The following is a 72,089-nucleotide window of genomic DNA, read 5'->3' on the forward strand; positions in this document are numbered from 1 at the left end:
TATACTTTGTAAGAGTGATTGATAGATTGATTTTATTTAATCAACCTGAATGCCACCTCAATCACAAGGCAATTCAAGGTGTCTTACATTAAAAAAAGCACAACATAATGAGAACAACAATAAAGAAACCTTATAATGAGTGCCTCAAAGTCTGATTATTCAACTCCAGTTCATAATCAATCAGACTGTCAGCCAGGTTGACAGCCTCTTTAAATGGAACAGGATTCTCTGAAATAATTGTCTTCATTGGCAGCTGCTGCTGAAGATTTTCCTTTCTTGGTTGGACCCAGTGCCTTCCAGCCAAGGAAATGGAAGGAATGAGAAATTCATTTATTATGAAGCATATTTTCTCCCCAACGTTCAAAGTTTAATACAACAAAACAAGATTTAATGCTATTTATTTTTTTAAGGGCAATCCAGTTATACTTTATAATAACTTATGGAGAGAAAAAGAATTATAGTTAAAATATTAGACTGGAAACCATGTAGATCCCAACATCCAATGAGACACGACAAAAAATAACTTTGGACATGATGAATCCAATAATGCCAATAATAATGGTTTAACAATAATTACTCTGGATTATTATACATGCAAGAGATTAATATTAATATTCTACTGAATATTCTACTTAGCCAATAGCATCTGTTCTCCTCTATTGTCTAGTCTCAGAAGCTAAGCAAGGTTGGGCATGCAAACTCCTTATATCATAGGACTACAGGGTTATGGGCAAGACTAGAAAGACAAAAAAAGCCTTCCAAGAAGAAGCATAATGCCAAACTATTTCCATATTGTTGCATTAAAAAGTATAAATGCATACCCACAAACTGTCAATCAGAAAATATAAAATAGGCATGTGCAAAAATTATTTGGGGAATATAATTCTACCAGGTCAGGCCGATATTCATATCCCTCAATGGCTTGCTCACACATTTTGCCAGAATATCTACTGATATTCCTTAAATGTTCAATTACTGAACAATTACACTTATTTCACCTTCTAGTAAAATAATCCTCAAGACTTTACAACTCAGGCTTTAACAACACAAAGGAAGGAAATTATCAAAGGCTTCAGAGGAGGCAGTGATATCTGGGATCACATTGCAAATATCCAGTGGATAATGGAAAATGCAAGAGACTTCCCACAAAATTTTGTTTTATTGATTATACTAAATCTTTTGACTGCATGCAACCAACAAACTATAAATAGGGTTTTTTAAAGAAATCGTACTAGACCTCTCCATCAATAAAATAAAATTGTATAAGCAAGAAAATGGTTCTTGCTGGGAAAAGTTTTCATCAAGACTATATATTTTCTGTCTACTTAGTGTAGCTGCAGATCCTGAGAAATGCTGGAGTAGAAACTGGAATTGGAAATTGCTGTAAGACATATGATCAACTCCAGCTTTGCTAATACCATTGGTGGCTGGAAGCAGGGAACACTTAAGGGAATGACTTGTTGAAGATAGAAAATGCAAAAACTAGTCCAATGTTCATCATGGGAGGAAAGAAATCTTAAAACTATACTAGCTGTTAGTGCCCACCTGATACAAATAGGTGAAGATGTTGTGGAAAGAATAACTGACTTCATCTTCCCGGGTCAAAACTCTACAGAGATGGTAACTCTAACCATGATGTAAGGAAATGTGACAGACATATTCTATTCTAATCATGAGGATCTCTTTTGCTGATTCCCCATTGCCCTTGTGTTTGTGCAAGTGTGAATCTCTCCACACAGCACTTTCTTTTGTGGTATCTGTGTCAGTTTTCCTTAAGTTGAATTCCGGAAACTCAATTCCTACAGATAGTTTATGGGAAGGTAGGTCAATGTGTACCTTCCTTCAGAAAAAGATCTGTTCCCCAGAGAGGAAAAATGACCTGAATCGTCAGTCTTGTAAATAAAATTCTCAAAAAGGAGAGCACTCTATTCTGTAGTAGTTAAACTTGGCAAGTCTGAGAAAAATATAAAGGCTGCCACTTGAGATGATGGTATGCAAAAAAAATTTTTTTTCTCTGAAGTGGGTTTTAAGGACTAAAATGTCATATTCTACTAAGCCAATAAAGGCAAAAAGATTACACATTCACATCAGTCCTAGTTTTGCATTTTTCTTTGTGAACCCTTAATAAAACACTCCTGGGATGAAGGCTGAGGCACCTAAACAGTCAAAAATGAAGATTCAGTCAGATGTAGCCTTGACCTTTTTACTAAAACCAGATTTTTTTAATAGCTACCTCTAATGTCTCCATCAGGAGCAATTTCTAAAGATAACATCCTTCATGCCGTTCAAAGTAAAGGTTAAAGTTACTGCTCAAAGAGACCACTGAAAAAAGAATGACATTCACACTTCATAATTTGTTAACAATGGTCCCAAAGATATGGAAAAGATTCCTCTTATTCTCAGTTTTATTTTTGGAGTATCCATATCTTTTCCAACGTTTTTAGGAAAGATTATTCAGAAGATAGTAAACTTATAGCTCGTGGAGGACCCTAGAAAGGTGGTGGATGATCTTTTTCAGTCAGCTTTCAAGTTATAGTACTGAAATTTATTGGTCATATGTATTGATGACTTCTGGCGGCTCGGGATGGAAGGTACATCTGTCCTCGGCATTTTGAATCTTTTAGAAGTTTTCCATACCATTAACCATGCTACCCTTCTGGACTGCTTTAGGGAGGTGGGAGTGGGAGACACAGTTTTGCAGTTGCTCTCCACCTTCTTTCAAGGCTAGTTGCAATTAGTGTTGGAAGTGAAGAATGATCTAACATTACAAGACATCTTAGGATTGTATTCTTTTCTCACATCCATTTAATATCTACATGGTAAATATTAAAGGTCATCTGCCGACATGGAATTAAGTATTCTCAGTATGCTGATGAAAATTCATAGTTGTACATGGAGACCCAGGCCACCCAAATGGTGTCAGCAAGCTTTTTTCCTAGTGCCTGTAGGCTGCAGGAAAGTAGACTTCAGTTTAGTCTTAATAACATCAAGCAGTTTTGAGTTTTAGGGGCCTGGAGATTTTCTGCCTTTGACTCTGGGTTGGATTGATTCTTCCAGAGTTGTTCGCAATTTGGGGATGTCATTGTTGCTTCTTGGGGAGATGGCAGCTGTGAGTAGGAGGGCCTTTACAGTAACAAATGCAGTTTTGGACCAATGGTAGGTTTAAACAATTTTTAGAACCTCTTCTGTAGGTGTGGCCTGCTTTGTGGGAGTGGCTTGCTGGCCATGTGACTGGTTGGGAGTGGTTTGCCAACCATGTGATCAGGTGGAAGTGGCTTGACAGCCATGTGACCAAGTCTTAAAGCTGTCAAGTTACAAGACCCTTGCACCCCTAATCCTTTAGAAAAAAAACTCCAGGGGTGTTCAAACTTGACAGCCTTAAGACTTGTGGACTTCAACTCCCAGAATTCCTTCTCTCGCTCTTCATCATGATGATGTGTGGACGGGCGGGGGAAGGGAGCTGGAACCGGTTCTAAACGGCACTGTAGATTTGTGGAACCTCTTCTATAGAAGAGGTTAGAACTGGCAGGAACCCACCCATTTTGGACACACCATGTTAACACCACTGCATCATAAGCTGCACTGACTCTCAGTAGGCTTCTGGGTGCAATTCAAGATTTATGGGTTTGCCATCTCCAATTGCTTCCATTCATCCTATCAAATCCAACAGGGTAGGCACGTTATGGGTCCCTTCTCTGAAACAATAAAGTTTAGCAGAGCCCATACACTTGCCTTAAAATGGGATTCCCTACCATCCCCCCCCCCTTCAATTTTAGATGGAGCCAATCCTTTTAGCCCTCTATAAGACCTTGAAGACCTGGCTTTTCCCTCAGACTTTCAACCAGGATGTTAGATGAACCCCTTATATAATGATGAATAAGTGGTTTCCCCCCAGTTTAAGTATCAGAAGTCTTGGTTGCATTGTATTAGTTATGCATGTTTATTATGAGTTTTTGTTGTTGTTGCTAAGTAAGAGCTATGTTATTGCTCTTACTTTTGTATTGTTGGCCTATTTTCATATATTGTGAGTTGCTCTGAATCCGTGTGACATGGACAACAATATGCTGAAAAGCATTTTCCTCTTTTATTAGAAATGAAACAGAAGTACCATGTTTCATATTTTCTGAGCCATATTAACAGGAATTCAACTGAGTGAAAAAGCCTGAAGCCATATTGCAATATTTTGAAAAGTTGCTAGAGAAACATTTCATTATTCCCTGAGCATCCTGATTCAATAGATCCATTTATAGTTGCAAATTGAGATCAAAAGAGCTGTGTATATTTGAACTGTATTTCTGTCATAATTATCAACATTATAAGGCACCAATAGTTACAAATTCATTATAATTCATTACACAGTACATAGTGAAGATATCCACATAGTGAAGACATCCACATGTTTAGTGGATTTAGTAATAGTGTCAATGAGCAAAACAAAATATCTTGGGCAAGATGGAAGCAAAATTTTAAATGTTTAATTTTGAAGCATCCTTCTCCAATGAGGTGTCCTTCAAATGCACTATAATAGTTTTTATCAACCCCCTCCACCCCCCGCCCCAAAAAAGTATGGAAGATTTTTCCAGAACAACTCTATTAAAAGGCACATTTATAATAAGGGTAATACAAAGGATCACTGGTTTGAAATTGTTTAATTAATTCTACCTGCTTTTCAGAATCTTTTCCGTCTTCAATGTATTTTTTGCATAATGCCATTGTTCTTCAGATGCTTGCTTGCTTTTGCCTCCATTGTCAACCTTCTGATGTTTCAGTTCATGGACCATTTTCATTATAGTAGAAAATATGGATTTTCTAAGTAGTTTAACGCTGTTTCAGTTTAACCAACTTCAGAACAATATTGTAGGCAGAAAACTGATGGAAAGACTTCTGAATATGACTTCTAACGTTGATGAAGAACCCCCGGGGTTCAAATCCATCTTTAGCCATTGAAGCTAAATGCCTTGGGTCAATTTCTCCCAGCTCAATCTTCCTCAGACTTGTTAGATGTAGGATGGAAGGGCAGGGGGTCACTGTGTAAGAACTACTATTATACCCACTGCTCTGAGTTACAGGAAGAAAATGTGGGTATAAATCTTAACAATGAACTATGGTGGAGGATAAAGTCATTTCGAAGTAAGGGCAGGATGAGTTGAACACCTTAAAAAATTATTTTGCTATGCCGTAACTAAAGTATGATAATAAAGTACATAGGTTTACTTCCAGAGCAAAAGGTCGTTTCTCACTAACTATAGACAACCTTGCTTTACAAACCTGTGGGATTTCCTCAGAAGTAACTCTATTCCAGTGTTTCTCAACCTTGGCAACTTGAAGATGTCCGGACTTCAACTCCCAGAATTCCCCAGCCAGCATTTGCTGGCTGGGGAATTCTGGGAGTTGAAGTCCAGACATCTTCAAGTTGCTAAGGTTGAGAAACGCTGCTCTATTCTATTCAATCAGATTTTCCACCCTGACTATGAAGATCATTGCACCCTCGGGGAATAAACACGAATATCCACTAATGGCTGGCTGAGTGCCTAAATTTGCTCCAGCAAAGTTACCCGATTTAACCATCAAATGGACCCTTACCAACACACACACACCCACACGAAAATAAATGCACACTTTTCTCCTGAGGGAAATACATTATCTTATTGCTCTCAAAAGATCAGCGAGGTTTTACTGAGGGCAGCTGTTACAGCTTCTTTCCACCTCCTCCCCCAGACGCATTTTGCCCCTCAAATTCAAGCCACGGTTAAAGCCTCAAGCCAGCCATTGGCTTGCTTTGGTTTTTAAGCGCAAAACCGTCCCACTTACGAGCGCTTAATCAGATTTTGGAGGGGGGGGGGACTCATAACGGGCTTTTTAAAAAAAAAAAAAAAAAAAAGAACGGGCGTAATAGTTGCAGGGAGATTTAGCACAGCGCGGGACAATCCCAACCATCCCAGCCGCTTTCTTCGGCGCGTCCTGAACGCGGGAGTGCTTTTTTTTCCCCCCGCTGAGGCGCGCGGGCCTCGCTAGGGGCGACGTGGTTTGTCTCGGACTTTGCGTGGAGCGGCTGCTGCCGCGTAAGCAGCTCCGAGATCAGCAAAGGGGTGAAGGCTGGGTGATGGCATGGAGGCCCCGGCTTTTCCCTGGTTGGAAGGCAGCGGCCCTACAGAGAGCTTGCCGGCTGCTGCAGGGCGGCGGGCTGCAGGTGAGCGGGCAGGGCTGCTGAAAAGTGGGGAGCCCGGGCAGATGCGGTGGATGCCAACGACATAAACGCAGAGATAGCGGCTTGGCCTCGTGTTGGAACCCAGCGCCTTTGAAATGTCCCCGAGTCTATCCCAGTTTCAGATTAACTTCTGCGCAATTTGCTGTCTTCCAGCGAACTTTTAAGTGGGAAAATAGTTCCTCGGGTCAGTCAGAAGGCAGAAAAACAGACCCCCCCCACAATTAAATTATGTTATCCTGCAGGGTTTGAGGTGATTTTAAAAAAAGCATTCTGGCCTAAACCCGTTTTTCCCTTCCACGCTAATCGCAATTCTGCCAGTAGAACTAGGCCGCTGACTGACGCTGTCCTGACTGGTTTAATGTGGGACAGGATAGGGAATTCCTCGGCCTTGTTTCAACCATCAGTCACTTTCCTCAACATGGATCCCGCCCAGATTGGGGGTGAACGCTTGGAATTGAGGGTTTGTCTGCCTGTCACACAATACCGAGGTGGCGCAGTGGTTAGGGTGCAGTACTGCAGGCCACTTCAGCTGACTGTTATCTGCAGTTCAGCGGTTCTAATCTCACCGGCTCAAGGTTGACTCAGCCTTCCATCCTTCCGAGGTGGGTGAAATGAGGACCCAGACTGTGGGGGCGACCGCTTAGAGAGGGCTGAAAGCCCTATGAAGCGGTATATAAGTCTAACTGTATTGCTATTGCTAATATTTGCAGCAGGTGGTGTGAGGGAAAGCGAGAGCCTCCTGGTTGATGCAACTCTTCCTCTGTAGAGGTGCCGGCGGTCCTCGATTTAATGTTGAACCCCGAATTTCCCAAAGTGCGAAATTTGTTAAGGGGGTTTTGCCCCCATTTTATGACCTTTCTTGCCCCAGTTGTTAAGTGAATCACTGCACTCGTTAAATTAGCAACATGGTTGTTAAGGGAATCTGGCTTCCCCGTGGACTTTGCTTGTTGGAAGGTCGCAAAAGGAGATCACTTGACCCTGGAACATGGCAACTGACATAAAAATGAACCACTTGTTAAGTATCCGAATGGAAATCATGTGATCATAGTGTTTGCTGCGGTTCCACCACAAAACCGCGGTAGACTAAAGCGCGCTCGCCGAAAGCGCGTACGTGACGTCATCACAGCGCGACGAAAGCAGCACGCTGTGAGCGGTAAATAAAATTAATGCGTAAATCTAAACCTAACCCCCCCAAACCTAACCCTAACCCTAACCTAACCCTTAACCTAATGGTAAACCTAATGCTAACCCTTAACCTAACCCTAAACCTAACCCTAACGCTTAACGTAACCCTAACTCTAAACCTAAAACTAAGCCTAACCCTTACCTTTATGTGAATCGGCTTGCTTTAATTTTATTTTAATTTAATTTATTTTTAATTTTATTTGTCGCGCTGCTGATGACGTCACGTACGCGCTTTGATCGGGCGCGCTTTAGTGGACCGCGGTTTTGACAGGTCACGGTTTGCTGCAACAGTTATAAGTGTGAAAAACAGTCATAAGTCGCTTTTTTCAGTGCCATTGTAACTTTGAATGATGAATAAAGGAATGGTTGTAAGTCGAGGACTACCTGTACTGTGCTTTGACAGCCAGGCTGTTTCTGAAACGGTTGTTAGCTTTGTTTATTTAACATTTTGGCAATATGTTAGGAACTGCATCAAGTTTATGGCTCCAAAAAATATGATTTCGATGAGGGTGACATCCAATTGATCAGTCGGATAAAAAAATTAACCAACTGAAAAAATGTCACGATTAATTGGTGGAACATTTATAGATGAACTGTAATATGTAATTCATCGTTATAAAATGATGAACACAAGTTTAAACAAGGCATTTTCCCTTTTCTTAGCCAGAGGAATGGTGTTTCTCCAAAAACCAGAATATACAAAATTATCTCTTGCTGCTCTTGAGTGCAAGACACCTTTTCCTATTAGCCTGAGTGATGTTCTCATCCTGGAATAGAAGTATGATTTTTGAAGCTGTGCCCTTTGTTAAAAACCTACCTGGATTGAGTGTTATCTCTGAAATTTTCATAATTAAAAAGCACCTATTAGAAACTTGATATAGGTAAAGCTAGTTGTCTAGCTATAGCTAGTGATCAGGTAATACAAATGACTTTAGTTTATAAATAAGCTCATATTTATGCTAACATTTTTATATTTATTTGTGTTTGGACATGAAACTTGGATGTAGGAACCACATTTTCATCCTTGTAAGGTTATGATGAAATAGATTCCCTGTGCTCATATTAAATTTACCAGCTGCTTTATCATTGAAGTTTAGAGTTACTGTTCACTAAATCTAGAGTCTCTTAAATATTCTCATGAGACGGCACTGAAAAAGCTTATTTTTCTAACAGTGAAATGAGATTGGGAGGCGAGGTTAATGGGTTGAAAGTTCAAGAAGATATATATAGTATAGCAACCTTACACATTTTAATTATACCATCATGAAGCTTATCAATTAAAGCTTTAAAATTATTTGCTGAATTGTATTCTTTTTTTGTACCTTCTGGATAATGTTAACTTCTAGTGATGGCCTAGACAAGTTCCTGCAGTTTTCTTAGAAAGATTTCAGAAGTGGTTTGCCATTCCCTTCTTTCTAGGGCTGGGAGTGACTGACTGACCCAAGGTTACCAAGCTGCCTTTGTGCTTGAGGCAGGACTAGAATTCACAATCTTCCAGTTTCTAGACTGATACCATAATCACTCCACCAATATGGCTCTAAATTGTAATTTCTAAGGGGAAAAAAGTGTGTTCTGTCTTTTCTGCTGCACCTTAAAATACTGTGATTTTTCTTGAAACCAGAAGACTGTTTTTTTTAAAAAAAAATAAACAGCATAAGTTAATTAATCATGTAAGTTTTTCTTCTTTTAACATAGAAAGCACAATTCCTGCTACTGATTACTTTGGCCATGGAGCCTTAATGAGTGGGGGTGATTTTTCTCTTGCCATAGTTATGTCAGCAATTTAAACATTCTTTTGAAAGAGAAAAAAATATAACAATGCTACAATTCTTCATGGATAGGGAAATCACATGTACCATAGATTAGTACTAATTTTATACCATACTATTCAGTATCTCTCTTCTGTATATATAGAGCAGTAGTTCTCAACCTTTCCAATGCTAATACAGTTCCTCATGTTATGGTGACCTCCAACCATAAAATTGGTGTCTCGGTTTTCTGATGGTCTTAGGCAACCCCTGTGAAAGTGTCATTTGACTCCCAAAGGGGTCCCGACCCACAGGTTGAGACTCACTGATATAGAGGGAGAATACACAGACATCCAACATATTAGGTATTCAAGGACAATGACATCTATTTCACACTGCAGACAATTTCTGTCATGTGAGATCCTGAATTTTGCTGACCTAACTTTAAGCATCTAGAATCATTTTGTGTCCAGCTATGAATCAGTTATAGTTTTTCATACTGTATGAAGTATGATGGTATCTATATGATGGTAGGTTTTTCTTTATTGATATATTTTTTGCTTCCTGTTATAACTGAAAGTTAATTCACTTTTCAGAATATACTCTTGTTCTTAAAGTTCTTGCTCTCTCAACAGTTTAATATGATTAATATAGAAGACCACAACTATTTTCCAGTCCCCAGAGTTTGCATATTTTAAGGAGCAAAATTATACCATTATGTTTACAGAGACTCAAGACACCAATTTCACCTTTTGACTCAGCCTTCCATCCTTCCGAGGTGGGTGAAATGAGGACCCAGACTGTGGGGGCGATATACTGACTCTGTAAACCGCTTAGAGAGGGCTGAAAGCCCTATGAAGCGGTATATAAGTCTAACTGCTATTGCTATTGCCAAATCCAAAATTCCCCATGCAAAATTGGAATCTGGCCCTCTTACTTAACTTTTGGTATATAGCCCTTCTTTGCCACACAAAGTTTGATGCAGCCCTTAAGCTAATAAAAGTTGGTCATCATCTATCGTAGCATGTAGCATAAGCATATTTTCCATGAAGAAAGCCAGAAGGGAAAGGAAATATATATTTTTAGTCACAATTCCGCATTATCACTCTTTCTTCTGCATGTAATTCTAATCAGGAACTTTACCAATATTTGCCAATCTAGAATAAAGGACAGTTATGTTTCAAATAGATATGCATTAGTGTCATAAGTACGCTTAATTTTTCTGCCAAGATTATATCCTTATGATTTATATTGATATTGATTATTTCCTGATTGCTTATTTATACCTATGACTATCATTAAGTGTTGTACCTTATGATTCTTGACGAATGTATCTTGTCTTTTTATGTACACTGAGACCATATGCACCAAAGACAAATTCCTTGTGTGTCCAATCACACTTGGCCAATAAAGAATTCTATTCTATATTTCAGTTGTGCAAAATGTTATATTTCCCTAGTTCCAGCAGTGGATTTGTAGGTATCTCTACAGTCTGTATGCATCATTGTACATAATGTGCTTGAGTATTGTGTCATGAATGCTGATTTCCCTTCCCCATTGCCTTTTATGGCACTTCTGTATTTAATAACATAGGCTGTGCCTTTGTGTCATTCTACTAATTCACCACTGACATTGTAGTGTGCTCACTGAGCCTTAAGAAAAGAGGGGCCATTCTTTTTCCTCCCGTTCCCTTCCATCTTTCTACACAGACATACAACTCACAGGAAATTATCATTATTTTCTTTTATTGGGTTTCTTAAACTTGATGTGCTTTCTTTATCTTGTATACATTTAGATCTATAGTAAATGTACTACATTTTCAGGAGACTAATTGGGCCCCTCATTCCTCCACTTTACATAAAAATTGGATATAGGTTTTATATAAGCAGAAGGGTAAGATTTGAAAAGCCATTTGAAAGCTGCCCTTTGAAGTCCTTTCCTCTTGAGTTTAAGATTATGTGGGTAAACTCAATACAACAATTCTTGGCTGAAATGGAATTAGGTTACCTACCATGCAGCAAGATTAAATTATTAGATGCTGGCATATGCAGATGTAACTTCAACTATATTGTTGGAAGCATTAAATGAAAAGTGGCATCTATTCTAATTTTTTAATTTAAAATTAACCTGAGCTGAAATAAAATAGTAAGCTCAAGAAACCATTTTCATGCATCTCTTGCATACATGGATTAGTGGTTCTTAAACTGGTGGTGATTTGGGCATATTCTAAAGATAAGAGCTATGCTTGCACAGTGGTTATAATGCGATATGCAGACTACTTCTTTTGACTGTTGGCTGCCAGCAGTTCGATTCTCACTGGCTCAAGGTTGACTCTGCCTTCCATCCCCCCAAAGTCGGTAAAATGAGGACCCAGATTGCTGGGGGCAATATGCTGACTCTGTAAACCACTTGGTGCTATATAGCACTGTGAAGTGGTATGTAAGTCGTAAGTGTTAAATGCTATTGCTATAACAGAACAGTTTGTAATTGCTTGTTTAGGAATCCAAGTTCAGTTTGGGACTGCCATGGACAGGGTGTTTGTGTAAAACAACAATGTCTGGCTCTTTTAGGGATGCAGGGTAACAATATTATTGGAGTCTGGGAAAAGGGGTGAACAGTAAGAACCATTAATATAGATGCTGTCATTGTTTTATTTCAGGGGGGAGGGAAGTTATGTAGTACACAAAGAAAACCATAAAAGTTTTATATCTGGGAACTTTCTAAACATTTTGTTAAAATGGCCCATAAGTAAAACTTCCTAATTTAATTTAAATATTCTCCTTAGATCATGCTATTTTTAGTGATCTTCATTTAGTGCGTTTGTACAAAATTAATGTATTGTATTAATGTCTTGTAAGAAATCTCACTAATTTCAGTGGTGCTTAATTGTCGATTAACTACAAATAGAATTGCAGATTAAGAGTGCAACAAGATTTTGATACACATTCTTACTCTTTTAATATATCTATCTCATTTCTCATCCTCTCATTGTTTGCATCTCTGTTGAAATTTATTTTCTTCCCAGTCACTTGTTTTCTCCACATTCTCAAGTAGCTATCAAAATAGTAATATCTTCTACATTCTGGAAATTGCTACTGTATACGTCTAAGGTTTATAAAGATGCAAAAAGTGAAACAAGAAGAAGAAATAACAAATGAGGTCTCAGAAGAGAATATCAAAAAAGCACCATGTGTTAGGAAGAACATTTATCTTTTTTCAAGGACTTAACCATTGATGCAAACACATTTTAGTCCTTGTAGCTAAGAAGATACATCATTAATCTTTTTATTTTACTACTAAGAATTGTTATACATATTCTCTTAAATTTAAAGGAAAATGTTTAATTAATAAAATAACCCAAATTAGCAAAGCTAGTGCCCATCTTTTTAGTTCAGAAGTTATTAAGAAAGGTTTTAAAGGTTCAAGCTTCTACAGCCCAAGACATAAAACTGATTAAAGTCCTGATTTAATATGTTATGGATTATGCTTTAAATACTCTGTATTTGTATGTATGCAGATGTGGTAAATATAACAAACATACTATAATTTTAAGACTATTTTTTCTTAATCTGTTGTTTCTGATACCCCAAATCAGTGTCTATCATTATACATAAGTAGGTCCCTTTTGTGCTGATTCTGACATGCACAAAAATTGCTTAAATACTTGCACTGTGTACTCCAGGGCACATCCACATGTCTCCCTAATAGGGGTTAATAATTCTTTCCTAATCATTCAAATGAAATGTCCTCATTTGAACCTTCTTTTTATTAGCATCCTAGTCTTTTAACTTTTTCATTTATCCAATACATAATTGTTAATAATTGTGTTTATTATCTTCTCCCATCATAGGACTTGCTATGTACACAGTGTACAATATTTTACTTGTAGAAGCTCAAGTTAGCCCAATTCCAGTTTTTTGTTGCTGTGGGAACCATTCTCCCCTAAAGTCAAGGGAGAGGCTATTTTGGCATGGATAATAGGAATATTCAGACATAAGGCATTTGTCTGCACGATGCCTGAGTAGTGCTTTACCAAATGCAGGTCAGACATTATATGGTTCTTTTGTCATGTGTGACTACTAGACACATTTAAAAAAATGCCAAAGCGTACCTGGATAAAATGGGGAAGCCGCTTTGGAGCACCTATCAACCATCCGTATCAACAGTTCCTATAGACAACAAAAAGAGAAAATAACACAAATAGATGCACAAAAACAAGAAAGATGAGTAAGTTAAAAAATCAGCAAAAATGACAAGCAAAAATGATAGTTGTGCAAGACAGACAAGTGAAAGCAAGAAAGGGAAAATAAATGAGAGTAAATGATAAAAGTGCATGAGTAACCAATATAGCATGAGAACCGATGAATAAAGAAGACAAGTGATGGAGAAAGATGAATGAATTGGAGATAGTATGCAAGTGATAAAATGAGCACTTGAGCAAGAAACAACTTGAAAGACAGACAAGCAAATAAGAGACAGATAAGTGTTAGACAGAAGAGTGAGAAGAATAATCCACAGATCATCTATGGGATATATAAGGATTTTTGGGTACAGCAGAATAGGTGGAAAGCTCCCTTTCACCCCCTGGATCAAGTACTAAACTAATGGCTAAACCCTAGACAATAGTCTAGCCATAAATCAGACCTTACCTCTTTTCCCAACCCTACATCACATGTGAGGGAGAGTTATTGGTAGATGTCCTTATTTTCTGCATGAAATCCATAAAACATTGCATATTAACTTCTCAGAAAACTGTTAGGCCAGCACACTCTACCTCCCAATTTACCAAAGCACAGGTTTAGGTTTAGGTTTATTAGATTTATATGCCGCCCTTCTCCCAAGGACTCAGGGCGGCGTACAACATTAAAAGAAACACGTAATACAAAAGTTTTTTAAAAATTAAATAGAATATCCCAAACCCAATTAAAATTGACAATGACATGTTTTAAAAAAATTCAAATTAAAATTAACAGTGATCAATAATTTATTTTGTTTTGTTCAGGCCAGGCTGGCTTGCTGGAAAAGCCAACTTTTTAGGGCGCGTCGGAAGGACCGGAGGTCGGGGATTATACGAAGCTCTGGGGGCAGCTCATTCCAGAGGGAAGGTGCTCCCACAGAGAAGGCTCTCCCCCTGGGGGTCACTAGCCGACACTGTCTGGCCGACGGCACCCTGAGGAGAAATAGTTATTGATGTAGATTTATACTGACTTACTAATATGCAGTCTCATGATTGGAAGAATCATGAGACTGCATATTAGTTAAATTGGCAGTTTGAATGTGCCCTTGTATTTCAAGATAGGGTTAACAAATACGTTTGCAAATTTGGCACTCGTTCTTTTTTGTGGCCCCTACAGGTAAGAGATAGGATTTCACAAAATGTTGGGTTTGTTTCATAATTGTAAGCACATTTTCTACTTTTGTGGTTTCAGAATTCTTAATGTTCCAATCCTTTAATATGAAGTAAAATACCGTATTTTCCAGAGTATAAGATGCACTCCCCCCCCGTAAAAGAGGGCAAAAATTTGGGTGCATCTTATACACCGAATGTAGTCCTGTCCACCTGCCGGCCTCCACCCTTTGGCCTCTGTCTCCCAGCAATTTGCCTGCTTGCAGCAAACAGCCTGTTTCAGTTTCAGTTTCAGCACAGCTTGATTAGCACAAGCAGCTGATAGTCAGTTCTGACCATCAGCTGTTTCAGGCTGCAGGGATTGCCATTGCTTATTACTTCCTCCGTGCACCCTATTTTTGGCTTCTGCACACCACATTTTCCACTCATTCCGATCCCCGCCACCTGGAACAGGCAGAAAACAAGGCATGCAGAGACTGAAAACGGTTCCACCACAAAACCGCGGTAGACTAAAGCGCGCTCGACGAAAGCGCGTACGTGACGTCATCACAGCGCGATGAAAACAGCACGCTGTGAGCGGTAAACTTAAAATTAACGCGCAAACCTTACCCTAACCCCCCCAAACCTAACCCTAAACCTAACCCTAAACCTAACCCTTAACCCTAAACCTAACCCTTAACCTAACGCTAAACCTAACGCTAACCCTTAACCTAACCCTAAACCTAACCCTAACGCTTAACATAACCCTAACCCTTAACCTAACCCTAAACCTAACCCTTACCTTTACGTGAATCGGCTTGCTTTAAAAGCGCTTTTTAAAGCGCCCTTTTTTCTCCGCGGTCGTACTTGTCGCGCTGCTGATGACGTCACGTACGCGCTTTAATCGGGCGCGCTTTAGTGGACCGTGATTTTGACGGGTCACACTGAAAACGGGGCGCCTGGAGGCAGCAAGAGGCTATGGCAATCCCTGCAGCCTGAAACAGCTGATTGTTGGGAGGCCAATCCAACTGACAATCAGCTGCTTGTGTTAATCAAGCTGTGTTGAAATTGAAACACACTGTTTGCTGCAAGGAGACAAATTGCTAGGAGGCAGAGCCAGATTTTTTTTCTTGTGCTAATCAGGCTAAACTGAAACAGGCTGCTGCAAAAAAGCAAATTGCTGGGAGGCAGAGGTAGATTTTTTTTTTCTTGTTTTCCTCCCAAAAAGCTAGGTGCATCTTATACTTTGGAGCATCTTATACTCCAAAAAATATGGTACTTTGAGAGAGGAATTTTGAGTTTGTATAAAAAAGTCAATATTTCTAACTTTTCCAAATCTTCATCATGTTCTGGCTTGGCTAAAGTTATTTTCTTTTTTGGGTCTAGAAAATTCATACAAATAGGTAATTTTTTCCCCCACCCCTAATAGATGGCTATTTTTCTCCCTTTAGTTAACTGTACAACATTGGAAAGCCCTAAAAGCATCTAAATTAATGGATTGCTATATTCTGGCCAACCTAGCAGTTTGGAAGCATGCAATTACAAGTTGATTAATAGATAACACTTTGGTGGGAAGGTAACAGTGTTCCATGTGCCTTAATGTAAGTCATGCTGGCCACATGACCATGGAAGTGTCTTAGGACATGCTGACTCCCTCAGCTCGGAAACAGATGAGCACTATCTCCTAGATTTGTACACAACTGGACAGGGGAAATCTTTACCCTTTTTATAGGAGAATATGGAAATTAGCATTGCTGGTAAAATTATTGTATTTACCCAAAAGGAAACATTCTGCATTTAAATGAACCCTCCAAAACAGAAGAGCAGACAGTGATAACAGTGATAAACCAAATCACAAATCCTATGTTCTAATGCCAAGCTTCTTTACTTCGTCTCATTTTCATAGAGTTGCTCTTTCATTAAGAGAGAATTAATCTCTCTCTTTCAGACATATTATCTTCCTTTAAATAAAATTGTCTGATTCACACAATTAATTCATCTCTATTACTCACTTTATCTCTAGTACTCTATGTGTAAGGTTGCCTGAAAAATTTTCTTTCTTGTATTAAACATTCCTCCAGTACAAAGATAATTATTTTAGGGGTTAAAATATATATTTTCAAGGAAATGTTGTAGTTTATTTGTTAAAAGCCAACAGAACTCAAGCCATTATAAATATATACAAAATATTCGTTATTTAGTACAATTTATTTCAAGAAGTTGTTCAAACGTACTTATTTTGTAATGTATAGTAGCTAATAAAGCTTTGTGTTTTGAAAATTATTCAGAAGTGGTTTGAATCTCATGTGAATACAATATCTCCACTGTAAATTAAAGCACTCAAATCTTTTTTCAGGCTTCTTCTTGACCCTGAGAAGGGTTAGCGCTCTTCTAATGAATAGAATCATTAAAGTAATCTATAATAGAGCTCTGAAAGCAAAGGAATCTGTTTTCAGACTTGGGAAAAAATGTAAATAAATGAGATGCTGTCTTCACATGAGATCCAAAGAGTGGTGGGTTGCAGGTGGTACGCCCCGGTACGGGCGTACTGGATCCTGCCTGGAGCACCGGATACCATTCCGGTATGGTGCTCCGGAGGGCCCACACGCCCGCCCGCGCTCCTTACCGGTGCTTTATGCTGTTGGCACTTCCGCGCACGCGCATGGCGTGTCACAGAGGCTTGCAGAAGCATCATTTGACGCTAAACCACATGTTTACTCCAGGGCCGTTCCAATTGTACCGGTTGGAACGTAATCCGGACCCACCACTGAATCCAAAGCAATTTGTCCAAATTATCTTTATACCATGCATAGCCCTATTATGTATTGTTTGTAATGCTGTTCATTTATAGAGATAGTTGAAATCCAAAGTTGATTGTAAGTCCCCCTGAATTAGAAGTCTTTAGATAGAAAGATTAGCAACAGAGACTTGGGTGCTGGGTTGGATATACTCTCAGAAAAGGCAATGTTTGCTCATTGATTATTAATCGGGATTAGTGTCTGGACTGCATCTTTCAACTGAAATATATTTAAAGAGCAAGAATCTAGAATGACTATGGATCCAGCTGTTTTCACAAGCACTGTCTGAATCAGTAGCTTCACATCAGATAAAAGCATAAAGAGTTTCTTGCTAGACTTGATAGTTCAGTGTTTTTAAACTTCTCAATCTATTTTCTCCGTCTGGAATTTCTTAGTTCAAAAAACAGCCATGGTCAGCCCTGATTCACTTTTTTTAATATAAGACTCATGCTGTGGAAGCATGTCAGGAATTTCCCCTATATGTGGCCTCAACTCATCCAGCTGAGAAATTTATTTGGTGGGGGGGAGAGCTGCTATAGGTAGTTGGTAAAAAGACAAAGTTGTGAATACAAGATCAGCATTTGAAGAATTTGACTCGCCAGTGTTCGAGACAGAGTTTAATGTCAGCCTTTAGAATAACTCCTAGATTGGTCTTCTTCACCTTAAGCCTCAAAGGGGCTTAACATAGACGGAAGTTCTACCCCAAATTATTGATTAGGTTTAAAGGATATAGCTTCTGAATTTTAATTTAGTAGAATTCATTTGTACACTTACAAATATACATAGACACTATCTAAAGTTTGACAAAACTAGGTCCTTATATGTTAGCGGCGGTGATAGCGGCGCGCGGACGTTTGGTGTCTCCCCTTACCACCTAGGATTTCTGGAAGCCCCTGGTGCTGCCTGGTGAGCCCCCTGGCCATTTATCTGCTGGCCCCTGGTCCTATCAGTCGCCCCTGAGCAGCAGAACAGCAGCTGCTGGAGTTGGAAGGAAAGCGTGGAGGAAAGCGTGGAGGGAAAGATGGCGGCGCCAAACAGCTGACTCACAGCATTTACATCTTTACATCCTCCTTTTCTGGCCAGCCTGTTTGACCTTGCTGGAGCCGAGTGACTGTGACTGTGACTGTGAGCCCTGGTGACTAGTGAGCTGAGAGGGGTTAATTTTTAACTTAGTTTTTCATCTTAAAGAAGGGGGCTGTCGGAAGCTGCATTGAAACTGCGGACTGAATGGTTGTGTTTGCTGCCGCCCCAGACGCCCCCCCCCCCTCGGATCCATCTTTGCTCACTTTACTATCTGTTACCTATCCTACTATTTATTATCTGCTGCCTTCTCCCGCGGCCCCTAGGAAAGATCTGGCCGTCCTAGGCTGACTGGTGTGCTTACCCGGGCAGGGAAGAGGACAATTTTTGAACTGGGCCCTGCGTCGTTGTAGCCTCCTCCGGACTTTGCTCCCGGCTTACTTAACCATTAGGAGGAGTAGGATTGTGGCTGAGCTGGCAGGGAGCGATAGAGGATGGCGGCTGCAGTGGCGAGGACTGAGCCCCGAAAACACCAGTACTTTTCCCTCCATTTGCGAGAGTGGCACAAGTCAGCCTCGAACTCTGGCCCCCTACATTGGGGCCCTTATCCATCTTTAGGAAAGAGACTTTTGAATATACAGCCCGCTAACCTTCACCAGTGGGGTAAGACTACATGGTTGCCGCCTATGAATTTTGGATCTTCACATTCTATCTTGCTTGTATACAGCCACCTTATATATTACGCACTTTTGACTTGGTGGCCAAGGACATCTCCCCAGGACATAAGAAGGGAGAGGAGCGGATCACCGCTTCCTCCACTGTTTCCATATTACTATACATTATAACTGCGCAATTTTAAAATAGTATGTTGAGTGTATGGGAGTTGACTGGAATTGAATGAATGGCCCACTTTTATTAATTGTTACTATTGTATTTTATATGTTTTAAATATTACGTGGGAATTGTTAGAGTGGATAAATGAGAATGTTTGACTCGGAGGGCCTGCCGGGGAAGGCGGGGGTCAGTGGGGTGGTTGGGGGGACTACTGTCACGGGAGTGGGTCGGAGCATTACGGTCATTACGGGGAGGGGCAGATACGGCGGGGACTTTAGGGCTGGCCATTACCGGGGAAGGAGGGTTCGCTACATCACAGAGATCCCTCCTTCCGGCCCTATGAGCCCCACTCCAAGACCAGATGGCGCGAGTAGTCAGGACCCTGGTCTCAGGCTGTTGTCGCTAAATGCCAGGTCTGTTGTACACAAAGCTCCTCTCATCCGGGACTTAATTGTTGATGAGAGGGCAGACCTGGCATGTATTACTGAAACCTGGCTGGGCACAGAAGGAGGAGTCCCCCTTGTAGAGATGTGCCCAGAGGGATTTCAGGTGCTTCATCAGCCGAGAGCCCAGGGAAGGGGTGGCGGTGTGGCTATTGTAATCCGTGAGTCTCTGTTACCTCGTAGGGTCCCTGCTCCGGAGCTTGTCGGGTGTGAGTCCCTGCTGATAAAGTTGGACCTCAAGGGTCAAGTGGGTTTGCTGCTAACGTACCTGCCTCCCAACTGCGTTGCAGCATCCCTCCCCTCGCTCCTCGAGTCAGTAGCCGAGCTGGCAGTTGAGTTCCCCAGGCTTATAGTTCTGGGGGACTTCAATTTGCCATCGCACGGTGAATGCTCTGATGGGGCGCAGGAGTTCATGGCTTCCATGACAGCCATGGGCTTGACCCAGGTAATTCGGGGCCCAACCCATGCAGCGGGTCACATGCTCGACCTCGTATTCCTCTCGGAGCAGTGGATGTGTGATCTTGGTCTGAGGGGTAATGAGATCATACCCCTGTCGTGGTCAGACCACTGCCTACTGAGGCTTGACTTCCGGAGGCCAAACCCCCACCGTAGGGAGGAGGAACCGACCAGGTGGTTCCGCCCCAGGCGACTTATGGACCCGTTAAGGTTCCAGACGGAGCTTGGGGTCATTCCTGATACTCTCGCCCACAGTTCGGCGGAGACTCTGGTTGCCGCCTGGCATTCGGCGGCGGCGGAGTCTCTTGATCGGATTGCGCCACTACGGCCCCTCCGGGTCAGTAGATCCCGGAGGCCTCCTTGGTTTACCGAGGAGCTCCGGGAGAGGAAACGCCGGAGGAGATGCCTAGAGCACCTGTGGAGGTCCGATAAGTCCGAGGCGAACCGAGCGCTTCTAACTACCTGCACCAAGGACTATGTCCGAGCATTAAGAACTGCCAAAAGATCATACATTTCTGCCTTGGTTGCGTACGCCGAGTCACGCCCAGCCGCCCTGTTTAGGATAACCCGCTCCCTCCTTAACAGGAGGGATGCGGGAGACCCCTTGCAGGGTAGGGCTGAGGACTATGCTCAATTCTTGGCGGACAAAGTAGCTCGGTTTCGGTCGGACTTGGACTCCACCGCAGTAGATCCAGCCGAGACACAGGAGGACCACTTGGCAAATCATCTCTGGGTTGAGTTCCAGGATGTTGCCTCTGGGGATGTGGACAAGGCCATCCGAGCTGTAAGTGCCTCCACCTGTATTCTGGACCCGTGTCCCTCCTGGCTGGTTGCCAACAGCAGGGAGGTGACACATGGCTGGATCCAGGCGGTCGTGACCGCCTCCCTTCGGGAGGGGCACTTCCCTGCCGTACTTAAAACGGCGGTGGTGAGACCCCTTCTGAAGAAACCATCCTTGGATCCAGCCATTTTAAACAACTTTTGTCCTGTCTCCAACCTCCCCTTTATCGGGAAGGTTGTTGAGAAGGTGGTGGCCTTCCAGCTTCAACGGGCCTTGGAGGAAGCTAGTTATCTTGACCCCTTCCAGTCTGGCTTCAGACCTGGTTACAGCACAGAAACCGCTTTGGTCGCATTGACCGATGATCTCTGGAGGGCCAGAGATGGAGGCTATGCGTCCATCCTGGTTCTCCTTGACCTCTCAGCGGCTTTCGATACCATCGACCATGGTATCCTTCTGCGACGACTGCGGGAGGTGGGAGTGGGAGGCACTGTTTTACAGTGGTTCTCCTCCTACCTCTCGGACAGGTCGCAGTCGGTGTTGGTCGGGGGGCAGAGATCGTCCCTGAGGCCCCTAACATGTGGGGTGCCGCAGGGTTCGGTCTTATCCCCCCTACTATTTAACATATACATGAAACCGCTGGGCGAGATCATTCGGAGGCATGGGATAAAATACCACCAATATGCGGACGATACGCAACTGTATCTGTCCGCCCCGTGCCAACTCAATGAAGCGGTGGACGTGATGAACCAGGGTCTAGAGGCCGTTAAGAACTGGATGAGCGCTAACAAACTGGTACTCAACCCGGACAAGACCGAGTGGCTGTTGTGCTTCCCTCCCAATAATTTGGCTAATGTACCAACACTTAGGCTGGGGGGTCAAATTTTATACCCCTCAGATAGGGTCCGCAACTTAGGAGTCCTCCTGGACCCACAGCTGACTTTTGACCACCAGCTGTCAGCTGTGACCAGGGGGGCATTTGCCCAGGTTCGCCTGGTCCGCCAGTTGCGGCCCTACCTAGACCGGGAGGCTCTCACAACAGTCACTCGAGCCCTTGTGATCTCTAGGCTGGAATACTGCAATGGGCTCTACATGGGGTTGCCCTTGAAGTGCATCCGGCGACTACAGTTAGTCCAGAATGCAGCCGCGCGAGTGATAGTGGGCGCACCGCGGTTCGCCCACGTTACACCCGTCCTCCGCGAGCTGCACTGGCTACCTGTTGGTCTCCGGGTGCGCTTCAGGGTACTGATGACCACCTTTAAAGCACTCCATGGTAGTGGATCTGGGTACTTGAGAGACCGCCTTCTGCCGATTACCTCCCTTCGACCAATTAGATCGCACAGACTGGGCCTCCTCCGAATCCCATCTGCCAGTCAATGCCGACTGGCGACCACACGGAGGAGAGCCTTTTCTGTTGCAGCTCCGACCCTGTGGAACGATCTCCCCGTTGAGATCCGTACCCTCACCACCATCCAGACCTTCCGCGCAGCCCTCAAGATCTGGCTCTCCCAGCAGGCCTGGGGATAGGTTCCCAATTCACCCGCCCGAGTGTTTGATTGCTGAACGAAAGTTGTGTTTTATTATTTTTCTTTGTTCACATTTTGTTTTGTTTTTTGATACTGCACCCCCCTCCCTTGTGATTGTAAGCCGCCCTGAGTCCCCTCAGGGAAAAGGGCGGCCTATAAATTTTAATAAATGAAATGAAATGAAATGAAATGAGAGTCCTTTGATTCATATTCTTGTTTTCAAACTTTGAAGCTACAATTTATTTTTGACGTGTCATTGCAATTTGTAAATATTTAATTTTACTTGTCTTGGATGGTTGAATCTTTTGATTAATATAAGCCTTGCCAGAGCTAGAATATTTCCTTTAGATCATTGAATAAATAAAACATAAAACAACTTTTTAATTGGGGAGAAATACCTAATATGGCTTTGCTTTCATTCTAACAGACATAAAAGATAAAGAAGATGCAACATGGTATTTCAAAACCTTGCAGTTGGCACTGGCTTTAGTAATTATCCGCTCCAAGCCACCAGATAAAAGCAGCAAAGAATATGCGGTGCACCTGGCTAATACAGTATCTGAACAGAATTCCAAATGGAAAACAAGAGTTGAAGCATTAGAAATGGAAGTTCTTCATTTAAGGCAACAGCTTCTTTTGAATAAATGTTTTTCTGGAATCAGTTTAAAAAACAGTAAGTTTCAAACGTATTTCTAGTAACTATCTCTTTAAAAGTAAGTGTGTTATTCGTATATTTGGGAAATTATGAATTTCCTTGTCATTAATATTTGAGCTTAAAATGAAGTGAAGCAGATTAGACAGCCAGCATGGAAGACTGATGAGTTGCCCAAATCTCTTGCTGACTTCACTGCCTTTTGGGCAGTAACAGGCTGCAGACTCCTCTAGGTTTTGTGATTACAATGTTTGTGTGGATCCCTGAAGCCTTGAATGTACTTTCCAAAGTTTTCCCAAAAAGTACTTACAGAATTTTAATGTTTATGTAATAGAAGATGGTTACTACTAAAAATACGATTATATCAAATAAATTAAATTAAACAGGTCAAGTTTTTCCTTGTCCTTATAGAATAGAAAAAAAATAGAATTCTTTATTGGCCAAGTATGATTGGACACATAAGAAATTTGTCTTCAGTGCCTAAGTTCTCAGTGTACATAAAAGTTATAAGTGATAAATCATGATCATAGTCATCATAAATACACTCATCATGAATCATAAGGTACAACACTTAGTGATAGTCATAGGATACTAAATAAGCAATCAACATATTTGTTTATTTGATTATCCACATCTTTGAATTAACACAACTGCCCTAAAAGCCAGCCAGATTTTGGTAATAATAACACACCAGGTGGCTCCTCTTAACTGTGATCAGATCACAAATAAGAATAGCTTCAACAGCAATACCCAAAAGCCTGGCGCTCTGAAGGTGTGTTGAGTGACAGATAGTGTTAAGAGCAGGGTCTAAGACACGGGAGCATATTCCATAAGAGCCTATTTTTTGACTTTACCATACTTGTCAGTATTAGAGAGGCTTATACATAGATGAGACTTGCAGACAAAAGCAATCATTTCCTCTAAGTAAATGACACTGGCTACTAGATAAAACCTGTATTATGATTTTTTTTAATTGTTCAGTGACATTGATTGAAAATAATGGAAGTGGTGGGAGCTTTTGAAGCCTTTGGAAAATTTGAACACCCCCCTCAGGTCTCTTGATTTAGAATCCAGTTCTCCATCCATTGTAATATACTGAGTGTCTAGTTTTTTTCTTGTCTTTCAGGGATTCTGCCACTTACAGGCCAGTCTGTGGCAGGTTCTAATGCAACAGAATGCAGTGATCTTTTTGAAGACTCTGGATGTGATATCTCAAGTGATTGTACAGAAAACCTGCCTAGTTTAAGCCACAGGGGACAAGATTTCAACAGTTTGGGCCCTCCCATTTTGTCAAATGTACTTCCCACATTGACTTCCAGCAAGAATCAATCTGTGAGGCTGCACATGCAGTTCCTACAACATTTCATTGAACTAAGAAATCTGGCAGAGTCCAATAGTGCGAAAATAGATTTGATGAAACTTGGAAGGGATTGCTCCGTGGTGTCCAATTCTTTTTCCCAGTTACTCGATGGTCTGGTTACATCATATAACCTTCCTGAACAACCCTTTCCAGATTTTATGGCTCAGGCTGTTTTTGTCATAGCTACATTATTAAATGATGCTGATTTTTCTTGTCGGATATTGGGAAGGTGTTTTAAAAAGTTGGAAGACTCTGTGGGAAGACTTGTACAAATTATTTTAAACAGCAGCTATCTCAACAGAGTAAGTAAAATACATTCCAGGAATTACTGTATTTTTAAGTTTGCAAAAGTAATGACCATTTGGTTGTATGATGCTTATTTATGTGATGTTAACCATTTTACATTGCTGGAAATTCTGAGCTTCCAACCCTTTGCATGAATTAGAGCATGGAGAGCAATGAGTTTGTAAATAGTATACAACCCATATATGTCTGAATCAGGCATGTCAAAATATTATATTTACTGTTTAATGGGCAGCCTATATTTTTAGAGTGTTAGAGTCTATTGACAGAACCAGGCTGAAGAAACTTCTTGTTAAGTCATAACACTGGTCCAACCAGGGACATGCAGACAGGGGAGGCAGAGCCTCACCACTGTCATCATGAAAATAAAAAAAAATGTAAAAGGAAAAAGGCAAGAGCTGAGGTCAGGCTGAACTAGTTGCTGCCAGAGTCACCATGGATGACTTCTGTTTAGTGCTTAACTGTTTAAAAAAGCCTCTTAAAAAGTGCCCTCTACAGAAGGAGGTAGGAGAACGATGTGCCTCATCTAGTCTGACTTTAGGCATTTTATGATCACTCGAGCAGAATTAAGCAAGGGTTAAAAGCCTAAAAATTCCTGACGTAGGTGAGGCATGTTGTTCTCCTGCCTCCTCCTGTAGAGGGCGCTTTTTTAAACAGTTAAGCAGAGTCATCCACGGTGACTCTGGCAGCAACTACCTCAGCCTGACCTCAGCTCTTGTCTTTTTCCTTTTACATTTTTTTTTCTTTTCATGATGACAGGCAAGAGCAGAGTTGAAATCCTCTCTGAAACAGCTGGAAAAGGTATGTGTGGGTCAGAGGGAGGGAGAGGAATTCAAACTTCATCCTCAAGTGTAGATCCCTCCCCAAGTGTAGTTTGATTGCAGGCAGAGCCACGATGGCTTTTCAAACACACACACACACACACACACACACACACACACACACACACACACAGCTGGATAAAACTATATAAGCCCAGCTTCACTGATTACAAGTTTGAAAAGGCAACATGGCTCCGCCTGCAATCAAAGGCTTGGATCGGCTCCAATCCAACTTCTGTGTTTGTATTTGTTTAAGTGAAAGTGAGTGAGAGAAGCGGGTAGGAGAGATAGTCCAATCCAACTTCTCTGTGTGCTTGTGTCGGTTTGAGGGGGGGGGGAGAGGGAGGAAAGGGGGAGGGAGAAGAAAAAGAATGAAGGAAACTTTCGCAAAGGAGAAAAACAAATGCTGTTGCTTTAAATCGGAACTGAGCATGCCTGGCTGTGGAATTCTGGGAGTTGAAGTCCACAAGTCTAAAAAAATTTGAAACCCCTGTGTAAGTGCCTCACCAGCCATAAATCTCACCGCACGTCACTGGGTCCAACTAATCTAGCATTGTCTCTGGAACAGCTACCTTAAGATGTCCTGGGAATTCAATGTAAATCTGCAGTTTAAAAATTATTACTGTCAGCTTGTTATAATTGCAAGTTGCCAAGCTCCTCCTCACTATGAGTTGCCTCCCTAGGCAACCCATCTCACTAGGTTGTGTCACAAAGCTGCAAAAAATAAATTTTCCTACTTGCATAGGGATTTGTGGAGCCTGTGCAAATTCCTCCTGGGCAAAATGTATATACCTTATTGAAAGGTTGCTAACTATGGAGCAGAGTCTAGTTCATTTGTTCAGCTTGTAAAAAGCTATCTTTCATAATAAAGAAGTGCTCATGTTACATGCTCACATGCTTTTTGATGGTTCTAGATGGAACTTGTAACACATTCAGTGAGCAGGCTGACAATTTATAATCTGGCTAAAAAGTGCTCAAGAAGTACACCATAAATATTATGCATGAATTTTGAAAATTAGCCTGTGTCATATAAATTCAAATAGTTCATAGTGCAAGAGAATCCACCTCTTTTCTACTAAAGGAGTCAAGGGTGATAATATATCCAGGTAATTCTGCTTTCTGATAAGGACAGAATTTCAGCGAATGTCAGCATTTGAAAATATTTTATAATTTAAGGGATGTATTGGAACATAGTGAAAATCTGTGAAATATCCAGGGTAGTATAATCTTTATAGGTTTACCCAGACTTTCTTGATTATAGTTTAAGTAAAGTAATTAAATTTAGTAATACATTGTTAAAAAGTAATATCTTTGGAGTTCCAGAAAATAGCTCTTTTTGGTATTAAATATTTACAGATTGAAGTTGTAATAGTTAATATTATGGTTTTCAGATACTAGATAGCAATAGCAATAGCAGTTAGACTTATATACCGCTTCATAGGGCTTTCAGCCCTCTCTAAGCGGTTTACAGAGTCAGCATATCGCCCCCACAATCTGGGTCCTCATTTCACCCACCTCGGAAGGATGGAAGGCTGAGTCAACCTTGAGCCGGTGAGATTAGAACCGCTGAACTGCAGATAACAGTCAGCTGAAGTGGCCTGCAGTACTGCACCCTAACCACTGCGCCACCTCGGCTCTCGACTAGATAATAGTTGAAAACCCTGTTAAATAGAATGATACTAATAATGTTTAAGAAATTTTGAAAAAATATTTTATAGAATATTTATAGTACATTTATTAATCTCGAATATAAAATTACCTGAACATAAAAGTTTTACAAGACTTTCATTAGATCTTGGCTTTGCTTTGTTTGGAATACTATAGGCCAGGGACCAAAATGTAATATCTAAACTTCAAATCACAATAGTAGGACATACCAGCTAACTTTTAGGCACTGAGACGTTAAAGAACCACTTTGTCATTGATTGTGAAATGATAGTAAAGAATTCTTGATTCAAAAATTATAAATTAGATTCTTGTCATTCCTCTTGTGACACTTTAAATAAAGGAAATGGGGGAACAAGTTGCATAACTATACAGAACATTTTTATAGATTGGTGAATAGTAAAAATATGGACAATAGTAGTATTGTTACATTGCTTTCTTCAAAAGTCACTGTTTGATTAATGTTCTCAATTTCAGATAACTTCTATCAAGAAACCTCTTAATGTATTCAGGATTTTTTTAAAAAATCAATTATTTATAAATAGCAGTTGTTTTTAGTGGCAAATATGATCAGCAATATGTGATTTATACTAGGAGTATAATTTAAAAACAAATACAGATTGTCACTGTAAAATTGGTTTATTAAGGATATTGTTTCAGTCACTCTGTCAACCCTGAAGCTTGTTTCTGTAACTATCTTCTTAGACTCAAACCTTATTTTGTGAAGAAGTTAGATTTGATATAGCTTGGAATCTGCTTCCTATGTGTATTTAAAATAATGTACTTTTGAGCAGTTGGGTTGCAACAATATTTGTTATCAAATGTTTCAAGGATTATGGGTAAACTTAAATTTTGTGAATTTATAGTGAGGAATCTTGCAAAATGGCTTCTGAAGAGATTTACCTGTTCATAAAATATAAACAAGCGCAAAAGACTGATGTTCCAGACAGCTATTTAATTTTAAATACAATTTTCAAATAATTGAAAATTCTTGTTGTTGTTGTTCATTGCACAGTCAGCCAGATGTTCAGACTGGGTTTGGCATTTTTGTCTACCTTCCCAACTTTTGCAATTGACTGATGGCGAATTTGTCAATGCCAATGGTGTTCAAGGGGTTCTCCAGTTGTTTTGGGATTGCACTCAAGGTGCTTGTTGTTGTTGTTGTTAATTATCTTAGCTCTTCCTGTTGCAGAACACCCCTGGGCCTGTTTACTTTAGCCCCTTTTCTGGGCCAGTGAGTACAGTTCCAAACAACAATAGGATTGTAGCCACTCCATCCTTTTTTCCTCCTAAGAAAGCTTATGGAGGCCATTTTGGAGCCTACAGTATTATTTAAAGTAAAGAGGCTTCGTAAAGGCTTCCCATCTTTACATAGGTTCCGCCGGGTGTGAGTGTATGTTTATGTCTGGTGGGCTGGATACTTAATGCCAAGGAAAGCACCTCATGGTCATTGATGTTTAGAGTCATTTATATCCCAAGCACCAGGCTGAGACCTATGAAATATTATATAAAACTACAGTAAATGAAAATCTTAATGACTATGTGTTAAGATCTTTTTTTATGTAGCTAGAGACACCCATAGATGTTTCAGTTTATGAAAATGAAGATAATCACTAATGAATTGGATGATCCTAATAGTGCCATTGGATCTTCAGTCTTTCAATCTGAAATTGCAGATCAATAGTTTCTCAATAAAGTTTAGAATATAATAGAACTTGTCATTTGACAAGTGACTTTACTTTGAAGTCACTTACACATCAAGCATATATCTTTTTAATCTGGTTTGTAATCAGTTTCTACATTATGGTTATAAATAATATGAATACGTTGCAGCAACTAGTAAAGCAAATTGTGTAGCACTAACCTGAGTATGAAGGAATTTGCCTCCTTGGTAAAGTTCTGAAATGAAGAGCCCCAAATGTTACATATTCCGTTGGAATCATATGCTAGCAATAATTTGCGAGATTGAAAAACAAAATATGGCTGAATTGTATCTGGTAAGTCATTGTAAATGTATCTCTTGAGTATTTTTGAAAGCCAATAAAATTATTTAACTTCTTTGGATCCACTAGCGTAGACTAGATTTCCTTTAATCTGTTAGCTAGGGATAAAAGCAGTAAAACATCAGAATTTGATGGGGGGCATTGGGGTTGCTGAAAGTTCCATTAACCTTTTATTCTTTCCTACTTCATTTGAGCTAGAGAAAAGAAACGAGAGAAATTTTGTTTGATTAAGGTCATGATTCTTGGAATTTAAATATAAATAGGTTTAGGATTATTTATTTAGGAGTACGTCCACTAAATAAATATAGTAAAAGAAAATGACTTATTTACACCAGTAAACTTTGAAATGATTACTGTATTCTTTTTCACTATATTTTTCATTTCTGTCATGATCTGGTCTAGTGCTTAGCATTTAAAAGATATGGCTCATTTTCTTCCCAGCTTTTAAAAAAGGACATGGTGATTCTTTCATCCTGTATTTCATGAAAATGAAAAATAGTTAAAATTATTAATTTGTAGAACATTAGAAATTAAATATAATGTAACTTAATTTTGAAAATTTTGTTTCAGTATCTATTTAAATAGCATTGCTCCTTATATTGAAGAGTAACAATCTTGAGAACAATATTTTGCAAAAAAAACAACAACAATGCTCAATGCAGTTAACAAGGAAGCATTTTTGACACTGTATAAAAATACAGACCAGTGGAATATTTCTGATTGTGCTATTAGGCTTTGCTGACTTAATCTAAAAAATATGTTAATTTAATCAAATTCATCTTACTTGTGTTAACAGGGAATTGCTCTCCATATAATTGAGCATTAATCATATTCATTCTACTTATACGGCCTTTTATATCTTTGTGTTGTAGAAACAAAGAATTACTTTATCATATTTTTAGGAGAAGTGGGTGAAAGTTATATTTCAGTTACCACCACTCTTATCAATATGGCCAATATCTAGAATCATAGAAATTGTGACAGCAGAGCACAAGGAATATGTGCTTAACCCTTTTGTAGATTACATAAAATGTAGGAAGAATAGTGCAGACATAATATATGGTAAAATTTCGAAGTCCAGTTACTACATGTCGGATGTGAGGTTTTAAACAGGTTGCAGCGGCATGAAATAGAATCTACCCTAGACTCTGCTATCAACATTTGCCCAACCATTCTGTGGGACAATTTATTTCAATCTCATGAAACAAGGAAAGTAATATGAGACTAAACATTTTTTTTAAAAAAAAACTGCTCTGCCATTACAGTATCTGTGTCTGTGGCTCTTATTCAAATTGGAATCCTATCATTTTGTACGTCATATGTCTGCTAAAAGAAAATACTGTAAGTCTGGAAATCAGAAAGCTAAATTATGATTTAGCTTACACAACATGGCCAACCAAATTCAATTGCAAGCACTTGGCAGATTATAATTCATGATTGTGAACAGTCAGTCTCTCTCTAACATTTGTCCTTCCTTGTTGCTTAGGACAAGGAAGATTTTCCCAGCAATATTGGGAGCGTCAAAAAATCTTTGATAATGCTCCATATGCTTAAGCTGTCAATTTGTTGCCTTCAACTGAAAGTTTGCTTTCATCGCTGTTGAAATTTCAATTATCAGCAATATGAAATTGAGATTATAATGCCACTTTACCTGTTGTCTCAAACTGTCAGATATCATGATGTAATTATATAGAGAGAACTAAAGTTGTTTTTAAAAATAGAACAATCAAATTCAACATTAAAAAATTTACTCAGGATATTATTTCAGATAGTCCTATAATAGAAAACTTCTCTTCTGGAAACAGTAATGCTTGTAACCTTCTAAGCATATTTTTTTAAAATGTCCAAGGGACTGAATGTAAATATATTAACATAATCAGTCCAAATAAAATTTGTCAAGTGAGTTTACATTAATCTAGATGGAAGAATGTATGCAGTTGTCAGTAGTCCTTTGTTAAATTATCTTACTGATATAAAAAAGGCAATATATCATAGTCTCAGGATTTATTGAATTAATCACGCAAATTCTCTTCATGCCTCATTTTATTATTTGGGTATTAACTTTTATATTTTATACCCCCAATTAATCTCTTCCTTCTACATTTCATTGATCTGTTTCATTTATTAATTATAAGCATCACTGAAAGGATTTATTGGTAAAATTTTAATCATGATTTATCATTTGTGTTTAATTCTGCTAAGTTGCATTTTATTAAACATTTTTTTTGTAAAAGTTTAAATTAATACCACTTGTGAAATTTTTGGCCACTCTCGTCTATGGATATTTTGGATTAGCAGTATATTATCTATCCTTGACTAAAAAAGAGGGGGGGGGATTTCTATGTATGATTTTGTATTGTCTAGAAAAGGGGGGGGGAGAAATTGCTGCTGTATTCTTTGTATGTCTACAAACTTATGCAAGCTTAATTAGAAGTAAGCCTTATGGAATTTACTAAGTCTTTTGAATCAGCAAATAGAGTTTTCAACAAGTAACCTACTTATTTGTTAATACAAATGCAGGGAAAAATATATTTAACTGATGTTCTAGCTTACTCTACAGCAGTGATGGGGAACCTTTTAGGCACCGAGTGCCCAAAATGTGCCCCTGCGCATGCACAAATTGAACAGTGCATACACAGGCATGCATGAATGTGTGCATGCACAGGCATGCATCTGCGTGCATGTGTGAACGGGCACATGTGGGACATGCACATGCCCGGATATGTGCGCATGCACAGCAGAGACCTGAAGGGCGGCAGACCGGCAGGAGGCAGGACATCCCAACACCAGCAACGCAGCAAGTGGTAAGATCTTTTTCTTTTGTGAGTTTCTGTTTCGTCCTTTGCTGGGAAACAGAAACTTACCTAAGAAACACCAACGAGATCTGACCTGGAACAACAGTGTGCGTACCTGCAGAGAGGGCTCTGCGTGCCACCTCTGGCACACGTGCCATAGGTTCGCCATCCTGGCTCTACAGCCACCCATACAAACTTTCTAACCTTCCAAATGATCACAAAAGCCTCACAATCATTCTCACAATCATTTGGAAGGTTGATTCTCCAAATCATACAATTTGGAATAGAGGCTTTCCAATCGGGAGAATGGTCCCCGCTTTCAGAAAGGCATGAGACAGCCTCTGTAGGAAGGATGCACTGCACATCAGCTTGGCCTGCCTGATAGCAGTTGCAGAAGGCGGCAAAGTAAGTGGAGACATTTATGCATGTTGCTCCAATTTTTGCAGGCCTCCCAGGTATGGTATGGTGGTGAGCAAGTCTGAGTCTCCCAGGTATGGTGGGGCAGGGAAAAGGCCTGGGCACCCTCAGCAGTCTTCTGCATAATGGAAGACCTGTATAATAGCCAGGCCAAGCTGCCTAGCTCACAGCAACTTTCCACATATCAGCGGCCTCTGTAGCTGTTGCAGTCTTCCCCATCTTGAGGCATCCATGCCATGAGATAATGACCACAATGTGGGAGCCAGTAGTGCATTCATTGAACAAAGCAATCATATCATGCTTTGCTTAATGATCATTTTCCTCGACAAAAGAAGATTCCAGAGATAATTGTGGTCATAAATTGATTACAATCAAAAATATAGCTCACACGCTTGCTTTGCTCATGCACAACGCTTCTCCGCTCTGTGAAGATGTCTGGACAGATGGGCGGAGCCTCCCACCGCTGCTACCGGTTCACACAAACTGGGGCAAACTGGCAGAATACCACTTCTGATATCGACCTAATAGAGGATTGTGGTAGTAAATCCTATAGGCATGCTAAGCGCCTACCCCTTTAAGGCACCAAATCAAGTTATAGAAGTGTTTATTGCATTCTGATTTTATTCCTGTCAGATATCAGCATAAACATTGAACTTAAACTCTCCCTGGAACCAGGTAAACCCAGATATTAAGTTCCCCTCAGACACTGAAGCATATTGAGTGACTCTGGGCTAGTTTCTTTGTATCGACCCAAAGCACCTCACAAAGTTATTGTGGGGAAAATAGGAGATGGGAGCATTATCTATCCTGCCCTGGATTTTTGAAGGCAGGATAATAATCTAATAAATAAATGGTGTTCAGTAAATTAGTGTCACTTCACTGCATGGAAGCTGTTCTAAAATTGGTTCATTGGCATGAAAGGCAGTAATTTAGCATGCTGTTTATGATCAAATAATCTTCTGACTATATCTACTTATATTTGTAATGGTTGTGAAGTATAAAAAATGGTTTTATATTGATGCATAGTTGATGCACATTTCAATAAAATGTGTTTGACTTGCTTTTTAAGGCTCTATTAGTCCTTTAAATGTTCTAAATATATCTGCATATTTTAATTTAGTTAAAACTATTTTTAAAATGGGATAAAACTTAATGATATTTTTATTCAGTTTCAGATTCAGGATTCCATCTCCCATACCCTTGTTCTGTTTGGACAATGTAGCATACTGAAGCGTTCTACAATATCCCTGCTTTTCAGAGAAATCAGTCAATTTGCTAATAAATTGCAGCATGCAAACAAGGTACAATTCTGTAGTTTTATGCTGTTATAAATTTTATAGATTTTATCTTGATACTATTATTACTGACGGTTTCTTTTTTTAATAAGTATTCTGACTGACATCTGTAGATTATTAACCAGATTTCAATATATGCAGGAATGGTTAATCCTGCCAGTGGTGAAATTCATCTCAGTAATGAACCTTGGGGAAGCAGCCATGCATGCACTTGCATCCAAAAACAACTAGGGAGAGCTATTGAAGCAGCTTCATTGAGTGACATGGCTGCTTTAATGTTTCAAGACAGACTGGTTCACTTACATCACGGGTGTCAATCACCTCACATGACGTATTGTTATGTATCACGTTTTTTGGCCTTTGCGGAGCCCAGCTGTGCGTGGCCTGCAGATGACACATCTGGCCCATGGACCGTCAGTTTGCTGGCCTGACTTATATCAACATGCTTTGCAAAGTGGATGTTTTGAATGCTTTATACAGGTTGATTGTAGTGTTTAGATAATTAGATCATATGGCTCAATGCCTTTAATATAGAAAAATTAAAAGATACCTAGAAACAAAATTAAATGAAATGATTAGGTATTGTTAAGAATGATTTGATTTCCAGAAAATGGAGTAAGTTCACTAAACTGTTTCTTAGCGTCTTATACCACAATTGACAGTGGTATATGAGATGAAAAGATAGTTCCTTTATCCTATTGTAAATAAGTCAAAATATAAATTATTTTTTTTTATCCATTCTTCTTATTGTATCCCCATATCCCATTCCTTTGTTGTGCTCCTGTATCTGTTTTGAGCTTGTGGGAATAGAGCACTGTCATTACATGCTCTTTGTAAAATGTTCTGCACATAGATGGCATATAAATAATGCAGAAGAAAGCATGAATTGTCACCTACAGAAATATACTAGGGGTACTAGAAATATTCTTATTTCAGCTGAATTCTATGTCTTTTGTCTCAGTTGAGGCATAATAGTTTCTTGCTGACCAGAACTTTCATTGGCTGTAAGTCAACTCTGGAAATGGCAAGAAAATATTTAAAAAAAATGTGACCTGCCAGTCAATTTGGAGAATGATCAATGGCTTTTAAAAAAACCAAAAACCAGCACTCTGCAGATTTGAAGCAGATGTTTGCTGTTTTCTTTTATTGTACAACAAAACCGAATGTGACAATCAGAAAACAGAAGTTATTTTTTCTTCAGCTGAATAAGCAATGAAGTTGATTTCGTGAACATGAAATGATTTATTATAAGAAAGTTTAAGATAAAATGCATTTAGGGCATCTTTATCTGCATGTTGAGCGAGGCCTATTTTCTTTCTGTAAAAAATAATTGATAAGTCCCTGTAGTAACAATTGTATGACAGTCCATTGTCTGATGAAAAATGGTGAGAGATACCATGGATTGTTTCTTGAATCTTCTTAATCTTCTATGTATTCTGGAGGAGAAAAAAGAGCCTCCAAACATTTTGGGAAGTGACACCATTAGTTAACAAGTTGTTGCTATTAGGAAAATACATCCTGTACGTTTGTAATTGTGACTTAGCCAGCACGAGTCTATCTATTCCACACCCAAAATATTGTAGTAGCAGGGTTCCGGGAAGAAACCAACTTAGATCAGGGGTGTCAAACTCACGGTGTCATTGCGTCGTCATGTGACATATTGGGGCTTTTTTCCCCTTCGCTAAAGCGGATGTGGCCAGTATGTGATGCATCTGTTCCATGGGCCGGGAGTTTGACAGCCCTGACTTAGAGCAAGCATATCCAACCTGTGGCCCACATGCAGCCCTAAACAACTAGTCATGTGGGCACACAAGAACCCCCCCCCCCAAATAAAGGAAGTTTGTTGCTGGAAATGGAAATGGAATATACATTAACCATATATTTTATATATGGCTCAGGACAATTCCTCTTCACTCAGTACAGCTCAGGCAAGCCAAAAGGTTGGACACGCTTGAGCTAGAGACCTTCTGTGGTGACATGCAAGGTGAGGAGCTAATGGGATCAGTTTTAGGAATGCTTACAGAAAGCCAGGAACTTTGATGAAGAAAGAATTCTGAACCCAATGACCAAGCATAAAAATGGTGATATCCAGAATAAGATGTTTGTCCAATATATTATTGACAGCAGATATGGATTATAATATTAAAAAGCAGTACAGAACAGTAAAACAAACAGAAAGACATTAATGGAGAAAATCAGATCTGATATGCTCTGCTGAAGATGATTTAACTTGTGGAGAAACATGCTGAGATAGGTACTTGTCAGGAGAAAGACTGATGGTAGCCTTTGCTTCACACTTTTCTTTGGGCTGTCAAATAACAGGTGGCTGCAGAAGGTTTGAGTGAGTCCTGGAATTCTCTAATGCTGTGCCAAAAATCATTCAAACACATCCACATATCCATAATATGATTGTAGGACTCATTTGTTTTAGAGCTGTTCCACTAAGTAGGTATGCACCTCTCATGCTACAGAAAAAACAAATTGAAGTACACTTCATTTATAATGTGTGGTCACTATGGGTCACCATTTCTTTCAGATAAAAACAGATAATTATATACCATGGATAACAGCTGTTAAAGCACTTGCATTTACTATTCCCCTCTTGCTCTGAGTAAAACATGTTTTTAACAAATATCTAGTTGCTTTACAGTTTCAATAATCCCATTTTATCTGGAAGGTGCAACTTAATTTTATCAGATTTTTGGCATGAAATAGCAAAACCCTGGGGAGCTTGTCTACAAAGATACATGGCAGGTAGTCTTTGACTTACAAATACAATTTGAATTCAAAAATTCCATTGCTAAGCAAAGTTGTTAAGTGAGTTTTACCCCATGTTGTAGTGGTGGGTTGCAGGCAGTACGCCCCGGAGGCATACCGGAGGCAGCCCGGAGCATCAGATACCGTTCCGTTCCAATACTCCGGAGGGATCACCCACCCGCCCGAGCTCCTTACCTATGTTTTAAGGCTTCTGCGCTTCTATGCATGCGCATGATGCTTACACTGCCTGCGCGACACTCCGCAGAGCAGCTGGAGCATCCCGGAGGTGCTAAGATGCATGCGCGCACTGCGTGTGTCCATGAGGATGCCGCCGGGCCTTTTCCAACCGGTACAATTGGAACGGGATTTGAAACCCACCACTGCCATGTTATGACCTTTCTTGTCACAATTAAGTGAATTACTGCAACTGTTAAGTGGATCATTTGGTCATTCAGTGAATCCAGATTCATTAAGTGAATCTTGACTTTCCTTGTAGAAGTTGGCTGGGAAGGTTACAAATGGTGATCACACAATCTCGGGACAATGCAACTGTCCATAAACCCATGTCAGTTGTCAAATATCTGAATTTTGATCATTTGACCATGGGGATGCTGCAACAGTTGTATGAAAACAAATCATAAGTCTTTTTTTTTCCAGTGCCATTATAATTTTGAACAGTCACTAAGCGAATGGTTGTAGATCGAGGACTAACTATACAAAGTTGAAATGCTGAATGGCCAATCCTGCTGAATTAGTCTTTTTAGTTGAAACATATGGGATCTCCTTGATAGTAACGGTCAAATATAGAATTTAAACCTGCAAATCTCAAGTCTATGTAGAAGTCAGATAGATGACAACTCTGGAAGAGAAATTTGTTTAGATGGAAGTAATTAAATGAAATGAAAACAGCAAGGTATTATTGTTCCAGATTGTGAGAAACTGGTACCTATAGAATGGATAAGAATGTGTTTTCGAAATGCCGATGTACATTTCTGACACAGCTGATCACTCCTCTACCATCCACCGAGGTGGCGCAATGGTTAGGGTGCAGTACTGCAGGCCACTTCAGCTGACTGTTATCTGCAGTTCAGCGGTTCTAATCTCACCGGCTCAGGGTTGACTCAGCCGTCCATCCTTCCGAGGTGGGTAAAATGAGGACCCAGACTGTGGGAGCGATATGCTGACTCTGTAAACCGCTTAGAGAGGGCTGAAAGCCCTATGAAGCGGTATATAAGTCTAACTGCTATTGCTATTGCTATCCAAAAAGCAAGGTAGAGTATTAAAACATGACTCCTATGTGTTTTGTATTCAATAGAACGGCAGCCATGAGTTCACCTAAGCCCTATTTACATCTGATAAATCCATATTCACAATACTACAAATTCATCTACAGACCATTCTTAGTTAGGGACTGCCTCAGTTTGTAGTTACGATGATGAAAAAAAATACCTTTGTGACCAATTCATGCTTTTATGACCTTTGCAGCATTTCTGAATTATCTGTTCAGCATTACAGTCACTCAGTAGTCATTGTCCTGTGCTTGACCCATTTTTCCAGTGTGAAGCGATTGCTTAAACTAATCTTCCCGAGATTCTTCTGGTAGTAGAGCTCCTTGCTGAAAGCACTAACCTCAAATTAACAACCTCAGTTCTGTGACCTTAATTAGCCTGTTACTATCTGCTGCCTAATATTGAGAAGGCCCTAATCAGTTTCACACTGAAGACTTTTAATTTGCTTTCTAAACTGCAGCCACAAGCATGCTAGGCAAACAGCCAGTCCTTGCATATTCCTTTCAATGTGTAGAAGGAGCTTGAGACATCAACTTAGTAACACACATTTCACAACTCTCCTATCCCTAATTATATTAACATATTTAGGACTCTTTAAACATAAGTTACACTATTCTGAGTGAGACAGAGCAAGCTTTTCTGTGGGTTCATATGATATGTAAAAAAGAAACAGCAAAGTAACGGCCCTGGATCTTTCTCCCCATGGAAGTCAGCTAAGCAACCAGATAGGGTAATATTTTACATGAAAAGGTTCTAAATAAAACAACTTCCCTCTTATTTCCAACTCATTTGAAGTTTTAGAATGGGATTTGCAAACATAGCTGGGGGGAGGTGGCTTAAATTTAGCTAATTCAGCTAATGTAAAAAGGAAGAAAAGTGGGAGCCATCTTGATCTTTTGCAGAGAGAAAATTTCGTATTTTCCCGGTTCTTGATTTTATTATTTTTTTCCTTGTTACCTTCCACCTCTCGTTGGTTATAGTTGCTCAAAATATATTAATTGGAACAAACTTGTATATGGCCAAATTCAGGTATGTTTCTCTTCACCTCCTGCTTTTCCAATTTTCTGATTTATGGCAATTAGTTAATAAAGTTTTCCTGCTCAGGGTTTCACATTCCATTTGCCGCATAGGCAAGGTTAGGTTATCAGTGAAATAGTGGTCTTTCCTTGATATTTTTCTCCTTGTTACATTCTACCTCTTATTAATTGGAGTTGCTTGAGATATGTTAGTTAGAAGAAATTTGAGCGGAGCGAATCTCCTCTGTATGTTTTGATTTCCATTTCAACCTCCTAGTCTCTTTTAAAAAGACAATATTTTCAAATCCAAGACCAAATTTAGAGTTTGTATTTGCGTGGGTTTGTCACTTCTCTACTTTCTCCTTTTCTGTCCAGATTTCTGTCCACACGTGTTTCAAGCAAATGGCTCTTTTTGGGCTAGTGGTTCAACCCTCCATTTTTCCCTTTCCTTCTTTCTTTTTGCCAAAATCCAAATATGTCCATTATTATTTATACTCTCAAGGTTCTTTGCCCTTTCCAAGTTCTGATTTATGACTGTGGGTTAATTAGATCTTCTTACTGGGCTTTCATCTCGTCCTGGATGCTCCTGTTCAGTTGCTTTGGCTGGAAGCCAGCTTCTTGTGTAGCCATGTTGCCATGCTGCTGCCCTGACTCCGATTCAGAGGGCAAATCTCCGACGTACGAGGGACCTGTTCCTCTCCCTCTGGGTTTGATGAGATGCTGCTCCTTCTTCACCACCACCCCAAGGGGGGGGGGGGGTTCTGATCCAAAAAGGATCTCAGAATTGGTTTGTCAGACAGAGTTCATGTGAGACTCTTCAGAGCTCACACCTCCCTCGTCTGTCCAGCTGGAGAACTTGCAGTCGAATCTCAAATATTAGTACTTTTTTAAAAATATCACATTATTATATTCTTTTCCCACTGGAAATCTGGGTTACATCAGAGCTGAGGTTGGATTGCTATTGGGTTAACCCAGTCTTAGCTACAACTAGCAAGACAAGAAAAACCCAAGGGCACTATTGTGACTTGTTAGTATTGCCTTACAATTCAAATGTGGCCTCTTTCCTCCTTTGAAACCATGGTTATTGGCCTTCATGCTTTCATCCAGTCAAGCTGAAATCTTACTTTATTTTTCTAACTCTATAAAGCAAAGGAAGTCTTTGAAGTAAAATTGCAAGCCTGCATCCAGTCATGTGGTTTTCACTTAGTAATTGCCTCACTTAATCACTGAGTTGCCAGTTCCAATTGTCACTAAACAAGTACTTCTGATATATATCCCTGTATTTCCCCTTGGAGTGCTACTTTTTAGAATATATCTGCATACATAGTTCATAATAGTAATAGAATGTCCTATGCTAAGGCTAGTTGTCAGTTTCATTCCAGAGCCAAAGGAAGAGTTGGCTATTTATCCAAACATTTCTTTTAAAAAAAAAATTTTTAAAAAAATTTAATTGAACAAAAACACAAAAAAAGAATCATCCTTCATTACATCTTGTAGAAAGTGTGTCGATTGGTTACAGATAACTTTCATGCATTTCTTCCACAATCATTACTTATAGTTCATATTAGATTATACACTTTAAATCAAAAATCTTTGTATATCTTACTATCAATGTACCACAATTCGCATTTGACTACAATTATTTGAACATGCTTTTACCTCAAATCATTCATACCTAAAGACACAACCACATAATGGCATTCATTAGCTATTTCAAAAAATCCTCCAATAACATTACACCTTTATAACATCTTTTAAGTAAAAGTCAATTAATAAAGTTTCTAAGCCTTTCCCCTTCCCTTTTCCCCCCAACTCACTGTTTAGAATTTATATCCAAGTTACTTTTGCCAATACCATAGCATGTATATATTGTTAAACAATGTCCATTGACATTTCCTTGTTGGCATTATAATTGGCTAAAAATCATTTACTATTTATGTCCCATGTCCTCTTGTCAGACACCCCCCCCCAAAAAAAACCCTTACACCTTTATAACAAGATCTAAATAAAAATTTGTTAATAAAATTTATAGGTCTTTTTCCCAAGTCACAATTTGCAATTTATATCCAAATTTCTTTTACTAGATTGCCAATACATGTATATATCATTAAGCTGTATCCATTATCATTTCATTATTGTTATTATAGTTAATTAATTGTTAGCGAATAAACATTTGATAACAATCTAAAACAATCTAAGAGTTACAAAATTCCTACTTATTAATCACCAAAATCAATTAATTTTTTATCAACTTTCATTGTCAACCTGTATCTTTCCAGTAACAAAACAGTCTTACCTCTCTTGCCAATTGTGGTGTCAGTCTTCTTTTTATCTCCTTTATAAAGTTTTTATAGACTTCTCTCCGCACTTCGTTGCTTGAAGGATCTCTCAGGTAATGTCATTGCTCACCAGCTGCTACTAAAATGAGCTTGTCTTTGGTTGTCAATCTTGCTTCTGAAAAAAATTCTCTTCTTAAGTCCATCATCATTACTATTTTTTTTCTTCTGTGTCCTGGAATCTGGTGTAGAGCTCCAATTCGTCGAATTCCCTTTTCCATATTCCCTTCTTTCCACTTTTACCCACATTTGCTCCATTAATAAATATGCTTTGATCTATTGTCTTATCTTTATCTTCTATATCTTCATTCTCCTCTTTAATTTTTGGGGCTCCAACCCCATCATCTTGCTGTGAGGAAGACTAGTCTTTCCAACTTCTTCTCAATTCTCCCATATCCTTCCAATAGATTTTGAATTCCAGCCAAGATATTTTGGAATTTTAAGGTTTCCTCATCTGAATATTGATCCATGTTTCCAAAACAGAAGAAAGAAGAAAAAAACTAATATCCACTGCCACTCTAGCCTTCCGGGCCTCTTTTATTTTTTATTTTAGATTGACTGGAACACAAGTTCTTTTATGCTCTTCAAAGGAGAAGAGTTCTGTCGTCCCCCCCTTTCTTTCCCTTGCCAAAATAGTTCTCAAAGGCACCTATGAAAACAATTCATGTCCTTAGCTCTTTATCAGTTTCTGTAAACAAGTTGCAAACTCTTCAGCTACAAAGTCAGTGAAGTCAAAAAAGGAAAGAAAATAGATACATTGTTTCAAAAACCCCAGCCTCTGATCTCCAAGTGGCAGTGTGCTACTTTTCACTTTCTAATATTTATCTCTGGCTTATAGGAAACAAAGTTCTTTAGATTTCTTTTAGTGAAAGTTAATAACAAGTAATAGGAAGAATTGTTTTAATCCAAAAGTAAAAAAATAAAGCAACAAAAAGCAAAAGAAAAAAAATCAATCCATTCACTTTAAGAGGAGAAATGAGAAACGTTGTGAGCACTTCAATCCACAAAGAATAGTTACAAAGAAAAAAAAAGCTTTCTACAGCAATCCAATTAGGGTTAATTTCGCCGCTCAGTTCTTTTGCTTAAGGATCTAATTTGTCTTTAAAGAAAAATTTCTTTGAGCAGTCTTTTGAAAAATAGAAAAAATACCTCACCAGATGGACTCATTTTCTCTTTTCACTTCCTTCCTTCCAAAGCGTCCCGATTTAATCAGCCTGGGGGCTGCCTGTTTACCGCTGGCTTGAAGCGCTTCTCTTGGGTCGATCAGGAACTTTGCGATGTCCGTGAGACCAGCAAGGCTTCGTCTTCCTGATCACCATCTCTATGGGACGGTTTAGGTCTCAATGGACCGTCCAGTGGCAAAAGTGTCAACGGCGGTCTCAGAGTATCGAGACCGCATGTTATGACATCGCGACGTGGCTCCTCCAACGTGGCTATTTATCCAAACATTTCTGACATTAGGAACTATAGTTTTATTTTACAATATTGCATTATAGAATTTGAAGCATTTGTTATTGTAGGTTTATTTGGCTTATTCTTGTTCCTTTCCCAGAAATCCATAGAAATAAAGTAGGTTGTAAATACTTTAAGTAATAAGGTGAGTCCCCACATGAAATTCTACAGACAACAGTGTAAGTTTATGGCATTCATAAGAATTAAAGCAAACACTAATTTTCTGGTGCTAAAACTCATCTGTCATTCTTAGCAAAATCAATCTTTGTAAGTATCATATGGATTAAAACTGTGTTTTATAATTTGTCTAGCATATTTTACAGTTGAAACAATTTTAAAAGCCCCTTGTTCAGAAATCAGTATTTTCAATTCATCATCACATCAAAGTGTTTAAGGAAAATAAGAGTTGGGGAGGATGAGTTGATTAGAAACAGTAAATTTCGCTCTAGATTTTTCCAACTGCAAATCAGTCAGGAAAAATTATACCACAATTTAATATCCACAATTTAACAATATATCTATCATTGAATTACTCTTCTATAGATGCAGAATTTACTAATTATTCTGAAATGTGATGCTTAACAAAGAAGTAGCAAAGTGAGGATTAATAAATCACCTGCTGAAGAGTAAGGTTTTGTTGATGTTGTTTTTGTTTTGTCCCCCGAGAACTAGAGTTTATAGTACCACAAAAATCCATTTCCTTTTCATCTTTGGTTTTTTACTTTACATTGTAAAGGCAATTGCCAGAAATGCTGCAAAAGAGAATTTGTAACTAAACCATATATCAGAAGTTCAACAGAACATTTCCTTTACTTCAGGTACATGGACTGCATTTCAGATGTGTTTGATTTACTGGAAATAAAGCAAGGTCACATGGTGTTATCAATTGGTTCACCTTCTACTTGGAAAGCAAAAGAGGTGAAGTGCTTAAACTATATGATGCATTTTTTATGTTAAGGCAAGATTCCTTTGTAATCAAATGAGGAATTTAAAAAAATGTATAGTTTCAGGCTTGGGATGTTCGCTTTCATTCTTGAATTATTCCATTATATTGCATAATATGTCTGTGTGGATAGCAAAGTGAACAAAAGATTCAAAAGTTTAGTATTAACTTGGGAAAAGGATTGGAAGGATTAGTTATTTGAAATGAGATTTTTGAGATATGGAAGGGGATGTTATTTTTAACAGATTATTTTGGATGAAGGGATCAGGTTTTTCTTAGTCTTGCAAGGTGTTGACATGTATGTCCACATACTCTTTAAAGTATTGTGAATTTAAGAAACTTGGGGCAACTTATGTATATAAAGGTTGATGTTGCACGGAGGTGTTTCACTGTATTCAGTGCTGGAAGTTACCCAAGGAAGATCCTGAATAATGTAACAAAAACTAAATCAAGACTACAATAAAGAAGTAGGCATAAATAATAAAACATTGCTAGAAATAGAATCTTTGGAGCACTTGAGAAACATACATTATGCATTTATTAGCCACATGGAATATGCAAAATGTGTTTTTAAAAAGATAGTAAGTTTCATAGATGGGGTTCAGACATAAGTTTCTCAAACACAAAAGATCATCTAAAAACAAGGACACATGTGCATTAACAGGTTCAAATTTGCTGATCAGCTCATAGGTCTGTAGGGAACCATTTCAAGAGTTAAAGTGCCAGCATGGACGTAGCATAATTTAGTTAACAAGCTAGAATTCATTGACACTTTCCCAGGTGTGATGGTATAAAACTGTTGAAATTTCCATATTTGGAGTTAATTGTCAATAAGAGAGCATTACTTTGGGTCAGCTAAATAATTATAGTGCTTCTATTTCCTTCTTCCCAACAAAATATCTTGGGCACAGGTGTGAGCATGAAAAAGGACCAATAATGTTTAAAATATCAAACTATGAAATGAAAATATATATTTAATAGCCCTCACTAGAATAGCATGCCGGTCCAATCTATCCCCATATTGTTTTTGGAAAACAGATTTAATTACCATCTTTTTCCACCATAAAATTGAATTAAATAGCTGTTTGTCTATCCCAGAGATGGAAAGGTTGCAAGTAATCATCAGGGAGCACAGGCTATTGTCCTATATCAGGTTGCAGAGAGAAAATTTTATAGCCTTCAACCATAGTTCTGATTTTGATATGTGCTAAATATTTGGTATCCTCAATAAAATACGTTTCTATCACAATTCTATACATCATTCTTAACTGGGACTCCACAGAATCTAGAGTCAAACTGGCGGCCCATGGGCCAGATGCATCACATGCAGGCCACACCCACCCCGGTTCCATGTAGGGGAAAAACATCGCAATACGTCACAGAATGGCAACGTAACGCTGTAAGTTTGACACACACGATCTAGACTTTCATAAGAGATTGTGATTAAAAAAACAAATTATTTTTGGACGTCATGCACCATGCATACTAGCTGTTGCAGTGGTGGGTGTCATAGCCCTGGCTCAAGGCTTATTCAGAATATGAGCCTGAAGTAGCTGTAGTGGCTGAGTCTGTGGAATGCCAGCTTCAGAAGAGACAAAGCCAGGAATGACATGAGGCTAATTAACCATAAGCACCACTTCAGCAGCTGGAGAAGTCAGATGAGAATGATGTAAGACCTCCAGTCCTGGTCTCCTGATGAGTAGAGAAGAGACTAGAGCAGTGGAAGTTTATTCATCAAGCAAGGGAGTAAATTTCTTGATTAGTGACAGCTGGCTGCAGTCTTAGCTGCCATCACAGTTCTGACCATGTTTTGCTGGATCAATGTCTGACCTCTGGCTTTCGTGTGATGTTCCTGATTGTAAAAGAAACGTTGAACTTGTGACCTCTGCACTGACTAATAACCCTGGATTGGCATTGGACATTTCTTCTGTTTGCTCTATCAAAGAAAACTCTGTGGGCAAGCTTCTGCTCTGTTTACATCGCTTTGTTCATTGTTAACTCTTCAGATTTGAAGTAAAACTGATAATCTTCAGAGCATCATGTTTGATAGAAGCCTGAAGCAGGACAGGTGGGAATTTTTATGTACCCAGATTTGGCAGATTTGGCAACCCAAAATATCAAACTTTGTCTCAAAGTCTAAATCAAATTAATATATGTAATTATTTCTTCCCCGAAAAGAACTTTAGGAACATTTAATAAAACATTATTTTGAATGTATAGTGTATCTGAATAGATAATTAGTTATTAGTTTTATGGCAATCTGAATTAATATTATACATAATGTTTAAGTTTTGTATAATTATGTTTTAACCAACTTTGGGAAATGTGTACTTTTGCATTAGAATCCAAAGGTGTTATGTATGGTAGTATAAATGGTATTTTAAAGTTTAAGTGGAATGCTGTCTGTGTGATAACCTATTGATCCTCTGTTCTTCCACCCTGAATGTTATAGCTTATGGTTGAACAACTAAATTAAACTTGACTTGGTTTGACATTTATACTTCAGCATCTCAATAAAAAAAATTTGCAGCTCAAATACTAAGCTCTTGATAGAAGAAATGATGATGTTAAAATGTAAAGGTCTTTTGTACCTATGTCAGTTTTAGCAAGCAAATAATCTTAACTTTGCATATATTCTTATACCTAGACTATATATTCTTTTTATACATTTTTTCAATTTGCTTGCATTGGTAATTTTAAATTATAAATCTATTATAAATTATAAATCTAGACTTATATGCAAGTGTCAAATTAATTTTAAATACAGTTTTGCTTCATCCAGAATTAGGTAGACATTGTTCATTAAAAACATAATATGAACAAGTCCCAGAGAAACAAGAAGGTACAAGAATGGACATAAACGGTCCTTTATAGTCTGTACAGATCTAAACATGGTTTAGGATTGGTTATAGACCACAATTTAAAACCATGGTGTGTTTGGGTTTACAAATTATACGTTCATATAAGATTTATCAGGCAAACATAGCTTTTATATCTGTATTTTTAAGAGCTGTAAAATAATTCTAGTTAAACTTTGAAAAATTGGATAAGAAACCAGAAGTAACTGGTTTTGTCAGTAACTGACAAAAATGTTGCAAATTGCAGGCCTGTAGCCATGGGACACTGAAAACAGCCATAAAGGTGAACCAGTTACCAAGAAACCAAAATGTGATCACATGACCATCTAGTATATGCAAGCCATTGTAACTCTGAAAATGGGTCATAAGTAGCTCTGGGGAAGTCTGTCATAATTTAGAATGGTTATTAAGTGACTGAACATAAGTCAGTGACTACCTGTAATGTATCTTTTTTCAGTATGTAGAGGCTACTCAAATCCATAAGGAATCTTAAGTACAACAAAATTAAAAGAAGTTTTAAAAGCCCAGAGGATCATTGGTTGCCCTCTCCCCTCTTTGGAAGAATTTTAGAGCTCCCACTGCCTTAAGAAAGTTCAAAATATTCTTAAAGATCCATCTCATCCTGGGCACCCCTTTTTTTTTTTAACTATTACCATCTGGCGGACGGTACAGGATAATAAAAACAAAGAAAAATAGGCTGAAAAACAGCTTCTATCCCAGGGCAGTAACTATATTTAATTCTACTATATAGTGCAATATTAATGCAATATTGGTTTTCAATTCAATTGTATAGAATGTGAAGGATGTGTGTTTGTGTTTTGTTTTTATAATTATAATGTACATTAAAGATGGCATTTAATTTCATTGTACGAAGTGCAGTGACAAAGTAAACTAAACTAAAAATATGGATAATAAAAAAACATAATAAAAATGACAATATCAAATGCATCCTTTGGGATCAAATGCCCACTGGGATAGTGCTGCTTTAATTTGTCTTTAGAATCTTGTACTTGTACAATAGGGGGTTCTCTGTACTTCCAAGGGGGAAATGTGGCATTAAATGGAGGCTACCAGCAGGAGAGAACCATAGCAAGCAATTTAAAATGTATTGAATTGAATGGGCAGGTTCAATTTTAACAAGTTGTTACCTGATGTATCCCAATGCTGTATCGTAGAGGTGGTGTTCAACAATTTGAATTAGAAATTTTAAGGAGAACTAAAGCTGAACCTAGTTCAATGCAGATCTTGGACTTCCGAAAAGTAGATTTTAATAAACTAAGAGAAATGATAAATAGGACAATGGAAGAAACTAATGAGAAAAGAAGCTTAAGGCTAATTAGAGTTCCTTTAAAAGAACATAAAAGCATAATTGCAAGCAATCCAAATGAGAAAAAAAAATGGAGGACAGCAGCAGAAGTCAGTATAAGTGCACAAAATGTTTTTTAAAGATCTGAAAACAAAAGTAGACATATACAGAAGATGAGAAGAAAGTCAAGTCACCAAAGAAGTACTCTGAAACTGTAGAGAGCAGATCTAGTTCCAAATGATGTGAAGGTAATGAAGGAAAGCTAGGACATCTTTAGATAAGTCCAAATAAATGGAGAAGAAGAAAATATATTGGCTCCGCAGCTAAGAAAGAAAAATACTAACAAAGAAAAGGCAAACCTACCCAACCTCTACTTTGCTTCAGTCTTCTTCAACATTATAGTTTACGGTCTGTCAGAAAATTATAAATAAGCAACATTGCTCTTCACAGGTTCCAGATTAAAAAATTGACATGGTGAAATTTTAATGTATTTTCTTTGAGAAAATCCTGGAGAATTGGCAGAGTGCTCTCTGTAAATGGAAGAAAATAATATCATCCTTTTCTTCAATGGTTTATATTGCCAAGGCTATGGTTTTTCCAGTTGTAATACAGTATATGCTGTGAAAGCTGAACCATCAGTAAAGCTGAAGAAATACTATGATGCTAAGGAAAATTGTGGTTCAATATCTTGAACCACAAGAAAAACAAGTTACTTGATATTAGATTAATATTGAATAATGTTGGAAGCGCTAAAAAGAAGCTAATCTTTAAATGTGTTAGATAAACAATGCAAAATACAAATTGTTGGAGGAAAAAACTGATCCAAGATAATAAAAAAATAGGTTGAGGTGGCTAAATCATATGACTCTTAAGAGTATTATTATTATGGTTGGCCACATAGCCAGACATTTAGACTGGATTTGTCATTTTTGTCCACCTATCAATTCCTTCCTAAAGACCTGCAATATCATCATCATCCAACCTTCAATTACCATTCTTACTAATAATGTATTATTTAATGCAATCCTTACAGAGAGATGCATATAGAATAAGTCCTTCTCCTGGTGTGGGAAGGATTGCATAAGAATTTGATTGAGACAGATGGAATTTGCTAATTTTGTTTGACTATAAATAAGTTTTCAAGTATTCTTGACAGCCATAACAAATAATAAAATATTTGAAATGCTGTATTAGTTCAAAATATGGGGCATATAGTTCATGTAATCTTTCAATAGCAGCCAATTAATTATTATAAAATTTCATAAAAGGAGTCACCAACCTTTTTGGACTGAAAGGCATAGTTGGGATTTTGAGGATAGGTTATGGGTGCACTCACAAAATGGCTTTTGAAAGGCCTTGCCTATTCCTAAAATTGCTACCTTGGGATAGAAACCCAGTTAGAAATTACCAGTTTACCTTAATGTTTTCATATATATGCATAAATGGTTTTTCAAGTCAGCAGAGATTTTGCCTGAGTAGCAGAAACATTGTGTCAGGCTTTTTTCAGTAACAATTGGAATTAGAACTTTAATCTACTTTCAACCACCTGGAATCTTTTAATAAAGAAAATATCAGGAGGACAGGAAGCTTAAATATTAATTTTCACAGGGGCTGTTTTCATTTCTATCTGTTCAATGGGCTGATTAATCATACCTTCCTTTCAGCATTCTTGAATGCACACCAAATGTTCAACATATACATGAAAACCGCTGGGCGAGATCATTCGGAGGCACGGGATAAAGTATCACCAATATGCGGACGATACTCAACTGTATCTGTCCGCCCCGTGCCAACTCAATGAAGCGGTGGACGTGATGGAACAGGGTCTGGAAGCTGTTAAAGACTGGATGAGAGCAAACAAACTGGTGCTCAACCCAGACAAGACCGAGTGGCTGTTGTGTTTTCCTCCCAATAATTTGACCACCGTACCATCAATCAGGCTGGGGGGACAAAATTTATACCCCTCAGATAGGGTCCGCAACTTGGGAGTCCTCCTGGATCCACAGCTGAGTTTTGATCACCATCTATCGGCTGTGACCAGGGGGGCATTTGCCCAGGTTCGCCTGGTGCGCCAGTTGCGGCCCTACCTGAATCGGGAGGCTCTCACGACAGTCACTCGAGCCCTTGTGATCTCTAAGCTGGAATACTGCAACGTGCTCTACATGGGGCTGCCCTTGAAGAGCACCCGGAGACTTCAGCTAGTACAGAACGCGGGCCGCGCGAGTGATTGTGGGCGCACCTCGGTTCGCCCACATAACACCTATCCTCCGCGAGCTGCGCTGGCTGCCTGTGGATCTCCGGGTGCAATTCAAGGTCTTACTTACCACCCATAAAGCGCTCCATGGTAGTGGATCTGACTATTTGAGAGACCGCCTTCTGCCAATAACCTCCCTGCGTCCCATCAGATCGCATAGAGCGGGCCTCCTCCGTATTCCATCCGCCAGTCAGTGCCGACTGGCGACTACCCGGAGGAGAGCCTTCTCAGTTGCTGCTCCGACGCTATGGAACAATCTCCCCGTGGAGATTCGTACCCTGACCACAGTCCAGGCCTTCCGTACAGCCTCAAGATCTGGCTAGCCCGTCAGGCCTGGGGATAAACTCTTCCGCCCCTCCCGAATGCTGAGAGAATGTTGTGTTTTTAGTATTTTTCAGTTATTGCACATTTCTTTTATGTTTTGTCTTCACTCCCCTTCCTTGTTATTGTAAGCCGCCCTGAGTCCCCTCAGGGAAAAGGGCGGCCTATAAATGCTATTAATCTAAACTGTAAATATATGGGTGTGCTGCATATGCCTTTCCTGTAATATTATTGCTGTGTAATTCAAACTCTTGTGTCAAAAAGTAGGTCAATTGTTCTCCATAAACGGTAATACATGTAAAATTACATGAACATTGTTTCATTTTAAAATGGCTTCCAATGCTTTATTTAAACCAGCAAATTCTAACAATAAATAGTGTCTGGCAATGTAGCTGTAAATAAAGAGAACTTACTAATGTGTATTTTGTTTTTAAATTTTATATTTGTCTTATAGTTTTATGTTTTATTATGAGACAATAATTAATATAGGCTGGTAAACCTTATAGCAAGATTTTCTTTTTAAGGAATTACAAGATATTCTATTTGAAGTAAATTCCATATAAGTTTATTTCATGCTATCTATCATCTTCTATACTTATCTTCAATCTTCTTTGTTATGGAAAAAGTGGGTAGCCATGCCTTTCTCTACCAGAGGTTTAAGATGTACACTAGGAGTTAAATAGAAAGCCATAGTTTCAGGGCAGAGATGTCCAAGAGCCACCCAGCTTCAACCCCAAAAGGCTCAAGGAAAAATGTCTGTTAACATATCAGAATTAAATTGAATACAGGAAAAGACTGCAACTTCATATCAACAGAAGGCAATCAACTGTTTCAAATAATAAAATTTATATCACAGATAAGGTGTGTGATGAAACTCAAATAAGACCCCCATGTTAGGGATTATATTAGTGGCAAAAATATTTTTTAATGCTTAAATTAATCTCCAGGTAGCTGTCCATCAGACCTTTTTAAGTGATTCCTACTCTGCTAGGGAAAGATGAATCTTAAGAATATCTACAGGGCCATAGAGACAGAATTGGACTCCAACTGCCCAAGTCACATCAAAGTGGTGTTATGTGATTAGCTGAGACAAGTGTTCTTTTTTTTTAATTTTCCATTGTTTATTTCATTGTTCTATTATTTTACTTCTGCTTTATTTCCACTCTTTTCATTTCTTCCTTTTATTGTAAGCTGCCCAGAGTAGCGCCATGGTGAGATAACGGCAAATAAATTTAGCTAGGTGGCAAATAAATGTAACAAAAAAAAATAAAGTAAGTTAGAACCTGCTAACTCCTAAGGAGATAAGCAGAATTCCCAAGGCTGCTAATCCACCACGTATTTATTATATCCGTGTTCCCCATTTGTGAAGTCAGTCCTGGGGAAGGCATGTGGTTAGGCCACACTAATGTTTTGTAGAAGCAGGGGCTGGTCCCTGTTTTTTGAAGGAGTGGTATCATGCCCCTCCTCAAGAATATTTCTCTAGTCCTAACTATATTGGACAGTTTTTATCCAAGAGATGGAGATGTTATCACTGAGGCCTTGGACTAGGCTGATTATATGCATCCTTTTCAATGAGGTTTTCAGGCTCAAACATATACTGAGACAGCATTGGTTGCACTTATTTATGGGTAATGCAACATTTTGGTTATTTGATTTCTCAGAGGCTTTCCATATCATCAACCGTGGTATCCTGCTGGCTTAACTGCAGTGATTGGGGAACTTAGTATTTTGATGGTTTAGCTTTCTCTGTGGTTGAATTCATTCAATTTTGGCATTAAGGAAGAGACTGTATCCAATTCTACACTGTCACATCTTTATTTAACTTTGGCATGAGGTCTCTGGGTGAGGTCATCTGTCATTTGGAATCAGATATTATTCCACCCCATTTTCAGCCCATTAGATTGTCTTTATAGAAAGTGGAAACTGTATTCAAAGCATTTGTTTCATTGCTATTCAAGAAAGCAAACTTTGACATCCTTCAATAAAACAATACACTTACATTAATAAAAAAGCATGTTGAAATGGAGGCTGAAAAAAATCTATGCATAATTGATTAATCAAGCTATTGATGGTTTCCTCATATTACTACTATTTTAATTTGATATGGCCAATCATTTTCATCGATCTGTTAGAAACAAAGAAAATCAGACGTGTCTCCTTTGAAGCACTGTAATTTTTCTTGTTTAATTAATGCATTGTATGATACACATTTTTCTAGGGATTATTTCAATGTACATTTGCTTATTATCATTGATTGCAAACTGATGCAGCTATTTATTTATTTTTCCCATTCCAGATTCAAGCCAAATACAATGCACAGTATGAAAATATCTTCTTTCTTTGTAACATTTGGAACAGCTTCTTGAAACACACACAGAGCAAAAAAAACAAAACCAGTCTTGGTTATGAAGAAAAAGAGAAGAAAACGTTTTTGCAGGACATTGATCAAGCTGTCCTCCATCTCTCTGATGAGTTTCCTTTGTTCTGTATTTATTTATGGCGCTTGGGTACACTTTGAATGCAGCACAAACATAACTTCAAGGAAGAAACTGACCAGCTTTTGCTAAGAAAGAGGCAGGAAGCAACTAAAATTCTCCACCGAATGAGAATGAAGCTCTGAAGCAAAGGTGTTAACACATTTTTTATTTTATTGGTGTCAGGTATTGCTTGATTGGGTGTTTGGCAGTTTCATGATCACCACTTCAGTTTTGGTGGCTAAAATTTGAACAACATTTATAATATGTTCCTTTGAATAAAGCAGTTTAGCTCTTGATACTAAAATTAGCTCTGCAATTATGAATTCAGATATTAGAATATTTAAAATTGTAGTGCAATGAAGGGCACCAATTTATAAGCCTAATTATTATATTTTTCAGACTTGAGCACCCAGTTAGGTTTTAGCTTTCTGAATAGTCTTCATGATTGGGAACTCTTATTGTAGCTATATTTTCCCACCCAACAGCTTTCAGGAAAAGGTTCTGAACTATTTTCTATTGGAAAGCATTAAATACATTTCCACCCTAGATATCTACTACCAGTTCTAACCTCTTCTATAGAAGAGGTTTCACAAATCTACAGTGCCATTTAGAACTGGTTCCAGCTCCCTCCCTCCGCCCATCCGCCCATCATCAAGATGAAGAGCGAGAGGAGGAATTCTGGGAGTTGAAGTGCACAAGTCTTAAAGCTATCAAGGTTGAACATCCCTGGGTTTTTTTCTAAAGGGTTAGGGATGCAAGAGTCTTGTAACTTGACAGCTTTAAGACTTGCACATTTCAATGCCAGAGTTCCTGAGCCAACATGATTGGAGGAGGAATTCTGGGAGTTGAAGTCCACAAGTCTTAAAGCTGTCAAGATTGAACACCCCTGGGTTTTTTTCTAAAGGGTTAGGGGTGCAAGGGTCTTATAACTTGACAGCTTTAAGACTTGCATGCTTCAAATGCCAGAGTTTCTGAGCCAACATTTTGGTTGCTAAGTAAGAATGTTGTTAAGTGAGTTTCACCACATTTTACAAGTTGGCCACACCCACCCAGTCACATGCGTGGCAAGCCACACCCACCCAGTCACATGGCCAGCAAGCCACTCCCACAAAGCAGGCCACACCTACAGAAGAGGTTCTAAAAATTTTTGAAACCCACCACTGTCTACAAGGTAAAATAATTAGACTTAGATATTGTTTACTGTATAAATCAAATGTGTAATCCTTGCTGAAATTTAGATGTGTGTTGTGTGCATATGTGTGTATACTTATATATGCATACACACACACATACACATATGGCATGTGGTGGCTCAGTGGCTAAGACACTGAGCTTGTCGATCAGAAACTGGCAGTTTGGCATTTCGAATCCCTAGCGCCGTGTAATGGAGTGAGCTTCCATTACTTGTCCCAGGTTCTTGCAACCTAGCAGTTCAATAGCACATAAAAATGCAAGTAGAAAAATAGGAACCACCTTTGGTGGGAAGGTAACAGCGTTCCGTGCGCCTTCGGCATTTAGTCATGCGGCTACATGACCATGGAGAGATCTTTAGACCGCTGGCTCTTTGGCTTTGAAACGGAGATGAGCACCGCCCCCTAGAGTTGGGAACGACTAGCACATATGTATGAGGGGAACCTTTACTATATATATAATTTTAAATATATATAAAATTTATTCCAATATAATTAATATTGAGTCACCTAAAATGATTATTCTACAATGGAGAAGGGGGAATGTTGAATAAATAAGCTGGTCTCCCTTTTCAACTTTAATGACTCAGTAGTGAATTGCTTCCTAAAACATCTTGTAATGAGCAATATTAATGTGGATTCAAAATTGATTTTTTTCTATCAAGTATTTTGTTTTTAAATTTCCCAGATGGTACCTTAATTGACCATAGTTAATTATGTCACAGTTTGGCTTTTTGATGCAAATTCTATTTCTCACCGATTTTCCATAGTTATCTTCCTTTTCAAAACATATCTCTTGAGAATATTAACTCTTAGCAGATATATACAGTTCAAGGACTTTTTAAAATTGAAATCACAACACAAGTTCAAAAGGCTAGAGGCTTTTTCCACTTTCTTCAAGAAATAAATGATTGGTATATCTATACTTAGGAAAGATCTATCATTTTCAAGTACTAATAAACCCTCTTGTATTCCAGATATCCTCTGTAATTAATAGAATTAATAGAAGCATATCACATAGCAATAGCAATAGCAATAGCAGTAGACTTATATACCACTTCATAGGCCTTTCAGGCCTCTCTAAGCGGTTTACAGAGAGTCAGCATATTGCCCCCAACAATCTGGGTCCTCATTTTTACCCACCTCGGAAGGATGGAAGGCTGAGTCAACCCTGAGCCGGTGAGATTTGAACCGCTGACCTGCTGATCTAGCAGTAGCCTGCAGTGCTGCATTTAACCACTGCGCCACCTTGGCTCTTAGATTTTACCATTAGGTGAAAATTCCCAATGTCTCATTTTGTAGAACATATAGTAAGTTTCTGAATAGCTGGAAATTTTGCTGTTTTTAAAAAAATGTTTCTGGCAATTTACATACATAATATGTACCTTGGCCTTTAGCCATTTTAACAATTAATCAAGATTAATGAGAAAAAAATAAATGGAAATCATTGTTCTACTAAAAGTAGCTGTCTAAAATTATAAGACATACATAATTGCAACAGATAAAAAGCACAAGACAGATGCACATTTTCATCACCCTACACAATTATGTGAATAGCTTTTAAAAATAATGCCACTATTTACATTGAAAATATGAAGTTAAAGTTATTTTTTATTATTGCAGGCAAAATGTTTTCCTCTACTTAAATTCTATATATGTTCTATCAACTCTTAAAGACAGATATTTGTTTATACCAGGGATGTCAAACTCGATTCCATTGAGGGCCACATCAGGATTATATTTGACCTCGGGGGCTGGGGTAGGGGTGGCCAACTCAACATCCTTCATGTCGGGGCACCTGTGGTGGCCCGGGCAGGGCTGGGGGGATCCATTGTCTCCAGTGGAGGAAGGTGAGACCAGGGAGAGTGCCAAACTCTTGTCCTCCAGAGGAGCCTCGCTGTCCCTCTTGGGCCACACGAAGGACCCCCAGATGGCAGCACAGGCTGTCCAGAGCTCTAGGCAGTAGAGGGCAAGCACCCAGCCTGCCCCTCGAGTTCCCAGTGCACTGGGACTCCACATTCCAGCCCAGCCCTGTTTCCCCAACGAGGTGCCCAGCTGCGCTTGCCTCCTCAGTGCTGCTGCTGCTGTTCTCACTTTCCTTGGCCAGGTTCATGGTGTGTGCGGGAGGGCAAAATGTCAGAGAGAAGCCCACTCCCTCTCCATCCAAGGAGACTTGGCTTTATGTTGTGGCCCAGCAGGAGCCGTTGGAGCTGCCACCAGACTCCGACAGCGAGGGGCCCTATGAGTCGGCTCTGGAAGATGTGGGGGACCCTGAACAGGGTTCCGACTCTGAGCAGGGCGCAGAGAGACTGGTTGGCCACCAGGTGGCGCCTGAGCCTTGGACCAGTGGGGAGAAGACAAGGGAGAGTGATCCAGAAGCCAGCAGTGAGTTATTCCTGGATGCCTGGAATCGAAGAGCTAATAGGCATCAGGAACAGTTATGCAACTACAGGAGGTAATTGCGCTCAGCTGGTGGTCATTAGGCTCCTCTCCAGACTATAAAAAACACTGCTTGTGCACATGCCCCTCTTGCAGAAGTCAACGCATTGACTAAAGAGAACTCTTGTAACTAACTTGGTAGGCTGGATTGCTGCCAAGGTTTGTCTGAGTTGCTGTCAAGGTCCTTATCTGTTTGTTATGCTTGGCTTTTAACCACTGAGGTTTTGGTTTCTTGCTATTAAAGTACATTCTAGTTAAGCTTGTCTCGGCTTTCGTTACTGGATGGAGGAGGGCGTCAGAACAGCTTTGTAACCAAAGCATCCTCAACAATAGGATGGAGATGACCAGCAGAGGTCAGGAGGAGAAAAGAGTTGGCAAATGGGCAGCAGGACTGCTGGTGGCCAAGTGTTAAGGTGGGCATTCCCTCAGACCCTCCCTCCCTCATTATAATCTTTCTTCCTTTTCTTTTTTCTTCCCTCTTCATTCTCCTTTCTTCCTTTCCCTCTTTCCTTCTTTTTCCTTCCTTGCTCTCTTCCCATCTTTCTTTGTCTTTCCTCTTTCTCTTTTCCTGTCCCTTCTTGGACGCTCAAATACAAAAGGGAAAACATTTCTCATTTTTTTGTTTTGCTTTTAGTTTGTTTGCTAGTCCTCTGCCAGCAAAAACTAAGCTTTTTGGCTGCAACAGCCTACTGTAGCCTTCTGCCAGTGAAAACAGAGCCTGCAGGGCTACATGTGGCCCCCTTGGGCCACATTTTTGGCCTCAATAACCTACAGCCCTCTGCCACTGAAAATTGAGCCGGGGGGGGGGGGGCTAAATGTGGTTCCCTTGGGCTCCATTTTTGGTCATAATGGTCTCTGCAGCCCTCTGCCAGCAAAAATGGATCCCAGGGGCTTCCCCAGGCTCCATTTTCACTGGCAGAAGGCCAAAGGAGGTCATCATGGCCAAAAATGGGTTCTAGGAGGGCTGCACGCGGCATGCCAGGCTTCCTTTTCACTAGCAGAGGCATCACGGGCCTTCGCTATTTCAGGGTGGCATTGTGGGGCAGATTTAAGCACTTTGGCACCCCTGGTTTATTCAAAGCTCTTTGACCATCCATTTTCTGATTAATCTATCTTCTGGAGTAAACTTTCCAATATTTACTCTCATCATCGAAGAATCTATTATTTTGCCCGTCATAACCTCATCTCTTCTTTGCTCTTCAGATTCTTCTGTTTGTTATGTTATGTTGTTATGTTTATTATACTTGTATGCCGCCCTATTCCCAAGGGACTCAGGGCAGCTAACAAACAAGGGGGGAAGGGGAAATATAAAAAACAAACCAGACAAAACAAGATACAAGAACAGATTAAAAACTACACAACTATCGCAACAATTCAGTGGGACTGGGAACTCATGAGCCCCAGGCTGCTGGAACAGCCAGGTCTTGAAGGCTTTGCGGAAAGCCTGAAGGGTAGTGAGGATCCGAATCTCCACGGGGAGATCGTTCCAGAGGGCCGGAACAGCCACAAAGGAGGCCCTCCCCTGGGGGTCGACAGTCGACATTGGCTAGCTGATGGTATCTGGAGGAGGCCTAATCTGTGGGATCTGATTGGTCGTAGGGAGGTAATTGGCAGGAGGCGGTCCAATACCATGTAGGGCTTTAAAAGTAACGACTAGCACCTTGAAGCGCGTCCAGAGTCCAACAGGCAGCCAGTGCAGCTCGCGGAGGATAGGTGTAAACGTGGGTGTACCGAAGTGCACCCACAATTGCTTGCACGCTGCATTCTGGACAAGCTGAAGTCTCCGAATGCTCTTCAAGGGCTGCCCCATGTAGAGCGCATTACAGTAGTCCAGTCTTGAGTTTAAAATTCCCTGTGCCTTATGTTGAATTATCTTTCCCATTAATGGTTCCCAATATGAAAAGGCGTGAGTGGAGAACTGTTTTACCTGGGCTGCAAAGTGGTCTGATTAACCACTAGATTAGTGGCAGGTTTAGGTGTGGATGGAAATTGCATCCAAACATCTGGTGAGCCCTGAGAATCTTTTTGATTTGGTTGTAGCTTTAATTTCATTTTCTTACCAACGTGAATTTACTATATTCTGTTCAATAATTCAGCTAGGCAGTTGCTCACATTTCTTTTGTGCTCACTGTTAATTGTTTTTATCATTAAACTTCCTTAGTTAATGAGGGAATCATTAACACAAAATGGAGTGGAGTCTAATTACTCAACCAAGTAGTAACATATTCCGATAACCCTTCAAGACTTATAGCCAAAGGGATAATTAGCCAAATTCTTTCACTGAGCTAGGGTAAACAAGTAAGATGAAATCATCAATTAAACATTTGCCAGCAATTAAATGTTTTACCCAGTAAGGCTCTAAAATCACTATATCAGAGAAGATAGCCAGACAAAACAGCTACTCTAGTAGATTTAGCTTTCTGTTTAGCATGCTAGTTTTGAAAATTACTCTTGATTCTCAGCTCAGCACAACGTGCTTCCTATCAAGCTAATGTTGCTCATTAGGCAGACGTGAAAGTCTGCCACTCAATTGACAGACATAATGGAGAAGTAGAATAAATAAAAAGATGCTTTCTGTAAATTATAGATCATGTGCTTTTCAGTTTCATTTGCATTTCTTCAGATGCAATAGAAGATGAAATCAAACAAAGATCTGGAAACTGCACAAGAATTTTGCAGTATATCTTTTTTGTCCGGAGGTCCACTTGTGGAAAAGTAGAAGCTGCAAAGATATGAAATAAACATTCCAGCACCTCCCTTTCCCCTCCTCTTGGCTCTTTTCTTTTTAAACTGACATCATGATGATGATGATGATGATGATGATGATGATGATGATGATGATGATGATGATGAGGATAGGAATACTTAACTCCAGACAGTGACTTGACACTCCAAGGAGCAAAACTGTGCCCCTCTGTCAAATTGTAGATTTACAATGCAAGAGATTTTTGACATAATTGAATTTAAGAAACTGGAATATTGCAACATGCTGTGGAGACATATTTTGCCACAAGAGGACCCCCCCCCCAAAAAAAAACACCTGTTATATTATTCCGGGTAGCCTCAGATTACTTCTCTCTTCTCCCACCAAAGGTTTCTGTCAGAATTGATATTCTAGAGCTTCAGAAGTGAAATTATTTAAATCTAATCCTGAATATTTTATTTTGGCACTTTTAATTTTGTTCAAAATATGCAGGGAAGTCTTTCTAAACAAATTTACATCATAGCATAGGAGTCACTTAAGCAGTAATTGCAGCAAGCAGTATAAAGAAGTATATGTCAGTCAAGTATATCACAGTAAGTATTTTTGACAATTGTTTACTGCCTTACAAACTCTTCAACAAGTCTGAAAAAGATAGCAGACATTCTAAATATTCAGATATGTCAGCACATCATTTTACAAAGATAATTATTTTTCTACCTTTCATTCTTCTGATTGTTTTATGCTAGAAGGAAAAGATTTCCCTTTGTAACACTCAGTGTCAGCCTGCTATCTCCACATAATCTATTTTTTGTCTTTACTTTTGTTTGTATGTATCTAACCATTTTTAAAAAGTGATGATACCTTTATGTGTTCTAAGTCTAATTAACAAAGTTATTTAAATGATCATTGACAAATAATGGAAAGCTTTAATTCTATGAGAAACAAATTATTTATAGGCAGTCTTTTTTAGCTACAGTTGGGATCTTCAGCTGTCAGTAAGTGAAATGGTCATTAAGTAAAACTGCAACTGTGCTTACGGTCGTACTTCAGGTTCCCTTTGCTTTACAAAAGGTTCTAAAGTTGTTTTTTCATCCCATCATGTGAATTTTTGCTATCAGAGGCAGTTGCTAAACAAGGATTATCTGAAATCAAAGTGAAGGATAGAAAGTTATATTTTGAGGAATTTTCAAATTTGGGACATCTATTGTCATGTTCAATCTAAAGTGAAATGGAGAAGCAAGAATTACCCCATCTGATTCCATAAAATGGTTTCTCATGTGCGTGACCATCAAAACCGCGGTCCACTAAAGCGCGCCCGATTAAAGCGCGTACATGACCGTCATCAGCGCGACAAATACGACCGCGGAGAAAAAAGGGCGCTTAAAAAGCGCTTTTAAAGCAAGCCAATTCACATAAAGGTAAGGGTTAGGGTTAAGGTTAGGGTTAGGGTTAGGTTAAGGGTTAGGGTTAGGTTTAGGGTTACGTTAAGCGTTAGGGTTAGGTTAAGGGTTAGCGTTAGGTTTAGCGTTAGGTTAAGGGTTAGGTATAGGTTAGGTTAGGGTTAGGTTAAGGGTTAGGCTTAGGGTTAGGTTTAGGGTTAGGTTTGGGGGGGTTAGGTTTAGATTTACGCGTTAATTTTAAGTTTACCGCTCACAGCGTGCGTTTCGTCACGCTGTGATGACGTCACGTACGCGCTTTTGTCGAGCGCTCTTTTAGTCTACCGCGGGTTTTGTGGTGGAACCTCTCATTGTGGTATTCAAAGGATGATAAATACCTGCCTTTGATAGGGCAGTCACTTTTAAAGTAATCATCTTACCTCTCCCACATTTATTGCCGTCAGCAACTAGACAAGAATAAGCAGTTTAGGCTTGCATGCAAACATTCATTCATTCATTCTTCCGCGCCCTTCATTTTGCGGTGGGAATTTGAGGTGGGAAACATGAACTCCACAAGTCTACTATGTAACTAAGATTTGTTTCCATTTCTACCCAAGTTCTATTCCTCCTGTACTCAGACAACAAACCAACCCGTTCCAAAATAGGAAGTTAGAATAGAAGACCTCCAAAGTCCTTTCCAACTCTTATTCTGTATTCAATATAGCTGTTAGAAGGAAGCTATGGATCCTTCAATTGAACCGCAATTTTTCTTTTCAAACAAAGCCAGGCAAGAAGAGTATGTCACATTTATTACCATTAACAGATATATTACTTAGAACTCCTAATGAAGATCTTTTGTGCTTGGCCCTTATTGCCTTGAGGGCATCCTACTGAATCCGATCCATAGTAATGATGCCATCTGGAAGAATTATCAAATATGCCAAAGAAAAGAACGTCATAACATTAAGGGTTCCACTTACTGGTTATCATGTTTCTGACTCAATCCAGTTAAGTGCCGAGCGTGTTCCCTGCCTAGCTGCACACTTAGCGAGCAGGAGAATAGGGTTTTATGAGAATGGAATTGATAGGTTTACCAATTACATTTAGAGAACTTCTCTGTCAATGGGGGATTTGGTACACTCAAGTTCATTTTTTATGTGCAAAACTATAGTATATGTGTAACAACAAAAACCTCTTACACATCCTAACATGTACAAATGAAACTGGGACCCAAATGCATGGCAGAGTCCATTTCATCACAGTTTTCTGTATGAAAGTATCGAAGCTTTCTTAGCACATAATTAGCTTTTATAAAAGGTTTCAAAGGAGGTAGCTCAGGTGCAATTCTATGTACTTTCAGCAGGTCTCAAGTGACACAACTGAATATATCATGGATCTCTTCTAAGCTGTAATCTATGCTACTTAATCTAGAGATCAATAGATGAATAGTTCTTTTATTCTAAACAGGATCGTTCTCTCTCAGTATCTATATACACATATCTCTGAAATAGATATATGGATCCCTGATGGCAATACTGATCAATAGAATCAGGTTACCAGTTTTCAGTGGAGCTCATACATAATTCTGTTTCATGCTGTTACTTCTTCTAAATTCTTATTTTCTTGCTCACACTGAGCTTCTTCCGGTTTTCATGTATTGCTTTGCATGTCCCAGTTAAGAATTCAAGAGCGTCTGGTAGCATCTTTCCAACACATTTTGTTTAAAAGGACATAAGCTTCATCAGTTTGATGATGTGAGCTACAATTCAAACAAAGCTTATGCCTATTAATAAAATGTGTTATCCTCTGATTTTGGCTATTATATCTATTATATCTATAACCAGATCATTAATGTAAAGCCTGACAATTAAACTTGATTCTTGCTAACTTCACAGGGACATCCTTATAATTTCAGCATTATAGAAGTTGTTTGCCATCATCGCCTTCCGATTTTTTTTTAAAACGCCCAATGTACTTAATCAGTATCCCTCCCCCCAATCTTTTGAACACCAGGGACCAGTTCCATGGAGAGAGGTTTTTCCACAGACTGTTGGTGTGGCTTTGTATGTCGCCTGCATCCTGTAGATCAGAGGTGGGTTGCCAAGTTTTCTACCGGTTCAGGTGTGCTTCTGCTCGCGTGCATGTGCGAGACTTTCTGTGCATGCGCAGAAGCATCCGTGTGGGTGGGCGGAGCCTCCCAGCACCACTAGTACCGGTTCGGCCAATCAGGGCTGAACCTCCAACACACCTCTGCTGTAGATGGAGTTTTGCTTGTTTACACAGCCCCATTTCTGGCATGCTATGGACTAGTGCCAGTCCATAAATCAGGGGTTAGGGATCCCTGACAGGTGATCCTGAGCCAGAGATTCCTATAGGTAAAGACAACCTCACAAGCGTAGTGACAGACTACTTTGCTAATCAGTTTGTCAGGGAGGGGTGGAAAACAATATACATCCCTTATTTTCCAGCAACGTATTATGGCCGAGACCTGAACATGATTTTCTAGGCAGTGTCATAGGTGTTTTTCTTATTATAGCCATCAAATTTGCTAAGCTCATGGATATGTAAATTCATTTTAGCAAGTATTTTTTCATGGTTTTCCAGCTTTTATTCTTGGTGGCAATGAGCATGTGATCTGGTACAGCAGGAAAAGACTTCTTTGAAAACTTTCGACACAGAACAAGATAATTGAAAGATTTCATTTATGAACATCATTTACTTTGATGTATGTCAGTCACACTGTGACAAATAGGTTGCCTGTCTTCCATGTTGCTATTTCAATGAGCTAAGAAGGACAAAGGTCATTCTTTTTAAAAAAATGTCCCGAAAGAAACTTGAGCTATAATCAAGCAAAAGACTCACATTGTCCATTTGCTGTCTCATGAGATTTTTTTTTCTGGGTAGTCTGTTCAGAATAAATAATACGTGAAGATCTACGTTCCAGAAATACAAATAGCAAACTTCTGTAGTGAAAACACTAAGGAAATAAATCTGGCATTCACGAGAGTGCATGTCAGCTGTATCTCTTGTTTCTTACTAACCTTCAAAGTTAGTTTTCCATGTGGTCAAACATGTATAAGGCTCTGTGCATGGGTCCCTGCCTCGCAATGGCCCTGCAACAGAAGGCTCCACTCTTTTCTTACAAAATTCAGAATATTTGAAGGAGAAAGCTATACTGCACACATATAGACAGGATATTCCATGTGTTTACAAATTATAACCATCCAGGTTTCCTGATCATAACTTTTAAATATCTTCTGCATATTGGAAGGTTTATGATGACAGAAATGTTGCGGTCAAGGTACAGAACACTCAGATCTGCTCCCTTCCTGCATTTAAATTAGCATAAGGAATAACATAAGGAGAAGGACTGTTAAGTGATACAATCCAATGGTGCATTGTGCACCTATGACAAGATTACTCATTTTCAGTGGATCTTCGTTGCTTCTTAAAATGTTTACTAAAGATTGAAACTTAGAAACGATAAAGCAGTTATGGTTCAATTACAAAACAGTTTTAATATTGGAGTTACATTTTTAAAATGTCATTACAAAAACTGCAGGTAGATGAGAAATTTTTGCTTACTAAATACACATTATAGAACTGCAGATATCAGTGCCAACAGGAGGGATGGGGAAAATTTTGCAAGCTCATTCCTCTGCCCTGTGAAGTATATGTTAATTATCAACAAAATAGAGAAAAAAGTGACTTGCTTCTGCCAGAACTGCTTTTTTTGCCAGCATCAGGAAAGGATAACAACCTGAACTGTAGAAGTACTTGTATCTCATTTGCCACCTTTCAAGATTATTCAACATCCACTTATCCTTTCCAATGAATCAATAATTTGGTCTACTTTTCCTGCACCAAGAATTGATAATAGAACATTGAATTTTTTCCCCTCCATCAAGATGTGGATGTGAGGCAAAAGTGCACGAGGGGAGGCATTTTAAGCTAAGAAAGGATGGTGGGAAAATGAGATATTTTCAGCATGTGTGAAATATATACATGAAAAAATCACTGGGCTGGCCTGGGCTACAACAGGTCTAATAATCTAATAAACTTGTCTTCCAGCTTCATAGATACTTATGTGATAGAAAGATGTATCTCCATCAATGATTAAAGATCACTGAGCTGCTGTGGCTCATGTGGCTAAGACGCTGAGTCTGAAGACCGTTGAGAGCTCAGCTGTTCAAAACCCGAGGACCGCAAGCCACATAACGGAATGAGCTCCCATCAATTTGTCCCAGCTCCTGCCTACCTAGCAGTTTGAAAGCAGGCAAATGCAAGTAGATAATAGGTACCACTTCAGTGGTAAAAAATAACAGAGACTGAAAAGATCTCCCATGGGCATTCCCGGACAATTGTGATGTCACCAGTTATTCCTTTCAACCCGGAAGGTGCTTCTGAACAGAATGTAGCAGTATTAAGATGGTCTGCAGAACGTTAAGACTTGGAGCATTTAGTTAATCTTTTAAGGCGGTGCTGAGCAGTTTGAATTTCCTACAAAGCAATATCAGCAACCAATACAATACTAGACTTTTGAAATAAGGGCGAGAGATGTATTTGGCAGTGGGTGCAAGTGGTGGTGATAAATAGCTTAAATTCTGACAGCTGAATGGAAGTTAGACTCAATAAAAAGTTATTAGGTAAAAGGTCACGCCTCGTGCAAGATCCCACTAGTAATTTACATAGCAATGAAGAGATTCTTGCCAATTAATTGGAAAGGGAAATCTAATAGTCTTCGTTATCCAGTCACTATAGAGACTAATATCTCTCTTAAATATATCTAGAATAACGTCTCTAACCTAGAGGGATTAAATGAAAGCTTAGGAAACAACAGTGAAGGATAATCACAGTATTTTCAATAATTGAATTATTCTTTTGGAATCTCAGCTACACAGAATAAAACAGTTAATATTTTCCCCAGCTTTGGTCAAATTCTTTGTATTTCTATATTGGCTTTTGGGTGTGTGTGTGTGTGAGTGTGAGTGTGTGTGTGTGGTATTCCTAATCAAACTCACTTTACTAGACTTTAGGAAGTTTTTTTTTTCCTGACCACGATTCTTAGACCTGGATATCTCCATGACCGCCTCCTGCAACATACCTCCCAGCGCACAATAAGATCGCACAGGGTGGCCTTCTCCGGTACCATGACTGCAACAATGTCGTCTGGTGGCTTCTCGGAAGAGGGCTTCTCTGTAGCTGCCCTGGCCCTCTGGAACAAAACTGCCCCTGAAATCCGGACCCTTCCCACTCTCTCAGCCTTCCGAAAGTCTGTAAGACCTGGCTGTTCCGGCAGGCCTGGGGTGCTGATCTGATTGACCTTCAGCCCCACTAAGATCGAGTGCATGTTGTGTCCTGTTTTAATTTGTTTTGTCTTATATTTTAAATTTTTAATATCTTTTTTAAACTGTCTTTTATGTAAGCCGCCCGGAGTCCTCTGGGATTGGGCGGCATACAAATCTATTAAAATTTGACAAATTGAACATATGAACAAAATCTTCATTATGTGAAGGTTGCTATTGAGACTGGCTCAAATAATGAAATTGTTCAATTTCTGCATGTTATATAGAGATTTTGCATACATATAGACAGAAATTAGTAAGATCTCGCTGGTGTTTCCTAAGGAAAAAAAAACAGTCCAACTAGGCTTTACTAAGGAACCTGCACACAAGAGAAGAAGAAACATCTTCAAAGAAAAAACAAGAAAGTTCCGTTGCCTCCTGAAAAAAGCACTTTGGGGACAACCATGACCTGAATGACTGAGAATCTCTGTATTAGCCGTATAATTTGGGATGAAGACCCTTTGAATGGTGTGGGAGTAGGAATGGATTTCCAGAGAAAAATTGCAGACTACAGGTACCAGGAGCGCTACTCAGGTGACCCCCAGGACACAGGTAAACCTCTAAATGAGCCGAGGTGGCGCAGTGGTTAGGGTGCAGTACTGCAGGCCACTTTAGCTGACTGTTATCTGCAGTTCAGCGGTTCTAATCTCACCGGCTCAAGGTTGACTCATCCTTCCATCCTTCCGAGGTGGGTAAAATGAGGACCTGGATTGTTGGGGGCAATATGCTGACTCTGTAAACCGCTTAGAGAGGGCTGAAAGCCCTATGAAGCGGTATAAATCTAACTGCTATTGCTAAGTGCTTCAAGGACCCTCTAAAAGGATGCAAATGACCAGCGGTCTGCAAGGAGTATAACTCTTTCCATTCCCCACTATCCTGTCAAAGCTGAAGAAGCTGCTTTGAATGAGAAGCAAAATGTTTCAAAGAAAAACCAGAAAGTCCAGTTTGCCTCCTGAAAAAAGCACCTTGGGACAACGTGACATGGGATGGCTGAGAATCTCTACAGACACAAGAGAAAAAGTTTTTTCAAAGCACAGAATCTTGCTAAATTTCTGCAACTGCAATGTTTTATTTCTTCTTCTGCTGTGGCCACTATTTAAAAAACTGATGATCAATTTGACCAGCGATCACTGAGTGTCATTTTATCGCATAGGCCTTCACTTAATAACCAAGAAAGAAACCACTTCAACTCCATTTTGGCAGAATTAAGTGTACGTTTACTGATTTTAAGTAATGAGAAGCTAAGCAAAGCTGGATCTGAGCAAAAGAGCGCGGAAAGCATTAGATATCAATACATGATTCATTCCCTCCCCTTGGGTACCCCAGTCCATAGTCCAATCGTATATCTCCACAGCTGTCAGGTGGGAGACATCTTCAAAAATCATCATCAGGTTGGTATGCTGGACAGTTGGCCTTAGCGGGAAACTCCCCTCCTTCACCATGCGCAAACGAATGGTGTGAGTAACTCCCAATTACAGTCCTCCTGCACAGATTATTTCCCTCACCCAAATACCCTCCCTCCCTGTTTCAATGGCAGCTGAAAAGCAAGCAGCAAAACAGAGGCTGACACATTTCTCATGTCTTCCCAGCCATTCCATGTCCACTTTTGATCCACAGTCACTGGTATCAAATGGAAAGTCTTATGTTACTGTTCATTCTGTATGGTTTGCAAATAATTAATCATTCTGACATGATGAACTTTTTTCCCCCCAGCTTTGGTCAAGTTCTTTGTATTCTTCCTATGTTTGGTCTTTTGTGTGTGTGTGTGTGTGTGTGTTTCATGGGATGGCTAATTTTAGAATTGTCATTTCAAACTTCATTAGTTGTATTGAATCCGTTGCCAGGACTTAAGATTAGTATGTTAATTTTTAAAAATAGACTAGGAAAGATTTGGTAGGCATTCATACATTTCCAGGATCCATCTTGATCAGAAAAGAAACGCTCCTGAAATGGTTTACTGGATAAAGCCTGGGGACATTTTACATGCACTTATTCTGCCCTTCAGCTAAAGCACAACTAGAATGCACTTTGGGGAGACCAAAATAAAATTACAGAGCTATGCTTCCAGCAAGATTTGCATAAAACAATTCTACATAAATTCCATGCAGTCCATTCCAAGAAGCCAATTCCATCATCCAGCTAATCCAGGGTTATTGTTGTATACTACATTTTGTTTTGCCCTAATTTGCAATCAACTCTAGCATAATTGATTTTATGTGCTGCTGCCTGAATGCATTTAGCCATGCTCTTCTGCCGCATGCATTCTGCCCAAGTCCTCCCTGGAGCAATGAACTGTGCAGGCTCTGTGAACCTAAAAACTATTCAGACTATTTAATATTCTGGAATTTATTTCGTCCTTTGCTCTGTGAATTGTAAATGGCATTTCACTAGTTTATCCATAAGTTGTACAGCCTTCATAGTTCATCAGGCTCTGATGCCCCTTACCTTATCAAGGAATCAAACAGAATCCTGCAGTTTTGGTTTAGTTTGATTTGGAGACAGGAGGATGGAATAGCAATAGCAATAGCAGTAGACTTAATATACCGCTTCATAGGGCTTTCAGCCCTCTCTAAGCGGTTTACAGAGAGTCAGCAATTGCCCCAACAATCTGGGTCCTCATTTTACCCACCTCGGAAGGAGGAAAGCTGAGTCAAACCCTGAGCCGGTGAGATTTGAACTGCTGAACTGCTGATCTAGCAGTAGCCTGCAGTGCTGCATTTAACCACTGCGCACCTTGGAAAGGAAAAGAAAGAAGGAACTTGTTATGAGGTGGAAGTTGGAACCAAATATTTACACCACACACACGCCCGCACACACCGTGTTTCAAAGTGGGTGGGTTTCCATTTTTTTTTACTACTGGTTCGCTCTGTGCGTGCGACGCTTCTGCACATGTGCAGAAGTGTCCTTGGTAGGTGGGCGGATCTCCCTCTGCCGCCGCTACTGGTTCGCCCAATCCGGGGCCAAACCAGCTAGAAACCACCTCTGGTGTTTTCCTGAAAATAAGACCGGGTCTTATTTTTTTCAGGCTTGAAAATGAGCACTTGGGGTATTTTCGTGGTGGACTTAGTTTTTTTGAGGTGTAGGAGGACAGCGAGCACAGTCACCTCATGGCTGGTGGGTCCCTTACCTGCAGCCTGCAGAGATCAGCTGATCCAGCGAGTTCTGTTTCTCCAGGTGCCTGGAGATATTCCAGCACACTCTTACTAGCCCCAGCCCTGCCCACGGTGCCAGGCAACCTTGCAGCCAAGAGCCCCTCTGTTTATTTTAATATATCAAATTCTAGAGTACTGTGAGATTACTAAATATCAGTTTTAGAATATACTTCTGATAGCATTTTAATTATGGTGGTGCAGAATTTTAATGGATGCTAAAAGCTTATTGCAACAGTAAAGAATCAGAAGAGCATCATAGTTGACACCATGAAGGTGGAATATGCTTGAATGGGCTGGGCTGGAGTTTCTAATAAATCAATCGATGCTTTAATCAATCAGAGCTTTTGATTATAATTTTGCATAATGCTTTGATACACAATATCTGACATTTTAGATAGGAAAGTTCAAATTCGAGAGAAGAGATTAGTAATGCTTTATACTTGACAAGCTTCATTTTGTTAACCAATAACAAGCACACAGAGACACAGACACACAGGCATATTAGCAGAAAAAAAATGAATTGTATCTAAAAAGTTTAGAAAAACATGTAAAGGAGGCTTTGAATATTATGGTAGAATCACACATTGGAATCCTACTGTTCCTTCAGAGCTGTAAAACTGGAGTTAGACCAATTACCTGCTCCGACTATTGAATATTCATTAACGTGTATTGAGCAGTTCTTTTGGGAACAAGGAAAAAAACCTGGAAAACTGTTGGCTTCATGTTTGAAACATCCAAAAACAAAAGAATAATATCTATAATAAAAGATTCCCCAGGAGCATCATGGAAATTATAAATCCATTCTCAGTTGGTGGAGTTTTATTCAAGTCTACTTTCCATAAATGAAGTGACACTACCAAGCAGATGGATGGCTTTTTACACAGAATAAATCTACCAATGCTTTCAGAAGCACATATTAGGAATTTGACTGCACCTTTAACTTGGAAAGAGAGATTTCCAAAATAAAAGTCCTAAGGAATAGTCAAATACAGTAAGGATTGCTATTTTGAAGCTATGCCTTTCATACAAAGAGAGAGAGAGTTTAATCTCCCAAATTTCAAATATTGGGTCTTCTTGTAAAATGTAAATTATAAAATATTGTAAATTATATTGATTTTAGTAATTATTATATTATAATATATAATATTCAATTATACTATCTGGTATCCTTCAAATCTTGGCAAACACTTGGTTCTAACTGTAGTAAGAACTTGGTGATATTTCTAGCACTTAAGGCAGTTAGACACATATGGGCACTATTAGGTGAAAAATCATTAAAATTTTATTTGAATTCTCAAGGGACGTTCATTATTTGGAGTAAGGCTCCTTTTAAAATGGTGCATCAAATCTATTAGGAGAATATGAGCGAAACAAATGAGCTAAAATAATCTTATGGAAAATCCTTGGGGCTTATCTGCACTGTTCTGTTGTACACAAAGGTATAATGTCTATCTCTGTTATTTCTCCATTACCTGATGTGGGGGGGTGTTTGCCTGCTCCATCTGAACTACAGCACACTTTTCTCTATTATGGAAGCTCAAATTTTCCTACTTGTTTGGGTTATACCATGTTTTCCCGAAAATAGGATGTCCTGATAACAAGCCCAATTGGGCTTATTAAAACAACCCCCTCAAATAACACCCCCCACTACTAAACGCCGGCCACCACCATTTCCACTGGTTGCTTTACGCACAAACAGGTGAGGTGAAGAGGCCAGAAGGGGGAAAGCGGGGGACATGCCCCATGCACCCACACACCTTACCGTACCTACCAGTAAGGCTGATGGCCAGGCAAAAAGAGAGCCCACCACAAAAAGAATGGCAGGCGAGCAACGCCCCGCGCCCCACTCCCTCCTGCGCAAAAAGAGCTCCATCACATTCTCACCATTTTGTCCAGGGAAAACATGTTAAAAAAAATCTCGCGAGTCCAATCAAACTTCCGAACTCGCGAGGTTTTTTTACAAGGTGATTCCCTGGATACTGTGATAATGTGATGGAGCTGCCAGTCTCCGGTAAGACATGCGTCTCATGGTGGGGCAGAGTTTGGGGATGGCAGGTGAGGTGGGGGATGGGGCACGCCGGGCCTCGAGACTTACTGGACACTGACAACTCTGTCGTCTATCTTGGCCAATCTGTTTAGGGAAATACCTTGCACGATAAAGAAAAACTTGCAAGCAATTAACTTCTTGAAATTGCGAGAAGTTTTTCTTTACCGTGCAAGCGGTTTCCCTGCACAGACTGCCTGAGAGACGCGACAAAGCTGTCAATGTCCGGTAAGACGTGCGTCTTGCGGCCCAACATCTCCCACCCCGCTCCAATGCCAACAGCATCCTGCCTGCTTCCCTTCCCCGCCATCTCTTTAGTGAGAGGGGTAACGGGTGGGGTGGGAGAGAAGCGAGGCACACATAGTGATACCAGAGACTTGCAGTTTTGTCGCGTTCCTCACCGTTTTATCCAGGGAAGCACGTTGTAAAAAAAAAAAACCTTGCGACTTCCATCAAACTTCTTGAACTCATGACGTTTTTTTACAAGGTGCTCCCCTGGACAAAATGACAAGGAAGATAATGGAGCTTCAAGTCTCTGGTACCGCTAGGATGTGCAACTCGCTTCCCTCCTGCCCGAACTGCCACCCCCAAATTGCAACCCTAAAGGGGCGGGTGTCTAAGCGATGGGCAGGTATCCTTGCCATGCCCGTGAGGGGGCAAGAAAGACCGCAAGGAGAGCCACATCTCACTCCATGCCCAAACTGCCACTCCCAAACTGCAACCCTAAAGGGTGTGGGTGCTAAATGATGGGTAGGAAGACCTGTCATGCCCAGTGAGGGGGCAAGAAAGATGGCAAGGGAAGCCATGTCTTGCTCCATGTCCCACCTGCATGTTATTTCTGGCATTTTTTTACAATGTAGAGGGGGCAGCAGAAATTTGGTTGAACTTGCGAGAAGTTTTTTTTTTTTTTACATGTTTCCCTGGACACAGTAGCAAGGAACACAACGGAGCTGAAAGGTAAGACCCGTGTCTCGCTTCTCGCCCGCGTCACCTGTCAAAAAATAATAACCACCACCACCACCCTGATAATAAGGCCAAGGCCATATTTTGGAGGTCAAAAGAAAATAAGACCCTGTCTTATTTTCGGGGAAAGACGTAATACTTCAGTTGGTTACAGGTAACTCAGTAGCTACTCTGCAAAGGAAGAACGGCTTCTCCAATGCTTATGATGCTTTCTAACAGTTTTAGAATGGAAGG

General features: G+C 39.5%; 1 protein-coding gene across 1 annotated transcript; it reads left to right on the forward strand.

Annotated features, from left to right (window-relative positions):
• Positions 1 to 16,205: 16,205 nt before the first annotated feature.
• MEI4 (meiotic double-stranded break formation protein 4) lies at positions 16,206 to 52,683 on the forward strand. The gene is made up of 5 exons (XM_032215187.1): positions 16,206 to 16,224; positions 22,750 to 22,995; positions 24,101 to 24,636; positions 33,508 to 33,639; positions 52,462 to 52,683. The coding sequence occupies exons 1-5, from the start codon at positions 16,206 to 16,208 to the stop codon at positions 52,681 to 52,683; spliced, it is 1,155 nt and encodes a 384-aa protein (XP_032071078.1).
• Positions 52,684 to 72,089: the final 19,406 nt, after the last annotated feature.

Source organism: Thamnophis elegans, chromosome 4, assembly GCF_009769535.1.
Source record: "Thamnophis elegans isolate rThaEle1 chromosome 4, rThaEle1.pri, whole genome shotgun sequence".
NCBI lineage: Eukaryota > Metazoa > Chordata > Lepidosauria > Squamata > Colubridae > Thamnophis > Thamnophis elegans.

Bases quoted from the DNA above. Each gene is read 5' to 3' on its own strand.
- MEI4 (XM_032215187.1), top strand. The intron at 22,996-24,100 runs GTAAGTTTCAAA...CTTGTCTTTCAG, and splicing joins TGGAATCAGTTTAAAAAACA to GGATTCTGCCACTTACAGGC. The intron at 33,640-52,461 runs GTACAATTCTGT...TTCCCATTCCAG, and splicing joins AATTGCAGCATGCAAACAAG to ATTCAAGCCAAATACAATGC.